The sequence below is a fragment of the Capsicum annuum genome, unplaced genomic scaffold, assembly GCF_002878395.1.
Source record: "Capsicum annuum cultivar UCD-10X-F1 unplaced genomic scaffold, UCD10Xv1.1 ctg1184, whole genome shotgun sequence".
Classification (NCBI taxonomy): domain Eukaryota; kingdom Viridiplantae; phylum Streptophyta; class Magnoliopsida; order Solanales; family Solanaceae; genus Capsicum; species Capsicum annuum.
Genome location: NW_025816951.1, coordinates 1302012 through 1374100, shown reverse-complemented (window position 1 = coordinate 1374100; position 72089 = coordinate 1302012). Strand labels below are relative to the sequence as shown.

Sequence of the window (72089 nt, the reverse complement as noted above, 5' to 3'; positions counted from 1 at the left end):
TCTAAGTCACAAAGCCTTCGCCAACGTTTATCTAATTTGATTATTACACTTTCAGAAGTGTCATGTGCAAAAGAGAATTGCCGAGAAAGGATATATGTAAGGAGAGGATAAAAAGTCATAGTGTTTTGCGTTGTGCGGTGAGAAGGAAGACTGACAACTTTTCAAATATTGAGCATATTTGTCAGGTTGCAGATTGTCACTTGAGTTTGATGTTCAAATGCTAGACAACCTTAAAATAAGATATATAAGGCACACAAAAATTACCACATAACATATAAGTTCAAAACATAATAAATATAAAACAAAAGGTATTCAAGGGTGAAGACTAAGATTTAATAAGTGATATGGGTGTAAAGATTTGAGCTCCCATCGCATGAAACATGATAGTGATAGAACATAATGCCAAATTTGTAATTGTAATTGTAAAGAAGGTAAGAGAGATAGGAAATGAACAAGGTTGACTTTTTTTGAACATCAAATTTATTGATTCCCATCATATTGTTGATTCATCCAACTCTATACAGAAAAATGATAAAGCCGGGGAAAAGAAAGTTTTATTATGGTGAGACTAAACTCATTAAATGAGTGCCTACATATCTACAAGGGAATCAGGACGATCATAGTTTAAATTACATAAACAAGGAAGAAAAAAAAAAAGAAAACTGCAAAATGTAAAACTTGAAGAAATTTCAAATGTTGAGAGTCTGGAGCGGAGAATCAACATGATATCCTCTAAACCAATGTAGAACCCTTGCAAGTCAAGCCTAGTAAATCAATCATCATCACGGTTCAACTTTGTCGTTAATCAGTGCTTGAATTTTATCTTTCAAAGTTTGACACTCTTCTGTGGTGTGTCTGTTCATCCCTGAATGCTAAGCACAAGTTTTAGAACGATTAAGCCATGTTGCACATGTGTTCATGACAATTACGGGAATAGGATTGATATAGCCAGCCATTCTTAATCTTTTATAAAGTTAAGTTATGGGCTCAGCCAAAGGGGTGTATTGTCTTGGTAGATTTTTTTAAAGCTTTCGTTGAGGTCTAGTGGATTAGGTAGATCGTTGGTTTGTTGGTGGATTTTGGTAAAAAGATGGAATGTAGTTTGATGTTGGAGCAACGAATGAATGTGGGTACCAAACAGTTTGAGGAGGAGGTCTTGTGAAGGATTGTGGATAATAGGATTGGACGTAATTAGAGGTTGGGATGATTTCTGGAGTTGGGTACCATATCAGTTGAGGTTGGGGTATGTTTACTTTCGGCTTTAGGGGTTTTTATGTCTCGACGATGATCTTCTTTCCCTTATTCTTGGATTGTGGCTTAACTAAATTTGCCTCAACTGTGAGCTTCTTTTTTAGCTTATTGTCGAACCGCCTAACAAAGTCAGTTGCCATATGATCCCAAGAAACCCATTTACTAGTATTCTTTTCGGCGTACCACATCAATGCTGGATTCTTAAGTGAACTAACAAAGAGTTCCATCTTCAGGATATCACTTTGTCCTATAACTGATAGCTTGTCAAGGTACTCCTTCAAATGGGAATGGGGGTTTCCCGACCCGTCATATAATGGAAAGTTCATACCCTCAATTCTCTCCTTGTCTTCTTCTCTTGATTTGGATGACTTATTCCTTTTTGGCTGTTGAGATGATCCTGCCTCATGGTTAGGAATCTGTCCTTTCATCTTATTTTCCTCACTCGTATTTGTCAACTCAATAAGTGCTTTTAGCAATGCAATTGAAAACTGACTTGGGGACATATATGTATCACAATCAGTCATAGGTGGAGTTGTTAATATAGGAGACTCCATGGCGTGGATGGGAGGGTTGAAGTCTGCTTCAGGTAACGGTTTTTGAAAACCTGGTGGCATCTCAACCGAGCCTCGAATATTATTCATTATTTCCCTAATTAGCTCTATTCTTCTTCTTAACCTTCTGATGCTCGAAATGACTTTGTTTTGATGCAACCCCAAGCTTTCATGCTCAACTTTGCTATTGACAAGATTGATAGGCATCGCTTGACTGCCTATTTCTGATGTTCAAGTATAGTCAACCTTAGAAGAAAGGACTAACGATTAGAAATGAAGAGTACGCATAAGAGTCTAGAATAAATAGTCTACTCATTTGAAAATAATGAGTTATGCTCATTCGGAGTGAATAGACGTTATGAGAGCTCTATGTAACTTAGAGGTTTTAAGAGCTAGAGTATGGCATGAGTACGATAGTATCAAAAGGATCATGTGGGACATAGTATGTAACCATTGAAAGCATTAAGAAGAGAATATCCTAAAATGATAAGTTGTACTACAAGATTATGAATTCGACTAAACCCTTTATCAAAACGAGAGATGAGCCTAGGAATGATTAGTATACTAACGGATGAGTCAGGAGGATGAATTGAGGGAAATTTTAAAATAGGCCCTAAGAGTGTATTGTAGAGACCTAACATGATAACAATTTTAAGAGTAGCGAGCTCTAAAGTGAGGAACACTAAATGTAAGGAGTGACTAAGGCAAGAACGGAAACAATAAGATAGGCACATGTAAATACATACATAGACATGCAACACATAGCAAGTAATTGTGAGTCCCTTTGAGGTCGTGAACCACTTTAGACTTTGAATGGGACTAACATTTAATGCGTCAGGGTTCCAAGGCATCCTACGTTGAATGGGACGCATATTCCTTAATAAAAGAAATATGTAACTAAGATTTAAAGGACAAAGTGGGTTTGTGACATGGTTCCCTCAAGTGGGAAACTTGAGAGTGTGAAAGCTCATGACTGTCGATGCACTGCTGATCTATCGATCCACAAGATATTTTCCGAAGGGTGTTTTAGAAAAGAATGTCCGTGCTACCATGCAACTGTCCATAAAAGAAAACAAAAAAGGTTTCAAGTGGAGGAAAGTATGAGAAAGATGCTAGTTATATAAAGAGGTAACATATAGCACCTAACAAAAGTAACATGCTAAGAAATATACACATAAGCGAACATGATAATACATAAACAATAAAAAGGGAAAAGGGGAAGGGATAGACACGGAGAAGTGAAAATAACACATAAAAGGAAAGGAGAAGAGACTTACATATAACAATAAATCGTGATATAAACAATAAGAGGGAAAACAATTACAAATTTTTTAAAAAAAGTTAAGGAATCCCACATAAAACACAAACTTGTATTGGTTAGAACCTAAGATCCTTAGCAGATTCACCATTCTATCACGCCCCATTTTCCTCACAAAAAATGGGATTCGACGTGATCACTCTTTTTGGAATTGTTCGAGGAAGAGTGTGAAGAGTTGCCACCTAACGAATTAAGGTGCATTAGGGCACCGGTCTAGCTGTCTACGAACCTATTTTGTTGTTTTATCTTAGTTCACTAGAAATTCAGGTAAGGATTCAAATTACCTCAAAAGGAAGGTGTTAGGCACCTTTCAAGGTCCACAAAGGTGATTCCCAGCCGAATTCGTATTTTACGTGGGGATTCTATATGATCAAATAAAAGTCTCATGTTTTAATAACTTAATTGTTAACTAAGTGACACATTATTTAATAAACAAACACACGTTATTTTGTTATTTCTAATTGTTGATTATCTAAGTGATAAAAATTAGTAAAAACATAGAATATGACACGCGAGGAGAAAGAAATGACATAATTTATAACAAAAGGGGACTGTTTATATAATAAACTAACTATTCCAAATAAATAAGCATATAAAGTAAATGTAAAGAAAAGAAAGAAATCGTCAAATCAAACAAAGAAATGATTTGGTCTCATTCGGATCAGAACCCCAACTTGTTTAATCAACATCTGACCCTCTGGCCGAACTCTTAGATAAGTCATACGTCTTACCTTTAATGCCGGTTGGAGATCATCACTTTCGAATAACTACCTGCCCCCCCCTTCCCCAAGATGGATGTCAAGTGTAAAGGAGTTCTAGGACAAAGATAAAACTAACGTTTTTAGTAATTTCTATCATCCCGTCTACCGTCCAAGAGGCATTGAACTTTTGCTACTTTGGTTTTGTGGTCTAGACGAAGTAAAGCTATGCTGCGTAAGACTCAAAGCACGTAACAAGCAGGATGTCACGTAGCACATAATTGTTCGAAGTTAGCCCCTTGGATAATTAAAGTTGGTTAATGTGATTAACACGTAAAGACAAATAATTACTTGTTTTTGGTGTCGTTAACCTATAGTCATGATATCTAAGTGTTCAATAATTATTTATAAAAAGAAAAAGTAATTGTCACAACATTTAAACAATGTGGTAAGAATCCATAAAAAGGCATGTCAAGCAAACGTGATAGAATAAAAACGGTAATTTATTGTGTAGGATAATTAAGCCTATAGACATAGTATCTAGATGTCATGTAATTGCTATCGACGAAAAATAATTGTCAAAACACTTAGGGCAATATTGTGAATTTGTTAAGATTAAAAGAGCATGTCAAAGTAAAGTAAATATGTTGGAGAGTTATATTCATTAAGTTTATTGCACGAAACATGTCATAAATCAGTAGAGAAATGTGGGTAGTTAATTTAGAGTGTTGGAAATTAATTTTATTTAGAGTGTAGAAAAAGTGAATTACTATGCCAAAAGGGATAAAAAATTGCTGAAAATTGTAATTATTATGATTTAATACTGAAAAGTGATTTTTTGTGTTATTGTTAAAAGAAAGCTGAAAAATAATATTTAATTGCTGAAAATTGTCACAAACAAGCTGAAAAATGATATTTAATTGGTGAAAATTGTTAAAATTATATTTAATTACTGAAAATTGTTAGAAATATGCAGAAATACCAATACAAGTGTTGGAAACTACATGTTGAAAATTGACATTCATTTTTTATTGCTGAAATATTCATTAACATATTTAAATGTTGGGAAATGAATTAACATGTGAGAAAACATACATTAACATATTGGAATTTAATGTGAACATGCTAAAAATACATTAACCTATTTAAACCTAATGTTTAACATGCTTAAAGTCAATTTAATTTAGTATGTCAGACATTGTTTTAAATCCTAAAAGCATGATTTCTAATTGAATTAATTAGTAAATCCTAGATTAAGTGTCTAAACAATTCATGTATTAATAAATCCTAAGTTTGTGTGCCTAAATGATTCACGTAGCATGTAAAACACGTAAAATCCTAGATCCTGTTTACCTATACTATTCATAGAGCACGTAAGTTTCCTCCCCCAAGTAGTCCCATAAATATTATTGCATCATTACATGAGCGTTTATACAATATTACAGACCAAAAAGGAAGAATTAAACTAAAGAAAAAGAATAATGTAGTCCCTCTCAACCTCGGGTGACTCTTCAATTCCCAAACCTGTCAACACAATGACATAGCATGAACACAAAGAAGCGAACGAAACAATTGTAGCATAATTTCAAACACACGAAAAAAAGGCCAAACAATGATATAGCAAACAAAACACCAAATAATTCCCCATGAACATTCTTTCTAGTCTCATCACATAATATATTAAATTGCATCGATAAGAAACTTACAAGTTGAAGATAACAAATAGTAATAGGGAAACCAAGCAGCACAAAGTTAAAGTATGAACCGCCGCAGGTGAAGTCAAGACCAATTCTCCAATAGTAAATGCAAATTGAAAGTATTGAAGTGATTTTATTTTTGAAAGAATATTTAAAGCTTTTTTTCGTACAAAGTGTGTGAAGAGTTATAGAAAATGTAGAGTATAGAATGTGTAAGCTTGTAAATGTATCTGTTCTACCAAAAACAAGAGAATGGGAGGTTTGTTTATATAGGCCAAGTAGTGTAAAGCTATAGCAAAATAAGAATAGCAACACGATATTCTTGTCAATCAATTAAGAGAAAAACTTCCCTTAAATAAATAACAGAATCAATCATATATAAATTTGTCAAAGAATAAAAGGAAAATAAATATTTAGAAAATCAATCAACAACATATTTTCCTTAATCGAATAGACTGAATCGATCAGAACCAAATTTTCCATAAATAGGTAACTAAAAAATAGATTTCTTGAAGTAAAAGAAGAAAACAGACAGACATTCATTTTAATGCTTACCATATATATAAAAGATGATGAAAGCAATTAATTAGGCAAGAGATTTCTTAATCACAGTAACTCCATTACACATAACTCAACTCAAATCAACGAAATTATATACGCAATCAGTTCCGCAATATTCAGTCAAGAGTAAAAACAAAATCAAACACTTTACCATAAACACCTAATGTTACTTTGTCACAGTTAAAAAGAGAATAAAAATTAGAACTTGTTAATTAAATTCGTCGATGTTAAAGAAAATATCAACTTCAGCAGGACGAGCAATTTTACAGGCTGAATATCAATCTGTAAACTATTCAAAAAAATTAAGGACAAAGTATGTATCATTAAAATCAGGAACTTTCACATATTATTAAAATCAACACAAATCACAAAGAGATTTAACAAAACTCAAAACCTCATCAATTTCTGATCATGAAGGCAATTTAACAATCAATTTAATGAAAGATGAAAAGTAAAACATAGATGTGAGTGTTGGACGGAGATGCAAACCTCGGACGAATTCTTCATGAACCCGTCATAGTTCGACAATGACAGGCGGTGTAGCACCGATGATTGGTTGTTGGAGCAGGGAGCCTAGGGTAATGTTGGATTTCACTGATGGTGGGCGGCCACTGGTTGTTGTTGCTGTTGGTCTGTGACGGCAGTGGTCGCCGGCTTCGTTGGTGACACCGGTTGAAGCGGTAACTAAAGAAGGGGATCGTTGGTGGCCTGGCTGGTTCACCAATGGCTGTTCATCACCGGAGCGAGTGAAGGAAGTTGGTGGCTGGGTCTTGAAGGATTTTGCTGGTGTGAATGGATGGAGCCAACTTTCGTCGGTGTGGGGAAAACATGGGGGCTGGTTCGCTGGTGATGGGCTAGCTTGTTTTAGTGGCTGCCGGTATCAGTTGGTGGAATGGCATGGAGAAAAAAAAGGCGGTGGCAAGCGGTGGTTTTGGGGGTGGAGAGAGAAAGTAGCGAGAGAGAGGAGAGAAAAAAGGCTGTGTGACTGTTATTTGTTAAAATGGCTAGGGTTAGGTGGTGTTTACGTTTTAAAAAGGAGGAAAATAGGTTTTTGATCCCAGCTGTTGGATCTTTTTGATCAACAATTGAGATCTTAAATTACAGAGTAGGCCAAAATTTGCATTAAAGATTGACATTGAGTAATTGGACATGATTTAGGCTAGAATTGCATTAATTCAGCGCTTGACCCTACTTGAAATCTTATTCTGCTTGGCCTTAACGGCTTGGTTTGATAGTTCATCACAAGCCTTATAGTTAGTCAGCTGTTGACACCCAATTTTGACCTCCCGACACTCCTTTTAGGCTGTTATTTTATTAGAATTATTTAAATTTTAAATATTAATATTTTTAACGTATTATTCTTGTATCATATAAATATCGATAAGCCACATTCGTGATTTGAAAAAATACGCAAATTATTTTATTAATTTTTAGTATCATTTTTTACAATTTATTATATTGAAATATGACATTTTTACATAATTTTAATAAACTATTCATAAATATGCACACTCACAATTTACAAATACATTTTCTAGTTTTCATTATTATATTTATTATTATTATTATTATCATTATTATTATTATTTATTATTATTATTATTATTTATTATTATTATTATTTAAATAACAGCCTAAGTTAAATCAGTTTATCTGATTTATTTATTTTCTAACCCAATTTCTACCGCAGCATAACAATTTTAGCCCAATTTTATCCCTTTTACAGCAACCAACAAGCACATATGTTATGAACCGGATCAGAGCAAAGGCGGTAATATTAGATTTAGATTTGGATTTAACTTTCCCTGGAGCCTATAAGTACCTAGTCTAGGATTTAAAATAGGCATCTTTGCTATTGAGAATAATATTACATTACTTTTCTGTTAAGTGTTGAGAGTTTAGATTTTGAAACTTCTACTTCGATTTTTGGCAAGGATTAAAGTTTTAGATTTTGTCTTTGTAAGAATCCTTCTTTTAGTTATGAAATATCCTTCTTTCTTCAACTCAAGAACTATGTGTGGCTAAAAAACTCACAACTAGGATTGTGGGATCATGGCAAAATAACAACTTTAGGACTGATTTTGGTTTGGATGTAAATAGTATTTGTTAATATTTTCATCTTAACAGCATTCTAATGGTTGGAAATGTTAGAATAAATCCTAGGTTTAACTTGTTTGAAAAAAGAGGCTAAGTACCAAAAGAAATATATTAACAATAGGAATTTGGAGATTCCAACCTCCGCTTAAACAGTAATGCTTTAATAAGATTAACCAACTTGAGGCTAAAATTGAATTTCATTTTTTCACCTTAAGGTGATAGTCGTCTAATGAGGTTGAAAAATGTTTAGATGTATACTAGAGATCAATTGTCTAACATTACTTATATTAGAAGAATCCATTTATGTCATCAACCCAAAGGTGTTGTACAATCATGGTGAACACAAATCTAGTTTATTTTCTCTACTGATTGATATTTCTCAAATTTGATGATTGTTAGTTCAAATAATTTGGACATTACTTTTACGGCATTCTCTACAAACCCCCATTTTTATAGAAATTATAGACTCACAGACATTTTACTCACAAACGACTTAGTATTCACCATATTCCCTATGGGATTCGATACCAATCTTTGTTGGGTTATATATTTGGCAACAATATACTTCATAAGAGAGGTATAATTTGATCATATCAGATTACCCAACACAAACAGTTATAGAAGTATCAATAAATAGGGCAGTCAAGTTAGTAGATGAGTCCACACTAGTAGGGCAGACAAATTAGTCTAGGTGAGTTCACACTAGTTCTTTTATGATCAAAAAGTAAGGAAAGTCATTTAAGAGTGATACTCACTAATATAATATACTATGCTCAATCATCATGTTCAACCTATAATCTGGGAGAAAATAGTGAGAATAAATAATTATGTATTTATCATCCAACCAATAGGTGCAGCACAACGTCTCACTGATCAAGCCATAGCCATACCATACGTCTCATAATGTATCAACCCTTAAATCACCCAAAATTCCATTATCAAACACGATTTAAAAGAAGAAATTTCAAATTTTTTTTATCAAAATTTGTTTACCCATATACAAGAACCTCAACTCTCAAAAACCAATGAAAACCCATTCCATTGGCCTTCAAATCAAGAATTTTTTATTTTATAATTATAAATTTTAAAAGTAAATTTTATGAATCAAAATGGTGAAAAACGTAATATATATTCTTGAAAAGTGAGTAAAATGAAGTTAGAACTATATACCTAATGGCTGTAATTCTTAAGAGAAAAATTCATAAAAAAATCACCGCAGTTAGAGTTTACAAGCTTCCAAAATGTTTAAAATATGAAATCTCTGAAATTATCCTTTTATAGAAAAACTAATACCTTTAGTGGTGACCAAAATTCGTGACAAAAGACCCTTCAACAACAACTTTTCACTAAAAAGGACATGACTCCCTAATACGAACCCCAAATATGATGATTCTTTCTATGTTGGTTTTAAAATTTCAATACAGTTGCATCCAAATACACACACAAGTGTACGCAGTCATACAAGTAATAAATTAGTTATTGTAAGCTAGATATCAATCCCACGGGATCTTGGTACTTAGCAAATAATTCAATCCAAGTAATACTCTAAAATTAGACAAGTTCAATCGTTACAAAAGACTTTTCGGTTATCAAATAAGTAGTAAAATCAAGGATATAAGTAAATTGGTTGTAAGTAATATAAAAAAGAATGCTAGGGTCAATCCTTATTCCACACTCATGTATAGTGATAATTTCGTATTGGTTAAGGTATATCATTGTTATTGATTCACCAGGGTAATATCATGATTATGGGCTTTTGAGTCTCTAATAGTCTATTCAAACTAGCCTCACATTACATCATTGAGTGGTGATGCTGAACCAAATAAGGCATATCGGTATATTCCTATCCCAAATGCGAACTGTATTTATCAAATATTGCTAAAGACAAGAACTCATTCCTTTTGTTCCTCATTCTAACCTAATGTCCTTCTTTTGAATTCACACAATATTATAGATATATTCTAATGGAAGCTAAGCATTAAAATAGTAATGACAAGAATATAAGAACAACCAAACATTATAAACAACATTAACCAACTTAAACTAAAGTTATACAATGATGTTTTGCAACTACAACCCTAGAAAGGGGGTTTTATCCACTTATAATATAATTTGCAATTACAAAATTACTATAGTTCATGTAAAAATTAAGTAATGGAAAGAGAAGAGTAAAAGCCTTATTTGGAAGCTCCTTTGTGTATTTTTCATCCCCTAAGTCATCCAAGAATCATTCGAATAAAATATAAACGTCCTATTTATACTATAGGACAATTTATTCTTGAATATACTAAGGTCCATGCCATTTCAATTTTGTGGAGCCTAAGTGCCATGACACAACCTTATTGCAGAGGATCACTAGCATGCCATGCTAGTAATGTGGACACACATTATTTTGTAGCCCACAATTCTACTCAAATTGCACTAAACTTTGCTCCAAGGACGTGCCATGTTAGACAACTATTATATAATGTTATACACTTCAATTGTCTTGACTTGCTTGGTGTTGCATAAAGTTAGGCAGCTGCCTACTTCACTTTAATTTCTTGGTGTAGGACAAAAATAGGCACTTCCCCCCTCCACATTAATTTCTTATTTGCTCCAATGCATCATGATCAATGTTATGCCTTGTATTCTTGATATCTACCATGGATTGGGATGTTCCACATCTCTTCCATGATAGGGATTCAACTCCATATACCAATTTTTAGCATGTCTACTATTCCATGATCCAACTTTACATTTTTTTTTATCATAATTTGGACCTTTGATACAATAGTAGATCACATCGATAAAATTTCAACCTATAAATATGACTAATCACATATGTTAGTCAATGGACATATTTTAATCAAAATAAATGAGAATATAGTCAAATTATTCTCGGACTAAGCTATAATATGGATACTAAATGTCCCTTGATCATATAAATACACTCAAGATCACCACCCTACACTTAAAGCCTTGTTTGTCCCGAACAACTCTCTTATATCCCATGTTACAAGGAAAGCTTCAGTTTCACTCATTGAACAAGATTACTTAAGCTAAGACTATAACGACTTACATAAATGACAAGCTCTTATGAAGTATTCATTATTCAACACTTTAAATGTCATGAACAACCATTTCTAAACCTCCTAGCCTCATAACTGGCTCTATAATATTGGCAAACCTACACAAGTTACTTAACCAAGAGACCAAGTATGTTACTTTTCTTTCATTAACCACGTTACCTTACAACAAGAGAGTTACCTATATTCACTTAGAAATATATAATCTATCAAAAGAATGTGTGTAATAATAAAATTATGCCTACCCTCACAAAGAATTTCACATTTTCATATGATGAATCATAAGATTTCCTTTAATGTGCTACTCCTCTAATATAAGAATATCAAAGATCAAGATCAAGTAGGACTTTATGGGTTGTAATACAAGCTAGGAGATAGGTAGGAACTATTCTAGCTAGTAATAGTATCTATCTTCCCTAAGCACTTTAATACATTATAATTTTTACTAAGCACCCTCTTCAATCAATCACTTTCTTCTTTCTCTACTCTTCTCACCCAAAGACCTCTTTTGTTTTTCTATTTATGTAACCAGTTTCACACATAATTGATAAGGAATACTGAAGTATCAAACACTTCTTGCTTTTTTTTTCTACTTTCAACCTAAAACACCTGAAGTTCCAATCACTTGCACCCTTAATCTTTTTTACAGACTCCCTAAATCAATCATCTTTATTTTTCAATTATCACTCCTTTTAACCTTTATTTATTTAAAGGATTAAGCCTCATATGTGGTTGCCAAAGAATAGGCCTGTAACGCCTCGAAGTCTATTCCCAGAATGTCACACGGTGCTTAAGGCTACAAGTAGCCCCAGGCTAACCCTTTGAGCCTGCTACTATATATAAAACTTACTTTGAGATGAATTAAGCAAAATAATGGTACTGTCATATCAAAATCATAATGGAATATGAAGAAATACTTGTCTGAACAGTCAAAATACTGAAAGTCTAAAACACAACTGCTAGTCTAGTCTGACAAAACCTCTACTACTCAAACTGGAGAGCCATTGGGATAGACCCCCAACTGACTCAAACTGATATGAAAGTAATAAAAACTAAAAATCTAAGAAAGTAGGTCCTCAAACCATGAGGACTCACTAACTATGGGATGTAGGTAAAGGCACTCGAGAATCACGGTCACTGCTAAGACTGAGCACCTGAACCTACATTATAAGATAATATATGTGGATCAACACTTTGGGAATGTACTGAGGATATGGGTGTGCATGCATTTACTTGAAACAATATCATTACTCTTCAGTAAAATCATTCATGCAAATAGGAATGACTCACATGGCTTGAATAAGTCTAAATTATAAAGCTCATAAATCATGTAGCACAAATCTCGTGAGTCATTATACTTAACTTTAAAATCTATACTCTCCTCTTATTATCAGAACTTAAAGGCTAAAGAAAGCTTTAAAAAAACTTTCAAGCTCATGCTTTTATCTTGTGGAGAGTAAAACTTCTTTAAAACTTAAAGACTTAGAACTTTTAGGAACTTTTAACACTTGGGATCTCTAGAACTCTTTTAGACTCAGGAGTTTCTTCTAACCGACATAAACCATGTGCGCTAACATGGAGTCCAATATCTTACCCACGTTGGGGAGAGATATTGTACCCTTGCCATCAGAATAAAATCTTAACTTTAGTGATCACTATCTCGGCCTCAGGCCCATAAATCTCAATCCTACGGTGGCACGTAGTTCCGAGGCATCAAACCTTGGAATCATACCAAAATCAGTGCTAAATAATACTCTCATACTTAGCTCATAACTTTTAGAAAATCCACCTCAAAATAAATCAAGGGTCTATAATGAAGACCAAAATATATCCCTCTTTGCTTTAAATCACAATCAAATGTGGATTCCTATCTTAGCTTAGACCTATGGGGTCAAATCTTTAACTAAAATCTGAAAATAGCTCAATTATAGGGTACTCATGACCCAAACAACCTTGAACAATAAATCTTAAAATGGGGGTCTATCAACCCAAACAGTAAATCTCAAGTCAATATCTCAAAATCCATGCTTAAGAATGCAATTACTCATAAGGTATCTTGAAATCAATAATTTTCATCAAGATACCTTATGAGTAATTTCCATGAAAATTGAAATCATGAATCCTAAGACAATTCATGGAAAATATCAAAATCTTACAATAAATGATAATGGGTGAAAAATCCTAACTCAATTTCATGTAAAATCTCATAAATTGTAGAAAACTTGTAAGTTAAAATAAGCCTTTGGACTCGAGGGTGAAAGGATTACCCTTGTTCAAACTCCATATACCTTAGATTGTGAAATTGGATGAGCAAGCTTACTTGAGACTCTTTTTGGAACTCTTGAGAGAGGGTTCTTGAAGCCTTTGACTTAGGAATCTTGAATCTTAACTCAATTTGTAAAATCTATGGTGAGTTCTGGAATTTCTTGGAGGAAGACTTGGATTTTCTCTAGAGTGTTACTCTTGAGAGAAAATCCTAGTTTTTGATGTCTATAAGAATGTAAAGCTATGTGCTTCGTTTTGGCTATATCTGAGTGTAAAAAGGGTGGAAAAAGGCGAAAAAGCCCTTTTAAAAATGACTTAAAATCACTGAACGGAATAGGCGACGGTGGGTTCGATGGTCCGTCGAGGGCCCGATGGTTCGTCGGCCCTGACCGTCGTACCTGGGCTAGAATTTGGACTTTTTGCCTTGCCTATGATGGCTGGGTCGACGGTCCATCGGTCTTACCATTATTTCTAACCAGAATTAGGTCTCACTGCCTCCTCTGTGATGGTTTGGGCGATGGTCCGTCACTAGCTCGATAGTCTGTCGGCCCTCTCCGTCGCACCTGGGTAGTTTTGACTGCTTTCTATAAAACGTCCATAGCTTTCTCTTTCGGTGTTAGATTTTGATAAAATGGGTATCGTTGGAAATATAATTCAATTTTCCATGTGATAAAAAGTCAAAATTAGGAAAATTAAATATGGCTTAAACACTAATCACTTTGGAAGTCATTCCTTAATCTTTTAAAGGCGAAATTAGTCTTAACTTGACAGACTCTAATGACTTAGACTTCGAGGGAACTTTGCGGGGTCTCACAAGGCTAAAGGCTTAAGGAGGCTAACCAGGATCATCTTTTAGGATAGATCAAATGGCATATAAAAATGTATCTAATCAAAGAAATGCCTGTATCTACTCTTAAACTCAACATTCTTTATTTGGCTTTTCAAACACACCGAGAAAGTTCTAGACATTACTAAAAAGAATAGACTATCACATGTACCTAACACTCATAACACATTTTCAAATCAAGACGGATCCATACAAACTCTCAATATAGAAACCAAAAGAATTCAACTTTAAGCCAAAATCATAAAAGAGTCAATCAAAGATCCTAGGTGTCTCAAAAAAAGTCACTCAATTTTCACAGCATGCTTATAAAATTCAAAACTAACTTGAATCAATCAGTCATGTGTATTACCTAACAAGGGAAACTAATATTCAAGACGTTCATCACCCATCCATTATTGGGAAAATTCCCTAACTATGTCTAAGGAAAAATTAATTTTCTCCTAATAATAAGAAAGGATACTGAGTTCAAATGGCTCCCCGTCAAGAAAGAACTAAAAATGAAAATCAAGGGTGGATGAAGTGTGCTTCTACTCAGAAGAAAAACAAAAAACTTAAAATAAACCCATCAAAAAACTTTTTATGTCTTGGATTTTGTAAGAAAATATTGCAAAAAAATCCTAAAAAAATCTAATATACTGGAGAGGGGCATGGATGAGAAATGGCACAGATGGCCCAGTTCGTAGGTGTGAGAGGTTGGCCTTGAAGGGTTTTAAGTGGGGTAGAGATAGACCGAAGATATACTGGAGAAGAGTGATTAGATGTGATATGGAGCAGTTACAACTTACTGAGGACATGACCCTTGATAGAAAGGTTTGGAGCAAGAGTATTAAGTTAGAGGGCTAAGGTGTGAGGTCGAGTCGTAGTCTGTAAGTATGAGGGTTAGGCATAGCTTGGTTGGTAGTTCTAGATTTGGGGAAGGGGTTCTTTGGTTGGGTAATTGAACTTCTTTTTTTGGGATGATGCTTCTCTGTTATTTTATCATTTTACTCGCCTTTTGGTCTACGGTCCTTCGTCTTGAGCCGGGGGTTTATCGAAAACAACCTCTCTACTCCCTCGGGGGTAGTGGTATGTACTGTGTACATTTTACCTTCCTTTGACCCTACTATGTGGGAATATACTGGGTTTGTTGTTTCTTTTTTTGTTGTTGTAATCTAATATCACATTTTACCTTAAACAAATCAAAATAGTACCACCCCATACTTGAAAAGATGCTATGTCCTTAAAACAAAAAATCAAACATAAAATAAGGGTTTGGAATACTCTCTGAGACCTCTAAGCCTAGCTAAAAACATGCATTCTCAAAACTTTCCATCATATGGCTTAAAAGACCCTATACTCAAGATTCATTATGCTCCTTAGCTTATATTTTAGTTATTTCAGACTTTCACTAATTTGTAAAACCAACAAAAAAAAAATCAAACAAAGTGGCACTATAAAAATAATAAAAAGGTAACTTTATTAAAAATTGAGTTGCCTCCCAAGAAACGCATAATTTATGTCACAATATGATAAAGTCACAACCACTTTAGGATTTCCTTCCTCGCTTTCTTAATCTTGATATAAATTACTTCTTTTCTTAATTCATAAAGGTTAAATATCAAGATTTTCCCTCATTCTCAACTTCAGTAAATCCTAAGATCATATTTATGCTTTTCTACTATAGGCTCAGGTTCACTTTGCAGCTTATGCAGTTTATCTATTTACACCTTATGGCATTCAATAGTAAGTTTTTTAGGTTGCACAGTTGTAAGCTCACACTCATCCACACCACACTTATATTCTTGTACCACTATGATCATGTAGAAATCCTAGTAGTATGAAACAGTATTCAGTGCTTTATACACTCTAAAAGTGACCTCATCATCATTCACCCACTTTTTCAAATTGCCTTATCTCACATCCATTAAATCTTCTCTAGTCACTAAGAATGGATATCCAATATGATTCACACTCTATAATCTGCTTCATAGTTAAGACCAATAACACTAGTAAGGATTACAAAATTAACAATGTTGATGATTACATACTCTATGATCCCTTCAGGAGCTATTCTCGATCTATCAATGGGATGTAGAACTACTTAGGAAGTTCTAGGTTTCACCAATCCAAGAGTATTGAACACTGATAGGAGCATCAAATTTATACTTTTCCGTATGACACGTAATGCCTACATCATATTAGTTTCACCAACTTGTAGAGAAATGTGAAACTCCTAGTGTCTTTGAGCTTCTTGAGCAGTTTGATCAACATCCTCGTAAATCGCTCCTAGTGTCTTTGATATTCTTGAGAAGTTTTCTCAACTATCTCAAAAAGCACTCCTCAGTGAGTGCCACAGTCTCTAGATATACATATCGCTTCTTATTAGTCACAACCTTATTCAAGTACTTAGCAAATTTGGGCATTCACTACAAAACATCAAGTAGAGGAAGATATATGTATAATTCTCTCAATGTGTCAAAAAATTTCTTAAAACATTTATCCTCTTTTCTTTTCTGGAGCCTTTGTGGGAATGGTGGTAGAAGTCTCTTATTTTTTACTTGTTTGACTGCATTTATTGCAACTGCCTTCGTTGGCACCTTCTCTATTATCAGACTTGATCTAGTCCACTTATTATACCACATGTTTTTTTAGTTGTGAGGAACATCATCTAATTATTTACTATATTTGAAGCTGATTGCCATCACTTATACTAAATTTGGTTTAGTATCTTTTGCTAAGACACCTTGTGGCTTTGTATTTTATGCTTCAACCATCTGTCCTATTTGTTTCTTAAATTTTTGAGTGGAAAGTTGTTCATTTTTGAAGTCTGCAGGTATTTTATCCTGATTAGCTTCCATCTATGCTTGGTTGGCCATGATTTTTCAGCAACTCCTCTATATTGCTAGATTAAGAACTAACATTACTTTTCTAAACTTGTTGCTAAAAATTCTCTCTAAACTTGGTTGCCACACCATGAAAAATTCGGATAACTCTGCTATTTAAGATTGTAAATATTAAGTTTTGAATCCACATAATAAATGGACTTTGGACTTGCTCCACACAAGTCTGCAAAATGACCACAATCTCCATAGATTTCACACCAAGTTTGAACCTGCTGAACTGCATTAACTAGGGCCTGAGTTTGAGATGTACTCAACTTATTAAATTGGGTCATCACCTGATTCTAATATATAGCCAATTTTTCAGCTAATATGGTGATGCTATCAACTTCTAGCATACCCGCATCCCTTTTTACTCTACCTTTAGATACATCATCATGTCACTTAGGATTAACATGTGCAATATGATTTAAAATAGTGTACAATATATGTATTCTCTAGAACATGACCACCTACAACTGAATTTAACAAAATCTTTGTATTATGGTTGTAAAAATATGGGCCAAAAATTATTCATCTACTAGTGATGTGGGCAATTTGTGAGGAGACTCTTCAATCTCTCCCAGGCCTGATATAAATTCTCCTTAGGCTTCTACTTGAAGCCCAATATTTCACTTATTAACTTTGTATTTTTGTTAGATGGGAAGAATTGGATAAGGAATTTCCTAGAATGGTTGTCCCAAGTAGTGATCGAATATGAAGGTCCTACCTTCAACCATTTCTTTCCTTCCTCCAAAAGTTAGAACGGTAAAAGAGTGAGCCTCATATAATCAGTAGGGAGATAAATTCACATGAATAAAAAATTAACTGATCTCCAAAAAGTTCTACAAATACTGATGTGGATCCTTACGTGACAAGCCTATAAGTATTCTGATAATGTGCAATAACTGCTCCTTTTGTTTGAAGTTTATTGGACATGAATGAACCATCTCGGCAATATGGAACCTCTCCCCCGGAGCAACCGAATTTGCATACACTTGATGTAACATTAGTTATGATTGGGATTATCAATACGTGAACTGGTCTCTAAGCCATTACTTTAGGAACAACCTTGTCTTGTTGATCTTGTTGAACAATGCTTCAAGTACATGTAGAATCAAACTTTATGTTTAATAGTATGAGAAGAGATTCAGATATGTATTAGGTCCACAAGTAACTCCTAGCTCATAGCCATGTTAAAATATTTCTTACCGATTGCTTTCTTGCAATGAATCTTTCTATATTTAACTTCAAATGAGAATAACTCTTAGATTATGAAGTGTTTTTGCACTCGAGAACCATAAAATGAAAGTTCTTTGATTCCTCTTTCCAAACCGTCTATCTTCACATTAATTTTATTCTAGAGCTAAGAGTTATGGACATTTTAGTGAAGCACTATCTAGTAATGAGAACCTACAAATAGAAACCATAATTGTGGTCAGAAATCAGAACTATACAATGGTCTCGTCTGTACAAAACGACACCAAAAACCTATGATTTGACAAATATACATCCCAATCATAAAATTATACCACTATCTTGGTTAGAAACCACAATTTTGGGCATGATCTTGTCTTTTAAAGTTTATTTATCTTGGACTTCCATTTTATAAACCAAGGTACAATTGTAGGTGGATCTCATGAGTCATACCAAGGCTCGTATGATGAAGTCCAGGAGCCTAAAATAATACACCCAACCAAGAGAGCCACCCATTGCCATAGGTGGGTCCCATAATTATAGGATGGTCCGTATGTCTGCTGATAGGTGTTTTTATATACTTATTTTCCACTTCTACCCATATTTAAGCTTAGTTTTGAGGATAAATTATAGTGTTTGTGTTAATATATAGTGAAATATGTGTAAATATTATCTAAGACTCATATTTATGTGACTTATAGTGCAATTGAATCAATACAAGAGTCAAAATGGCCTAGGAAAGGTTAGACGAGATAACTAGTTAAATCGGCCTATGCTTTGCTTATTCTTCTGTAGTTTTGATAAGATTTGGGTATTGTATGGTATAATGATTATGATGATCTATTGTAGGAGTCTATTGAATCTGATTTATATGATAAATAAATCTCCACATGAGCCATAATGGCACGACTAAGATTATCTTAAAAACAAACACTGACTCTAGACAATCAACTAATTTGTCGGGTATAAATACCCCCAGGAATTGATAACATAGATAATACAAGACATGACCACTCTTTAACAACATAACAATTGCATCTCTTCAAGCACTTGGAAATATTAACATGTGGTTGCATAGGGAATACATACTAATATCTCATAATTCATCCAATAAGGTCTTGCATCAAACACTTAACATGCATTAAAATGTACATAATTGGGGATTTCATGCTAATATGTCACAATGAATTTACTAAGGCTTTTCAACAAACACTTGGAATGCATGAACTTATACACAATTTGGGAATTCTTGTCAACATGCTATAATGACCCTAATTCCTTCACACAAGCATTTTGTCAAACATATGGGGAGCATGCTTTGGTTATACAACAAATACTACACCTATGTATCATGATTTCATCAACCAACATGCAACATGAAGGAGTTTTATCATGAACATCACATAATTCATCACATGCTAGAATTAATTCTTAAAACATGTAGCCTAAATCATGAATTAAAACTCAAAAACACACAATCATGAACCTCAATACACATAAATCATGAAATTTAATAAATACATAAACTTTATAATTGTGGAAAAGGATTCTTGAACTTCTTGGGTGGAAGGAACTCAAGAATCAACATCTAACATACCTGAAAATCTAGATTCTTGAAGTTCATGAAGACTCTTAGAGGGATTCTTGAGATTGCTTTTGAAACTTGGGGGCTAGGGTTTTCTATTTTTGAGAGAGAATGCTTTTGTTCTTGAGGAATAGTGAAAATAAATAAGCAATTTTGGCTATTAAGGGTTTAAATCCCAAATATAGGCTGATTAGGGGCTTTGGGAAATTATCAATTAGTACCTGAAATTAAATAAAGGAACCTGAAAATCTTGATTTCTCATGCTGGCATGATACAGTGAAATTGCGCCAGCTCACTGAAAACTGGACAATTGGGAAACTGGTTGGTGGCGCGACCCGGTGAAAATTGTGTTGCCACCTTGGTTTCAAACTGGAATAGCACCACGATGCGGTGGAATTGCATTGGTGCACTGGAAATTAACAATTCTAAAATTGAGCCTTGGCGTGATGCGCCAACATCACGCAGGCTCACTGGTTTTTGACAAATGCCACTTTGGCTGACTTTGCGATGAGCTAAAGTACCAGGTAGTAAACTGTCTAACTAAAATGGCTTTAACTCTTTGCTCGGGTGTTAGATTTGGGTGAATTTGGTATCGATGAAAAGGTTATTTGATTTCCCACATGATAAAAAGTCAAAATTTTAAAAATTTCACATATAATAAAATATATTCATCTTTGAATCAAGATATTTGATGTTCTAGGAACAAATCAAAGCTAGATAGAAATACGGGGCATTACAGTTTATTATTGATTGCTATGATGGATTACTGAATATAGGTATTATGAAGAAACAGAGAGTTAAGTTTATGCCTTTTTATTGGATATGAATGCGAAGCAATGGTGGAGAGTGTATGTTTAATGTCGGTCACCAATTTTTCCTTCATTGACATTGGAGCAGTTCCATGTTTTTTTACTGACCAATTTTTCCTCCATTGACTTGGCAGTAGCTCAATGCTTTATTATAAGAGAATTATTTCCACGACCATCCACAAATGTATGAAGGATGAGTTTTTGGCATTGTAGAAGGTTGACATGTCAATTTCAGTCTGTGAGGCCAGGTTCCATGCCTTATCTCGCAACGCTGAAAAACTCTTAATTTCTGAGGAGGAGAGGATTTTTACTACCATCAAGGGTTTTGATTAAGATATTTTAGTATTGTCTATGAATATGATTTAGCAGGGAAAGGGTTTAATAAATTTGTTGACTATGTGTAGAAGTTGGAGAGGTACCCAAGTGGGTTAGGCTAAGATGTTAGCCCAAAAATATCATAATATTGGAAATTTTAGAGGGTCTTAGTATAAAGGCTATAGTCAGTAGGTCTATTTATCTAGTCCTATTCAATCGGCGTTGCTAGCTTCTACTATGGTTCTAGTTGAGGGTTCTTCATAGACCCAGGTTGTTAGGGGGACAATGGGATTTTTACTCTTCCACTAGTTGTCCCTCTATCTAGCGGGGATATTACTATTGTGGTATGTTAAGGCACTTTAAGAGAAAATGTCCTATGAGACAAGAATATGCTTAGATATAATAGACTTGAGCTATGGTTCTAATAGGTAGAGAGAGAGGAGGTACTGGTAGGGTACATCCACAAGGTGGATTGGGAAATCAAGAAGGCATTTGAGGAGGTTGAGAATGTGGTGACATAGTGGAAGGAGAGCATTTTGTAAGGGAGTTAGCCTATATTTATGATCGGTCTCATTGTTATGAATTTTTGTGAAAGATTGATGTCGAGGCTTCTAATGTAGTGATCATAGGTACTATTTTTGTTTGTGACTTGATGGCTACTGTTTTATTTGATTTAGGGTCTACTTATTCCTATATATTTGTCCAATTTACGGTGGGTTTGAATCTAGTTTGTGATGTACATGACTATCCTATTTTTGTTTCTACTCTAGTGGGTGAGTTTTTGATAGTGACCTATGTTTATCATTCTTGTCTAGTAGTATCTGTGGGTTCTTAGGCTTGGATACACTTGGTTATTCTAGATATGTTAGACTTCATATAATTCTGGGCTTGACCTGGTTATCTCCATATTATGCTATTTTAAAATATAATGCTAAAATAATTTCTAGCTATGCATGTGATGTAGGAACTATAGTGGAGGGAGTGTATAGGACCAAACCAGTAAAGATTATATCATGTGTCTAGGCTAGGATGCTTGTAGGGAAGGGATGTTCAATATTTTTAGGTCATTTTTGTGATGTAGATGTGGGGTACACTTTTATTTATTTAATTTTAGTAGTCTCCAAATTTCAAGATATGTTTCCTTAAGACCTACCAGGTGCCTCCAGATGGTGATATTCATTTTTGGATTGACATAGAGCAGCACACTCGCCCTATTTTAATTTCACTTTATCGAATGGCTCCTTCGGATTTGAGGGAGCTCAAGACTTAACTTCAGGAGCTACTTGACAAAGTTTTATCCGTCCAAGTGCTTTACCTTAGGGTGCTCATGTCCTATATGTTGAGAAAAAGAATGGTAGTATGAGGATATGTATTGATTATAGATAGCTGAATAAGGTTACCATACAAAATAATTATATCTTGCCATGCATAAATGACTTATTTGACCAGTTATAGGGTGCATCAGTGTATTCAAAATTTATTTGAGGTCAGGTTATCATCAGTTGAAAACTAGACCCAAGGACATATCGAAGATAACTTTAAGAACTTGGTATGACCATAATGAATTTTTGGTGATGTCTTTCAGGTTGACTAATGCACCTAAAAACTTAATGAGTTTAATGAACATTATCTTTAATTTGTTCTTGAATTAATTTTTTATTATATTTATCAATGATATCCTTGTGTAATCTAAGAGTGAAGAAGAGCATGCAAGCCATCTTCGCATAGCTTTGGAGATTCTAAGGGAGAAGCAGTTATTTGTTAAGTTTTTGAAGTGTGAATTCTGGTTGTCTTCAGTTGCCTTCTTGGGGCATGTGGTTTCTGAAAAAAGGGTGATCGTGGATCGTTAGAATATTGAGGCAGTAAAGAATAGGAATCATCCTAGATCAATGACCGAGGTAAGAAGTTTTGTGGGGCTTTCTAGGTACTACCGCACATTTGTCAAGAACTTTGCAACTATTGCAATGCACTTGACAAGGTTGACTCAAATATAAGTGCCATTTATTTTGTCCAACAAATGTGAAGAGAAATTCCAAAAGCTCAAGACTCTCTTGACTTCACTACCCATTCTTTCATTGTTGGTTGAAAGTAAAGACTTTATTATGTTTTGTGATACCTCACTATTAGGTTTGGGTGTTATGTTGATAAAGGAAAATATTTTGAGACACTATCTTTATGGTGTAAAGTGTGAGATCTTCACAAATCATCATAGCCCACAACATGTGTTTATTTAAAAGGAGATAAATATAAGGCAAAGGAGGTGGATGTTATTGCTGACAGATTATGATGTGTATATTCAGTATCATTCGGGTAAGGCCAATGTGGTGTCAAATGCATTGGACTAAAAAGCTAAGAGTATAGGTAGTTTATAATTTTTTAGGGTATCCAGGTAACCATTAGCTATAGAGTTTCAAACTCTAGTATCTCTGAGCATGTTGTTTAGGGTACCAAACAGGGGTGGCATATTAGCTAATGTAGAGTTAAAGTCATCGTTAATGAAGAAGATTAAGGCTAAGAACTCGAGGATAAGAAATTGAATGCACTCTAATATAAAGTGGTATGTAGGGAGGTGACGAATACCACTCTTAATATATGAGGGCTGTTTTGGTTTAATGGAAGATTATATGTTCCTCAGGTTGGTGATCTGATTCATGATGTACTTTTTAGGCCCATTGCTTATTTTATTCTATTCATATGGGTACAACCAAGATGTACATGACTTGAGGAAACATTATTGGTAGCTCGAAATGAAAAGTCAAAATTGTTAGCAACTAAAGTTTAAGATGAGTAGATAGCAAAGGTTGGAACCAATGCCCCCTGGGTTGAGGGGAAGGGTGATATTAAGAAGGCATCGCTGCACTTTACAGCTAAGTTCTGGTGGATAATAGTAAAGCACTAATTAAGTTTGACATCTATAGATAACGTGATCACTTAGGATAGAGAAGCGTTGATTGACAGCTTGATAGCTGGTTATGATATCAATTTTGTTAGGTGGATCTTGACAGAGATCCATGAGAAAGCATTCAGAAAGTTCAACAACCTTCTTTTTCCATGTTTGGTGCATAGAATATATGATGAGGTAGAAGTGCCTCCTATTTTAGAGCTAGATCAAAGGATCTAGGTGACCATCCTGGCAAATATTAGTATAATAAGGATCCAACCAACCTAATTGCACTACATCGTACACAATCACCCACTTTTTGGGTATAGATATTTTTGAAGGACCTTTTATTTTTGCTGAGCCTGTTGAGAGATTGAGTGAGAGTATTTTTGTAGAGCTGGGTAGCTAGAGAATAGAGTCCATCACTACTACAGCTGGTGAGGGGGGTTAAGGACACATCAACACCAGCCTTGGCTTCCACTTCAACACTAGCCATAGCTTTCACTTTACCCCCTCGCTTTCCAGTTGCTGGATTTATTCGTATGCCTTAAGATTTCTTGCAATAGATGGTGGAGAGATAGTAGGAGTTAATTGATGACCTTATACAGATAGAGACCCAGCTGGTCGCACTATTTAGTCAACTCAAGCCATGGGTCCAGCAATATTAGAGGCTGTTGAGGCCAGAGTTAAGGGCAGGATAACGACTACTATAGAGGGGTTCACAAAAAAAATGCATGCTTAAATTTACAATTTTAAGTGTCAAATAGGAGCATAACTACTGAGGTCTTGGTACCTAACTTTTTAGGCCTTTGCGAGGAGGAGGCTACATTGCAATCAGAGGTGCAATCATTAGTTGAGATCCACATTTCAGTAGTCCCTCTAGTTATTTCTACCTTTATGTAGCCATTTACCAGGACAAAACCATGTTTTTTGAGTTGTTCGTAAATGATTATGAGACCTTTATTATTAGGTCCAAGAGAGGATATGTGGAGGAGTTACACGACCATGGGATGGAATTTTAGGTGGCCTGAAAAAGGCCGTCGTACAATTGATAGTTTAGCGTATGGTGGATAAGGATAGGCGTGCCCAGATGGTATCTACGACTCTTCTAGTAACGCCCCACCACCTCCTCATCCAAATCAGCCACGTGATGCCTCCAATGAGGGTGATTATATACTTATACCTTGTTGTGTTTATTTTCTAGCATGAACTAGGGACAGCGCATCAACTTTCAGTTGGGGGTGGGGGTGTATCACAATCGAGGATTTTTTTTGCCATGTTTTTTTCTCATTGGCTACATTATCTTAGTAGAATAGGCATGTTTAGGTTATGTTTCTGTCATTGTATGAGTTACGTTTATATGTTTAATTAGGAGACAAATAAGGAACCTAAGTTCAATTGACATGTTGTGTGTTTTTAAATGTTTAAGAAAAATGATACCTATTAAAAAAATTTGTGAACTGTGTGATTTAAATATACGTGTGACCATTGTGTAAGTTTTTTTATGGCATTAGTATTAAGGAAAATATAATCAAAGCTTAGGATTGCATACATCGGATAGGTAATAGTTGGTGATATGACCCTGTACTATGTTTGTGGCATTTACATAGTTCTCATTGTGAATTTAATTCAGAACTTGCCCAGTTAATCTTCCCTAGGTTGTAGGATAGTTGGTTAGGACATGATCATAAGCCATTCTTCAATTTGTCCACTCATATCCTAAAAGACTGTCCAAATGTGAATAAGTATCCTTTGATCCCTATTTTGAGCCTAAGTTGACCTAGTTTCTTGTTTTAAACCTTTCACCTTCCTATTTAATTACCGATAACCTATTTTTACCTTAGTCCCTCCTCAACACTGCGCACCTCAACTCAGACAAAATGCCTAAGTTAAGGGTGGCTATCATAGGGGTGTGTAGTTAAAAATTGGTATGCAAACGAGTGTTGAATAAAGGAAAAAGTAAGTAAGCTTGGATGTGGTAGAAAAGTGTGAAAAAGAAAGAAAATAAAGAGAGAAATATGAATAAAAAATGAAAAATAAAATAAGAAAAAAAAAGACAAGTGAATAAATGAAAAGCAAAAAGAAAACCACACCTAATTCGAACAATCAATAAAGGAGAAGAGAAATAAAAGAAGAATGGTTGAAAAATGGAGCCTAAAGTGTAAGTGTTGTGTCACGGAGGGTGAGTCACTATATCCTAAATATACCATACCTGCTCCCTAGCCTATGTTCCAAGCACCGCAAAGTCCTATAGTGATCCTAGGACAACTGTTCGAAAAACTAGGATATAGGAAATAAAGGCAAGCCTATGGCATTTTATGCTCATTTTTGGAAATTTTTCTGTGAGTGTAAGTGTCATGGTATAGTCCCTTGAATTGACATGCATGATGATACTATAAGAGTTAGGACTTTTTTGCTGTGAGGGTACATGGGTTGTGGTTGTGTTGTTGAATGCTTATCTATTTGGGCAATGTAAATTACATATATGCTCATTAGTTTGTTGCTAATGTAATTCCATCACTTGATTCCTTTATGTGATACTGTTGTGCTACATGAATCCATATAGTGGGTTTGAAAGTCGTAAATAGGAGGAGGTAAAGATTTTTGCGCCAAAATTGAATTGACTGTCGTATGTGACTTAGGTTTCTTTTAGTTAAGCATTGTGTTTTTATGTTATGTTTTAGTTGCTTGAGGACATATAAATGTTCTAAGTTGAGGGTATTGATGTTCTATGGTTTTGTGGCACTTCCAATACTTAAAATAAGGAAATTATGCAAGTACTTAGGTCTTTTTGTTAGATATGATGTGTTATTATGTTGGTTTTGCAGTACAACAGGGTTCTAAATAGAGAAGGAACAAAAAGATATGAAAGGAAGTAGAAGTCTACCTACGAGACCCACCTACAGGTAGTAGGTAGTACCTGTAGGCCCGTAGGTTAGGTTCGAAGATTTAAAGTTCTAAAAGTTGCTGACTCCCTCTGATTCCTACAAAGGTTACCTAGAGAACGTAGGTGGTACCTATGACCCTGTATTTAGCTCTCGTAGGTTGGTGATATAAAGCCAGGAGGATTATCTGGTTCCTATGAACCCTCCTAGGACTCGTATGTACTACCTACAACCCATAAATGAGGTCATAGGTAGGTACCATCCATATTTTCCTACTTTATTTTGGAAAGGATTTTTAGGTTTTCTGATGTAACTATAAGTATCCCATTGATGTTTTACTAGTAGTTTATGGACTTTTACATAGTTTTACATACTTTTGAGTTCTAAGAAACAATTTTGATCATTGGATTCATGTTTTTGGTTCTTAGGGTTTGATATAAAGTTTAGATTTTGGTTTTCATTCTTAATTCTTTGTGAGATCAAATATATACTTTTAATTATGAATTATATATGTGTTGTTGCAATCATGAGCAACTACACCTCTTAACTAGGGGTGTGAGAACCCTGATGGATTAACGAAGTAGAGAAATAGTAAAGTCATTTTTGATTGGTGTTTGTGCATGTATTGTTGTTTTCTTTGTATTAATTGCTTTCTTGACAACTACAAATCTTAAAAACCTGCCTATATTCAATACTAACTTGAGAGATAGGTTAAGACAAGGAAAAGAAGATCACAATAGTGATTTGAAGCTATCCACCTTCATCTAGTTAACATGAGATCGAGAAGAGATAGTTAATTTGGGATCCAAGATAAGGGTTAGTAATGCGACAATCTAAAACTGAGAGAATATAGGTTAAATTCACCAAAACAAGGTTCAGATATGGATAGTGATACATAACTTATTAGATTCTGCATGAAAGACACCAAGATAGTTTGACAAGAATGATAAGCCTGTAGAGTTAAGAAGTCTTTGGGAACACTATCCTAGTGATTGTATCATAAAGATAATAGGCGTATTTTCCAACAATTGTTACTATTACTACTATTCTTAGAAAACTATCATTTACTTTATGCACTTTTCGACTACATCAACAAATTCTTGATAGTTATTCATCCTATTCCCTATGGGTTCGACCCCAACCTTTGTTGGATTTTATATTTGACAAGTGTCTGTGTTAAACTTTTCAAGAGGTGTAATTTGGACGACATCAATACCTCACTTGTAATTCTAGCGGTTGTGTCCATATTTCAGGATACCATTGCCTCTCTCTTTCTAACATTGTCTTTTATTTGGACTTACACACTTTCTTCTGTTTTTGGGGTTGCATCCCCTTCTTGACATTATTAGTATGTTTTGGTACGTTGAGTTTTTAATTCTAGGGGTGTCTGTTCTAGTATTTATTTTTGTATTTTTTGCCTATTGATAGACTGGTTAATCCGTGAACTATTAATGGGATAGTTTTATTTATTTATTCTAAGTGTTGGATTATGTGTTTGGGGTTATTGGTTATCCCACTAGGTAAGTAGTGTGGGTGCAACACATGTGGAGTTTGGGTTTTGACATGTTCCTTTGTAACTCCCTAAACTTTGGTGGCCGTCCCAAAAATCTTTTATAACCTTTCTAAATCTCTACTCCCTTTAGTGATTCAGCCATAGCTAGAAGTGTGTAAAAATATTGCACTGTCATAGTTTCTCAGAAAGTTGCCTAAGATAATCTTATAGAGTTACAGGAGCGATTTTGATGTTATTCTTGTCATGTATTGGATCCACTCTTGATATGACTACATCAATTGTAGAATTAGAGTAGTCTAATTTTAGTTTTCGAATAAGCCACTAATAGAGTAGAAGAGTAGTACCTCAGTTCCTATAGGATGGTTTGTCTCTTACTTAAGGCTAGAAAAAATAATTTCATAGGGTGCATCTATTATCTCATTTGGGTTAAGGATACAAAGTATGAAACCCCAAAGTCAGTTCCAATAGTTAATGATTAACCCGAAGTACTTACCAAAGATCTGCTAGGTGTTTCTCCTGAGCAGGAAATTGACTTCGAAGTAGATCTCTTTCCAAATACCTAGCCTATCTCAATTCCACCCTATAGAATGGTTGTAGTCAATCTTAAGAAGTAGAAGAAATAGTTGAAAGAACTCTGACCCGACCTGACTCGACCTAGCCTGACCTAGGGCCTTGTTGTAATGGGCATCCCAAGTCCAACCAGAACCAGGGACGACTTCCGTTACCCAACCCAACTATCTCAATGACTACTTTGAGTCAGATGAATTCCAAACATATAACAAGATAGGGTGTAATTGCACAATTCCAGACTCTAGGATAGGTTTATGACCATGATCGACCCAAATGAGTCCAACCGTCCAAACCCAACCAATAACCAATTACCGAACCATAACCACAAACCAACAACCTAAACAAAAACCAAGCCAAGTTCCATAACATAGCATAAAAGGATGGAACAATGAGAAATTGAGTCCAAAAATATCAGCCTCAATACCAATGCCAATACTAACGCTGACACTAATACTGATCCCGCCCCTACTAACCCATAGTAGTTCCACAAAAGCCTCTATCCAAAAAAAACCAATATTCGGCTGGGACATGCCCTAAGCATAGCCAAAACCTATATCCATAAAATATCAAAAATAAGTAAAAACATCCATTAACATAAAATGGATCCTTCAAGCATATGGAAGCTCACCACTTCAATCCAGTAGCTGATCCCAAAATTCAATCACTAAGTAGGAAGAGCAGAATGGTCGGTTCCTACATTGTGTGGGGATACAGCTGCTCGAGGACAGGTTAGCGGATGAACACTAGAAAGTACTCAAGATAAGGACAAAATAATGCCATCCAGTAGAACCAAGTAAACCAACCATATGCACACAAACTATACATATATACATACATATAAATATATATATATATATATGTTGGGAAAGGAAACTGGGTTTAACATGTATTTGAAATCATTAACCTGGGTATGTGTAGCTTAACCATGTAGAATGACCCATGGGCTATACGGGTCCAGTGTAACCCTCTAAAAGAGCCCTGATGCATGTAGTCGCGTGAACCGAAGAAAGCATAAGAGTAGGAGATTCCTGAGTACCCTTTTCTCTCCATGATACAAATGTATAGTGTACTTAGAGGATTCCCATGTACCTCATAGTATCATATATGGTCGCTATGACCAACCCCTCTTGTCGACAAATATGAGTTTTCATTGTCCGTCCATTGGACTCGTACCTTCATGGTTAGCTATCACACACAACCATTATTGCTCAATTAAAACCACTTTCTACCAACCAAACCATTGTTCCATTATTATTAACCAAGTCTATAGGCAGTGGTATCATCATACCGACTATAATTTGCAAACAATGTCCTTAGCCAACTTTTTTATGAAAACGGATTCCCATGTACCCATAGATTACATTATCAAGTTAACTTGGGGGAATCCGTGTACCCCACAAGTGTTCCATTATTAAGTTTCTTAGGGAAGTCCTATGTACCCCATAAGTTGTTCATTAACATGTTAACTAGGGGGATTCCCTTGTACCCACAAGGGAGTTTAATTAACCATAACCATGGCCACCAAACCCTACCATTTTAACCATTCCAAACCATTTATACCATTTAGGGTTTCCATTACCAAACCATACAATGCAATAGTTCCATTAAAAAGTTCAATAATATAGTAAAAGCATTCTCATAGGAATTTTATCAAACATGTTGGGGGAATAGTGTTTCCAAAACAAATTCCAATTAACAATTAACCATTCCTATGAAACCAATTGTCCAACCACCATTTAAAGCATGTAAAAACATAATTAAAACGTGGGAAAACCATAACCAAGAATTTATAACCAAAACCCCAACATATATTTGAAAAGCCCAAAACCATACAATAATCACACCATTAAAACATTGTACAAATCATACCATTTGTTGCAACAAACAATGATGGAGGAGTATCTTACCTTAAATAAAGAAGATGATGGAGAGAAATCATCAACACAAGCAGCAAATAGACCTCCTAAGTAAAATCCTAGCCTTCCTTTACCCTAGCATTCATTATCCAAGAGCCATAGAGAGAATTGTAGAGTGTTTAAGAGAGTTTTCTAACTATTTAATGATAGAATAATATGGTAAATAACCTCCCAAGTAGTTTAGAAGCCATGGGGCCTAAATATGTTAAGTGGGGAAATGTCTAGATTGCCTCCTCTTAAGCTGCATAAAAATCCCATCAAAGGGTATGTCTATACCATACTGGTAATCCCCTTCAATACGAGTAGTACCCACTACTCATACCCTAGGCCTCCTCCTTGAACCCAACACTATCCAATATAACATTTACCCAAACAAAGTCGTACCTAAGTATACGACTAGTACCCTTGACCCGTACCCCTGGTAGAATAGAGTCTCAAGAGGTTTGAACATTGTCCACTATACGAGTCCCTAGCATGACTCGTACCCTAGTTTATGGCTCATGGTGAGCCACCCGTACTCAGATCTAAGTTACTTTACTAAGTCTCAAATCAATGAAAGAAAAACCCAAACCAAATGACCCATATCCAACCATACGACTCGTACCAACCAAAGTCGTACCCATTTCAGAAAATAATCCAACCCAACAACCAATACTGGCTAGCATACGACACAGGCATATCACTCGTACCCCATTATACAATGGGTACCCACCAGTCGAATGCTATCTAGAACCCAAAAATCCAAAAAATTTTCTAAGGGTCCTAAACCCAGGGTGATTCAGTATCCCCCATTAGGATAATTCATTCCTGAATGATGAACAAGGTAGGTACAAGCACGATTTACACCCCTTAGATGCCTCCACTGTTACCTTTAACAAAGATGCAGGTGAATCAAGTAGAGTCATTTGCATTATCAAATATAAATCCAACCTTTAACCAAGTTAGAAAATAACGATGAGATCAAGAACATATTTCTTCCGCATGAATATTTCAAAAAGAAAACAAATGCAGGGTATTTGGACTTTATGTCCGCTTCCTCTTCCCACATAGCCTATTCCACCTTGTGGTTCAACCATAGAACCTTAACTGAGGCCACATCCTTGGTCCATAATCGGTGAACCTACCAATCCAATATCTAAATTGGGACCTCTTCAAAAGACAAAGAATCCGAGATACCCAATCCCTTCAAAGGAACCGCTGAAGAAGGATCACCGAGACACTTTCTCTACATAGAGACATAAAATACCGAATGAATAGAGATCAAACTAGAAGGCGACACCAATTCATATACCACATTACCAATCCTCTGTAAAAACATGTAAGGACTAATATATCTGGGACTGAGCTTCCCATTTTTTCTGAACCGCATCACTCCCTTCATGGGAGATACCTTTAGGAACACCTTATCCTCAACCTTGAACTCCAAGTCTCTACTCCTTACATATGCATAGGACTTTTGGCGACATTAGGTATCCTTAAGACCATCCCAAATCACCTTTACCTTTTCTATAACCTGATAAACTAAATCCATACCATAATATCTACCTCACCAACCTTAAACTATCTAATAGGAGTTCTACACCTCCTACCATATAATGCCTTAACCATTCCAATTCTAGAATGGTAACAATTATTATAAAAAACCTCTACCAGAGGTAGATGCTCAACCCAATTGCCATTATAGTCAATCACACATGTATAAAGCATGTCCTCCAATGTTTGACTAGTCATCTTTGCTTGCCCATCTGTCTAGGATAAAAAGCAGTACCCAGACTAACCTTTGTACCCAACTCCTTTTGAAAAAACTGCTAAAAATAAGATGAAAATTGCGTACCACAATCAGAGATAGTAGAAACAGGTAACCCATGTAGGTTTACAATCTCATAAATATACAAATTCATGTAATCCTAAGTAGAAAAGTTAATCTGCACCAGCAAGAAGTGAACGGACTTTCTCATCCTATCCATAATGACCCAAATCGAATCAAATTAGTTTCGAGACCAAGGATGACCAGTAAAGAAATATATATTGATCACTTTTCATTTTCATTCAGGCAAATCAATCTCGTAATACAACCCACCAAACCTCATAAGCTCAACTTTGACTTGTTGGCACACCATCCACTTAGCTACAAAGTTAGCCACATCCATACCACTCCACCAATACATGTCCCTGAGATCATGATATATTTTAGTCAAACTTTGATGAACAACATAAGGCGATTCATGTGCCTCAACCAATACCCTTTCATGTAACCCATCCACATCGGGAACACAAAACTGCCCTTGTTACCTCAAGGTACCATCACCTCTGATCTCAAACACCATCACCCTTTTCCCACCTATATCACCTTTGATTTTTATCAAGATAGGATCTAGCATTTTCTTTTCCTTGATCTCTACACTAAGAGACAACCGAACCTTTTCTTGTACCATCCCCGAAGTCTAGAAGATGAACCTTAAGATTAGCCAAGAGGTGAATATCCTTCACTAGTTCCCACTTCTCCTTTTCCACATAAGCCAAACTATTAATGGATAACCTGCTAAGAGCATCAGCAATTACATTAGCTTTACCTGAGTGGTAGGGAAGACTCATATCATAGTCCTTGAGAAGCTCCAACCATCTTCTTTTCTTGAGATCTAGCTCCTTTTAAGTGAACACATACTCTAGACTCTTATGATCAGAAAAAAATGTCCACGTGTACTCCATATAAATAATGCCACCATATTTTCAAAGCAATAACCACTGCTAAAAACTCCAAATCATGAGTTGTATAATTCCTCTCATGTACCTTCAACTGCTTGGAAGCATAGGCAATCACCTTTCCATGCTGCATCAAAACACAACCAAGTCCCACCCGAGATGCATCACAATAAACCATAAACCCCTCATTGCCTTCAAGCAATGTCAAAATCAAAGCCGAAGTTAGCTGATCTTTAATCTTCTCAAAACTCTCTTCACTAGCATCTAACCAAGAAAAATTTACCTTCTTCTGAGTTAACTTAGTTAATGGGGCAGTTATCGTCAAGAAACCGTCCACGAAATGCCTATAAAACCTAGCCAAACCCAAGAATCTCCAAATGTTAGTTAGAGTCATGGGTCTTGGCTACCTTTTAACCACAACCACCTTTTGTGGATCCACCATGATCCCCTCACTAGACATAATAAGACCAAGAAAAGTTAAAGCATTCAACTAAAACTCACACTTGGAGAACTTGGCTTACAACTGCTGCTCTTTCAAAATTTGCAACACCACACGAAGGTGATTAGCATGATCCACCTAACTCTAAGAATACACCAAGATGTCATCAATGAACAAAATAAAAAAAAGATCCAAAAACTGCCTGAAAGCCCTATTTATCAAATTCATAAATACCGCTGATACATTAGTCAAATCGAGTGACATTACCAAGAACTCAAAGTGCCTATATGGAGTTTGAAAATCCATCTTAGGGATAACCTCCTCCCTAATCTTAAGCTGATGATACCCAGACCGAAGATCTATCTTATAAAAGAATTTGACACCTTGCAGCTGACAAATAAGTCATCTATCCTTGGAAGAGGATACTTGTTCTTAATTGTCACATTATTTAGCTGCATATAGTCAATGCACATTTGAAGGGAACCATCCTTCTTGCACATGAATAAAGCCAGTGCACCCTACCTGATACACTAGGATGGATGAAACCCTTATCCAAAAGTTCCTTAAGTTGCTCCTTGAGTTCCCTCAACTCAGCCAGAGCTATTCTATAAGGAGGAATAGATATTGGACGAGTGTCCAGAACCAAATCAATACAAAGCTCAGTCTCTCTATCTGGAGGAACACCAGGAAGATCATCCAAAAAGACCTCAGGAAACTTATTTACCACTGGCACCGAATGAAAAGAAGGACCTTCGGAGTTAGATTCTTTAACCTGGACCAGATGATAGAGACACCCTTTAGAGATTAATCTTTGAGCTCTAAGGTAAGAAATGAACCTCCTCTAGGATCTAGGGAATCACTATTCCACTCAATAACAAGCTTACCCAGAACCTAAATACAAACTAATAGGTTCAATAATCTAAGGACACATACAAGAGTGTAACCAATCCATCCCCAGAATAACATCAAAATCCACCATATCAAGATCAAATAAATCCACCAAAGTCTTCCTACTGCCAGTCAATACAACACCCCCCTATAGACCCTTTTAGTAACCATAGAGTCACCTATCGAGATAGAAATAGAAGGTTCTGAAATAACTTCGAGATCAAAACCAAAATACACATCCATAAATTAGGTTACATAAGAAAGAGTGGACTTCAGATTGAGCAAACAATACATGTCATGAGAAAAGAGTTGTAACGTACCAGTCAAGACATTGGGCGATGCCTCAGATTTCTGTTGAGTAGCAAGAGCATACAACCTATTCTGACTAGTGCCAGTACCAAAAGAAAAAATAGATACAGAAGTAGCACTCTTTGGTGTAGGAGTAGAAGATGAAGCAATCAGAGCCTTACTCGCTCTCGAAGCACCCTTACCAACCAAATAATTCATAATCATATAGCCTAGCTAACCATATCTATCCCTCCCCTCATTATAAAAACCCCTATGCAACCTACCACATAACCGACAAGGAGAAAATGATGAAGCCAACTGAGACCCATTTTCCTGAGATTGGACACCCTATGCCTAGAAATTTTTACTACCCTATTGATGCCTATAACCTTACTATTTTGGGTAAGAAGCACTAGTTGTAGAAAAGGAACCAGAACTCCCCCACTCTTCTTTGTCCATTTACCGCCATCTCGACCACCTTGATAATGAGCACCACCTTGTTCAGATGACCTAAACTTCTTTCCCAGCCTTTCCCCAAACTGAGCTTACTTTCTATTTTCTTTCTCCACCTGCTGCATATAAACAATCAACCTATAAATATCCATATACTTGATCAACAATATAGTCTTTCTTTTAAGGATCAACTCCCGAGATAGTACAAAAGCCAACTTTCTCACTTTTCCCATATATTAAACACCATATCTTGAGCATACTTTGAAAATTGATGAAATTTCAAGGGATATTCTTTGACAGATATTTTCCCTTGCCTTAAATTAACAAACTCCTTTTCTTTTGTTTTTCTCAACTCCTGAGGAAAGAAGTGGTCCAAAAAGGCATTAGAGAAAGTCTCCCATAAAGTTGGCTCCTTAAGACCACCTCTCACCCTATCCCATTCTTTGTACCATTAGTATGCCATATTCTTAAGCTGGTAAGCAGCAAAATTCACCCATTGCATATTCGTGGCCTACATCACTCTGAAGATTTTCTCCATTTCATCCAAGAAACCCTGAGGATCTTTTTTCACCTTCACAACAGTAAAAGTAGGAGGATTCATCTTTATAAACTGGCCAAACCTTGTGGCTTTAGCAAATAAGATACCGGATACATCCTGCTTAGCCTGTGCAGCAACCATCTGAGCAATAACATGAATTGATTGCCTAAATTCTGCATTAGTCACCTCACCCTAAGGATGACTAGTAGCAGTAGAAATCGATGGAACTCAAGAAATATTAGGGACTATACCCCTAGACCGAGTATAGATCCCCTAAGTAGTACGTGTCCCATCAATGTTGTCCCTAACTAGCAAAAAAGAGTTACTTTGCATCTCAGATAGTTAAGGCATGATCTAATAAACAAATAAACCAGGATTAGAAAGGACCTTGACCTCGCAGCTCAAAAATAGAATACAAAGAAAGTGAAACATTCCTAAATGCCTTGTATCCTCTCCCTTATATGTATGGTGCGCTACACACTCCTTAAAAATCTCTACTCGACATGGCTTTATGGACCCCCAATTGACCATGGATCTAAAGCTCTGATACCAACTTGACACGGCCCAACCCGAGGCTTTATCGTAATGGGCATCCCAAGTCCAACCAGGACTGGGGACCACTCCTATTACCCAATCCAACCATTACAATACCTACCCTTAGTTGGATGAATTCCCAACATATAACAAGACAACATGTAATTACATAATTGCAGACTATGGGATAAGTCTATGAACTTGACCATTCCAAATGAGTCCAACCGACCAAACCCAACCAATAACCAATAACCAAACTATAACTATAATCCAACAACCAAAATAGTAACCAAGCCATATTCCATAACATAACATAAAAGGATGGAGTAGTGAGAAATTTAGTCCAACGACATCAAGCCCAATACCAATGCCAATACTAAGGTTGACACCAATACCAATCTCGCCCATTCCAACCTATAGTATTTCTATAAAATCCTCTATCCCAAAGAAAACCAATATTAAGTTGGGACATGCCCCTGACCATAACCAAAACCTGTATCCATAAAATATCTAAAATATGTAAAAACATCCACGAATATGAAATGGAGCCTTCCAGAATATGGAAGCTTATCACTTCAATCCAGTAGCTAGCCCCAAAATTTGATTACCAAGAAGGAGTAGAATGGTCGGTTCTTGTATCACATGGGGATACAGCTGCCCAAGGACAGGTTAGCAGATGAACGCTAGCAAGTACTCAGGATAATAAGAAAATAATGCCATCCATTAAAACCAAGTAAACTAACCATATGCACACAAACCATATATATATATATATATATACAACTATGCCGGGAATGAGAATGGGGTTTAGCATGCATTTGAAATCATTTACATGGGTATATGTAGCTTAACCATCCTAGAACCACCGACAGGCTATATGGGTCAAGTATAACCCCTAAACAGGCCACCATATGTGTAGTCGCATAAACTGGAGATACCATAAGAGCAGCTGATTCTCGAATACCCTTTTCTCTCCATGATACATATGTACAATGTACTTAGCGGATTCCCATGTACCTTATAGTATCATATCTAGTCTCTATGACCAACCCCTTATGTCGGCAAACATGAGTTTCCAGTGTCCGTTCATTGGACTCACACCTTCACGGTTAGCTAATACACCCCGCCATTATTGCCCAATTAAAACTATTTCCTACCAACCAAACCATTATTCCATTATTAATAACGAAGGATATAAGTAGTGGTATCATCATACCGACTATAGTTTGCAAATAATGTCCTTAGCCAACCTTTTTATGGAAAGGGATTCCTAGGTACTCATAGATTACATTATTAAGTTACCTTGGGGAAATCCCATGTACCCCACAAGTGTTCCATTATTAAGTTTCTTAGGGGATTCCCATGTACCCTACAAGTTGTTCATTAATATATTTACTTGGCGAATTCTCTTGTACCTTATAAGAAAGTTTAATTAACCGTAACCATGACAACCAAACCCTACCATTTTAACAATTCCAAACCATTTAATCCATTTATACCATTTAGTGTTCCATTACAAAAACATACAATGCAATAGTTTGATTAAAAAGTTCAGTAATTTAGTAAAAGCATTCTCATAGGCATTTTATCAAACATGTTGGGGGCATAGTGTTTCCAAAACCAATTCCAATTAACAATTAATCATTCCCATGAAACCAATTGTCCAACCACCATTTAAAGTATGTAAAAAATAATTAAAATATGGGAGAAGCATAACTAAGAATTTTTAACCAAAACCCCAACATATATTTGAAAGCCCCAAAACCATATAATAATCATGCCATGAAAAAATTGTATAAATTATGCCTTTAGTTGGAACTAACAATGAGGGAGAAGTATCTTTCCTTAAATGAAGAAGATGATGGAGAGAAATCACCAACACAAGCCCCAAATAGACCTCCTTAGTGAAACCCCAGCGTTTCTTTATCCAAGAGCCTTAGAGAGAATTGTTGAGTGTTTAAAAGAGTTTTATAAGTATTTAATAAGAGAATAATAGGGTAAATAACCTACCAAGTGGTTTAAAAGTCATGGGGTCTTAATAGGTTAAGTGGAAAAATATCCAGATTGCCTCTACTTAAGCTGCATAAAAATCCTATCATAGGTATGACTATCCCATACCGGTCGTACCCTTCATTATGAGTGGTACCCACTACTCGTACCCTAGGCCTTGTCCTTGTACCCAACACTATCCAATATATGATGTACACAAACCAAGTCGTACCCAAACATACGACTAGTACCTTTGACCCATACCCTTGGCAGAATAGAAGCATAAGAAGTTTGAACACCGTCCATTATATGAGTCCATGGTACGACTTATACCCTATCTTACATCTCATGGTGAGACACTCGTACTCAAATCCAAATTAATTTACGAAGTCTCAAATTAAGTATAGGAAAAACCCAAACAAAATGAACCGTATCCAACCATATGACTCATACCAACCCAAGTCGTATCCATACCAGAAACCAGTCCAACCCAACAACCAACACTAGTCAGTATATAGCTATGGCATACCATTTGTACCACATTATACGAGTAGTACCCACCAGTCATATGCTGTTCAGAACCTATAAATCTAAAAAATATTTTAAAGGTCCTAAACTAAGGGTGATTCAGTCTCTCCCACTAGGATCATTCATTCCCAAATGACAAACAAGGTAGGTAAAAGCATGATTTACACCCCTTGGATGCCTCTACTCTTACCTTTAACAAAGATGCAAAGAAATCATGCATAGTCATTTTCATTATCAAATATCAATCCAACCTTTAACCAAGTTAAAAAATAAAGATGTGATCAAAAACACATACTTTCTGCACGAATATCCAAAGTAAAAAACAAATTTGGATATTTAGATTTCATGTCTGCTTCCGCTTCCTATGTAGCCTTTTCAACCCAATGGTTCTTCCATAAAACCCTAACTGAGGCCAAATCCTTAGTCTGTAATCGCCGAACCTGCCGATCCAATATCTCAACCAGGATTTCTTCATAAGATAAAGAATCTAAGATACCCAATCTCTTTGAAGGAACCATCGAAGAAGGATCACCGAGAATCTTCCTCAACATAGAGATATGAAATACCGGATGAATGAAGCTCAAACTAGAAAGAAACTCTAATTCATATGCCACATTACCAACCCTATGCAAAACCTCATAAGGACCAATATACCAGGGATTGAGCTTTCTCTTTTTACCATACTGCATTACTCCTTTCATAGGATATACCTTTAGGAATACCTTATCCCCAACCTCAAACTCTAAGTCTCTCAGCCTTACATCCACATAGGACTTTTGGCGACTTTGGGCAGCCTTAAACCTATCTCAAATCACCTTTACCTTTTCCATAGCTTGACAAACTAAATTTGGATCAAACATATCCACCTCACTAACCTCTAACTACCTAATAAGAGATCTATTTCTCCTATCTATAATGCCTTAAAATTGGACATTCCAATACTAGAATGGTAACTATTATTATAAGGAAACTCTACCCGAGGTAGATGCTCAACGTAATTGCCACCATAGTCAATCACACAAGCACGAAGTATGTCCTTCAATGTCAGAATAGCCCTCTCTGCTTGCCTATCCATATACGGAAGAAAATCAAGCTATAATATGGATACTAAGTGTATCTTTGACATATGAATATGCTCAGGATAAGATACAGACCTAATGGTACCATGCATATATCCATACTATCATATTTAATTTAGCTAATACTATTAAAACTCAATAATGTAAAACTTTAAACTCTAAACAAGTATCACAAGCTCATCTTAGACCTCCCAAATACAACCCATTGATGCTTCTAAACTAAATTTCACATTCTAGATCTAATAAAATTGATAGAATCACCATCCAATTCTTGAATCAAAGAACATTGACCTAAGTCAACTATACTATTTTAAAGGCTATTCAAAATTACAAACTCATATAAATCACTTCCAAATGCTTTAGAGAACGTGATTACAAACTCAACTAAAGAAGCAACAAACAAAGGAAAAATAGACAAAATATAAAAGCTCTAATAATTACAATAAAGGTTTTTACACTTAGTTGATACAAATTATATCCACATATACTTTACTATTGATCATGGATTAAAGAAATATAGGCATTAGAAATAGTCGTGTAGTCTTAGAGTTTTCAAAAAGATGCTCAATAAGTTATAACAACCTTCAACTGATAACCCAATCAAATATTAGTGTCTGTTCAAGATATTACTCAAAATAATTGCTAGCTAATCCACGGTCTTAGATCAATTTTATATTTTATTACGAAAAAGGTTGTACCTTATTTTTTTAATTGTTCATTAGTTATTTTTCTTATTTATTTTTTAGTCAGACTACAAGGATAACATTGGACTTTGTTGCTTGAATAAATAATTACTATTATTTTAATTCAATAAATAGTTAATTCACAAGTCTCTACAGGTATAAAATCCTATATTATTTGTATTATCATATGCATTCTCTTTTGCATTTGAATGCAACATTGATTAGAAAAGTTGTAATGACCCTCCATGTTATTTTTCAAGTTTTCATGCATTTTCCATGTTTTGACCTTTCTTCTAGTTGCTACATGATTCTTATGACTTGCTAGAATTGGCGGTTTGGTTCTCAGGTAGTTCATTTGAGCTAGGCCCACTTATCTAATTGTGGTTCACAGTTTCATCAAGTTACGTGTTATTACAACTATTTTTGGAGAATATTTCTCCATTGTGGCACCATTGACTAGGTTGATTCTAATAAATGTGAATTTCTAATGGTACGAAAAGCTATCTAAAGCTTAAGACCATATTAAATCCAATTTTTATTTTTGACTCTTTTCGTCTAAGACTAGGAGTTCTCAGTTTATTGGGGTACTCTTAGGTTTATTTAGGGTTGTATGTTGATATAGTTGTCTAAGGATGTGAAATTGAGTATGGTACAAGATAAAGAGGGTTATTATATATTTTGTAACTTTGAGCTTCACTATCATCAAGTGAAGTTCGGGCACTTGAAATATGGCAGTTTGACGAAAAATCTACACACGTAGTTATAGATTTTGTGACTTGTTGATTTCATTCATTTAAGGGATTTTATTATATTTAAGGAATAGTTTGTGTTATTGTTTCATGATACAATGAATTTCACCATATGATTTACTTTTATGTTATATTTATGTTTTGTTTTTTCTTGTTATATTTTGGAAATTTGGGCCTGAAACCATGGACATGCTTTATTTGGACTCCAGATCAATGTTTTCTTGATATGAAGGGTAGTTTTACTTTTTGTTTTCTTGTTATATTTTTGAAATGTTAGTCTGAGGCAATGAATATGGTTTAGCTGGACTCCCAACCGGTATTTCCTTGCTATAAAGGGTAGTTTTACTATGATCTATGTATATCGATTATATATATATACACACACATGCATAAACATGGTCCATGTTATGACTCCAAGGAAAAATATTAATTTTCATGATTAAGATATAAGGGAGATTCTATCATCATTACACCTAGTTGGAGGATTTTTAATGATGAAAATGTTCTACCTTCACTAAAACTTTGAGATTTTAAAGGATGTTGTAATGATCCACCAAGACATTTTCTAATTTTTTTGCATGTTTTCATGTTTTGAACTTTTCTCTAGTTGTTACAGGTTATTTATCACTTACAGGGATAAATGGCTTGGTTTCCGTACAATTCTTTTGAGTTTTAAGCTAATTTTCTTTCTTTAGAGCTTTAAAAATTAAGAAGTTTAGCTTTGATGAAAACTCTTAGTAAATAGTTTCAGTTGATAATTATTATTATTTTGCTATCTTTGAAATATAGATTTTTGGCTAGCTGGACCATTGATTTGGATCTCGAGGCTTTTGAACTCATTTTGGGTTATTGGATGGATTTTAGAGAAAATAATCAAAAAGAGTTATTCTTGTGAGCTTTGCTAGTGCCTATGCATATTTCTACCTCCATAGCTGATTTTTTTATGGTAGATCAAGTGGGTCGATCATGTGTTACAACTGCCTTGGGGTATAACACTTAGGTTGGTCTTATTATCTTAGACATAGTGCTTTTCAACATAGTTTTCGAGATTAAGTCATTGTATCCTTATCATGCTGTTGTAGGTGGCTTTACTAAGACTACTACTTTATTTACTCCTATTATCCTTCATATTATGAGGTAAGGGATTGATACTTAGTTACTGAGATAGGTTATACCATGTACTTAGGAAAGGAGGTTCATAGCCAAAGGGGAGTGTATAGCTTTTTTTGCTGATGCCCATGATACTATCATTGATATTTCTATACCTTAGTCAGTTCCTGTTCTTGTTGAGTTGATGATACCTTTTCTATTAACTTATCTGGTTTTTTACCTGATCATGATTTTGGCTTTGGTGTTAATATCGAGTCAGGAATCTAATCTTATTTTGTTCCACTATATCTGATGGCTTTAATTAGGTTGCAAAAGCTTAATGAGTAACTTAAGAATATTTTTTGAAGGGAATTTATTTAGCTTAAGTATGCATCTAAGGGTGATTTTGTGAAGAAAATTTTTTTCTATGTATGTGTTTATTGAGTAATGACGACTGAATATGGTAACTGATAATGGATAAGTTTTTGATGCCATATATTTATGATCCACCTTGCTAGCTTTAGGTTGCATCCATTTTGTCTAAGTTTGATTTGAGCTCAAGCTACCATGAATTAAGGATTTGGGTAGTGGACATAACTAAGGCTGCCTTTAGGACTCATTATAGCTATTTTGAATTCTTGACTATGTCTTTTGGTATGAACAATGCCTTCGCATTACATACAGATTTAATGATCTGTATGTTCAAGCCCCATTTGAACTGGTTTATGATAGTATTCTTTGATGACACCTTAGCTCCATTACTGTGTGATCTACAACTATATTCTAAGATTCTTTGTGTGGGGTTGGATTGATGTTTGTTACATTATTAGGTCATACGGTGCCCAAGGATAAGATTATGGTAGACCCAGTAGATTTTAAGGCACTTCATTCTTAAGATAAGCCTATTTCTCCTATCTTGGTCTACTATTTCATTAGGTTAGCAGGTTATTACAACTAGTTTATAGAGGGACTATTTCCTATTGCAGCGCCGTTGACTAGGTTGATTAAAAAAATGTGCATTTCTAGCGGTCCAGCAAGCTTTTTAAAGCTCAAGTATTTACTGGCTCCAATTCTAATTTTTTTCACTATTTATTTATATCTCAGGGATGCCAGTTTATTATGGTTCTTTGATGTGCCATGGTGTCATGAAACTTTCAATGCTTAAAATAAGGAAATTATGCAAGAACTTACGTATTTTTGTTTGATATGATGTGTTATTTTGATGATTGTGTAGGAACACATGTTTTGGAGGTAAAGCTAAGAAAAATGATAAAAATATGCTAAGTCAAATAAAGTAGGGAATCACCAGTGTGGTCCACGACCTGTCATCTGGACCAACGACTCGTGAGTGGGATTCATGAGTAGGTTCTATAGCTGAAGGCAAAACTTTGATTTCCACTGATTTAAGCTATGACCCATGAATCCCACCCATGAATCATCAGTGGCAGTCATGAATAAAGTAACGATGATTGATCTGGAGTCTTATTTCCATGAGAGAGTCCTACAACTCATGGGTCTGATCTATGACTTCAATCCATGAGTTTAAGGATTCTTTCTACCTGATTCTCCTACATAGTTTAGGATATAATTCATTATGTATGTAAAAAATACTCCGATTATTTTTATCATTAGTTTACACACTTTTACATTATTTTGAGGTTCTTATACACATTAATGATCTTGGAATTATTTATATTGGTTTTAGGGTTTTTATTCAATTTGAGATTTTAGAGTTCTCATCTTATTCTTGTAAGTGCACAATTATGCTTTCAAATATGAATGCTTATTGTGTTCTTACAATTATGAGTAGATTATCCCCATAATTATGATTGTGGGAACCATGATGAATTAACAAAATAGGGTTAAGAGTGAAGTCATTCTAGATTGGTGTGTTTGCATGTATTGGTATTTTCTTTGATTTGATTGCTTTCTTAACAGTTGCAAATATTAAGAACTCATATGTATTCTATACTTACTCGATAGGGAGGTTGAGATTGAGAAAAAAGATAGAATAATAGAAATTTGGATCTATAAATCTTTATCTAATTAACATAAGCCTTAACCAAATAGTTTATCCTTGGTCATAAAATAAGGGTTACTAATGTGATGCTCTAAGTCCAAGGAGAGATGAGTAATATTCATTTAACCAAGGTCAAGAGAGTGTTAGGTGATAAATATCATTTTAGGTTTTTCATGCAAGGCTCAAGATAGTTTTATAGCACAAATAGCCTATGGAGTTATAAAGTCATAGGGATCACAATCCTAGTGCTCATCTCATATTGATGTCAATCCAATCAACCAACAGCTAATACAATTACAATCTACTTTTACTAAACCCCCTTTATTTAATTAATTGCCACTTACAGAGACAAACTCTTAATAGAATTTTGGCCTATTCCTTGTGGGATCTACCCCAACCTTGTTGGGTTCTATATTTAATTATCGACCACTTTATACTTTTGAGAGGTGTAATTTAGGCGACATCAAATTTTGGTACCATTGCCGAAGAATATGATTATGAATTGATAGATTGAGTTTTTTTGAAGTTTTTGGTTTTATTCACTAATTTTTTCTTTTCTACTCTTTCTAGGGAACACACCGGTGTTTGCCAAGTACTTGGAGTCAAGGAAATCCCTAGACTCCATTTGATCTTGAACTTGAGAGAACTCTGAGATATAATTAAAAGATGGAGAGAGAAGTTTGTAATCAAGAAGCCTTTCTTGAAGGGGTTTATGGTAACTTAGTAGCTTTAAATTGGCCACTTCAGCATGATGTTTTGGAAACTATAGAGTAGGTTACTGCTTGCTTAATGGTTGAGGAGAATAGTAGAAAAATATTTGCTTGTCAAGCAACCCGGGAAGAAAGAGTTAGACAAGAAGAGAAAGATCATCTAGAAAAACTTATTACAAGGGATAGAATGAGAAAAAACAAGGGATAGCAACCCATCAAGCAATCTCAGCCAGTGTATGATGATCTAGGAAAAAATTTGGGATATGTCGAGCCAATTGAAATAGGTGCAATAATTCCTTCATAAATACCTCATGGTTCTTAGTGTGATATTATGAGTGCGATGATCCAGTTGCTAAATTAGAAGGAGGTGTTTGTTGGCCTGCCTACTAATGATGAAAACATGTATTTTATGAATTTTATGGGTATCTACACTTCATATAATCTATTTGAGGTGAGTGTGGAAGTGATACGATCGAAGTTATTCCTTTTCTCTCTGATGTGGAAGGCTACTTTGTGTTTAGGTGAATTGCCTTATGGATCTATCACCACTTAGAATGAGTTGAGGACTCAGTTCTTGTACAGATTTTCCCACCCCCTAGAATGCTATAATTGAAAGATGAGATCTATAATTTCATGCAATTTTATTTAGAGGCACTATATGAGATGTGGTTGAGGTACAAGAAGAAGTTGCATAACGTTCCAAATCATGGATTCATGAGTAGAATCTTGCTTGAAATATTCTATAGATCCCTGAATGCTAATACTAAGGAAATATAAGTTACTATCATAAGTGGAGCCTACATGAGTCTACGCTGGGTGCATACTTCTAAGCTCTTAGACCAGATCATTAAAACCAATCGAGGATGGCATAGTTAGGAGATAGATAGGTCAGCTGATACTTACTCTATTCATGCCTCCAATAAGTAAAGAACATTAGATGATACAGTGGCTCAAGAGGTAGCACAATTAAGGCTGAAATTGGCTTACTTACCAAGCAATTTGAGGCAATTGGAGAAGAAAAGGTAAATGTAGTGGATGCCTAAGTTAAAGTTTTTACAGATTAAAAATCAAATTCCGAGGAAGAAGCCAATTATCTTAACTGAGAGATAGTGGTTTCTGAGCTAATGTCCAAGGTTCTAATCAAGATAATTAGAACCTGAGGCAATAAAATCATGGTTGACACAATCACAGAGATGTATAGGGACAAGAATAGAGAACATGATGGTGACTGGAGGAGTAAAGATGACTATAAGAAAATGGTGTTCTTTATGTTACACCAGAGATTTAAGATGCTGAATTTTGAAGTTTAAGAATGGAAGAACTGCTAGTAAAACTTGTAAAGGGGTCGGGAAGCTATGATAGTTCACTTAGGGAAATTAAGAAAGACATTTCAAGATTGAGACAGAAGGAAGAGTCACATGCAACCATTATTAAGAAGCTTGAGAAATAATTTTGGTAGATGTATGCCACATTGAATCAGTGTCAACTAGGAACTCTTACGTGCAATACTATTCAAATCCTAGAATAAAAATCATTGTCTAGCTATCACTTCTCAGAAGTCCACTATTGAACCACCTATTCCTATGGTTGATAACATGAGGAATGACCCAATGAGCATTAATGATAGTATGAGAATGAAACAAAAAAACTAGTGATGAATAAAGAGGCCTCTTAAAAGCCTATAGTTTCAGATAAAAAGGCTGACCCTGACAAAAAAAGAGGAAGTAGGTCATAGCAGTATTGAAGCCCATTCCCTGACCTCCTTCACCTTTTCCCCAAGAATTGAATAAGAAATCTAAAGAGGTAAATATTAAAAGTTAATTTCTATGCTAAAAAAATTATCTGTATAGATTGCTCTTATGAAAACTCTAGCACGAATGCCTAGTTATTTGAAGTTTATGAAATATTTCATGCTCAATAAGAGGACAGTGAGTTTTAAAACTATGGATAATTTGCACCACTATTGCGATATTATCTCTTGATCTTTAGTTAAAAAGAAAGAACATCCCAGAGCAATCACCATTTCTTTTATTGTTGGGTCTTAAAATTTTGCATGGGCCTTATGTGATAAGAGAGCTAACCTTAACTTGATGCCACTAATCATTTACAAATAGTTAGTGTTGGGGTCACCCAACCGACCTCTATGAGACTTTTGATGGTGAATTGCACTGTGAAGAATCCTGTCGGTATATTATATGATGTATCGGTAAATGTAGCATCTTTCATATTTCCAGATGATTTTGTGATTCTTGATTATGAGGCTGACTTTGAGGTACCAATCATATTGGGAAGGCCTTTCCTATACATGAGTAGGGTATTAGTTGGCATGGAGATGGGACAAATGAAATTCAAACGTAATAGTGAGCAAGTTACCTTTAATGTATCTCAATTAATAAAGCAACTAAAGGATATGCGTGTTATTTCTAAGATAGACATTGTAGACAAAGATTCATTGGTTGAACCTATTGAGCAACGATTTGGTGCTGATACTCTTACAACCATGATAATGAATTTTGATAGTGATGGTATTGATGGGTATGATGGACCTTGATCTAAAGATTAGAGCAACCCCACCAGCGAAATCATTTATTAAAGAGCCTTTAGTTTTAGAATTAAAGAAACTTCTCTCCCATTTGTGTTATGCATTCTTGGGGGCCAACAATACCTATCCAATTGTTATTAAATAGATTTATTAGAATGGCAGGTTGCAACTTTAGTATCAGTTTTGTAGAGATTTAAGAGGGATATGGGTTGGACCATTACCAACTTAGTAGGGATTCCACCAAGAATTTATACTCATAAAATTTATCTTGAGTAGATATGTATAACTTGCATCAAGAATCAACATATATTGAATCCATTTATACAAGATGTTATGAAGAAAGAAATCCTCAAGTGGTTATATGCAGCTGTGGTTTATTTGATTTCCAACAGTAAATATGTGAGCCTGGTTTCAGTGTGTTCCAAAGAACAATGGAATCATTGTGGTTCCTAATTAAAAAATTAGTTAGTTACTATGAGACCAATCACTGGATGGTGAGTATGCATGGACTGCAGGAAGCTAACTGCATGGACCAAGAGGGACCCTTTTCATATGTCATTCATGAATCAAATGTTAGACTGCCTTGTGGGGAGAGGATAGTATTGTTTTATTTTGATGGTTATTCAGGTTATAATATGATTTATATTTCTCCTAAGGACCAAGATAAAACAACTTTCACTTTTCTATATCGGACTTTTGCATTAAAAAGAATGCCCTTCGATCTATGTAATGCTCCCACAACTTTTCAGCATTGTGTGATGTCCATTTTTTCTTTCATAGTGGAAGACAATTTTGAGGTTTTCATGGATTATTTATAAGTTATGGATAAATTATTTTATGATTGCTTGGCTAATTTGTCCAACGCCTTACAAAGATGTTAAGAGTGCAATTTGGTCCTTAATGGGAAAAAGTGTCACTTTATGGTCAAGGAAGGGATAGTTCTTGGGCACAAATTTCTCAAAAGGTTGACTAGGATAAGATTGAGGTGATTGAAAAATTGCCTCTACCAATTTCTACGAAGGGCATTCAGAGTTTCTTGGGTCATGCAGGTTTCTATAGGTGGTTCATCCAGGATTTCCCTAATTCCAAATCCATTATTCAAATTATTAGAGAAGGAGGTGAAATTATTATTTGATGATTCTTGATTTAAGGCTTTTTAGTGCTTGAAAGAAAGGTTGAATGCAACTCCCAATATTGTGCCCCCTGATAAGACCTTAGCATTTGAAGTGATGTATGATGCTAGTGGTGTGGCACAAGGAGCAAACCTAGTTCAAAGCCAGTAAATGATACTACATCCTATTTACTGTTCTAGTAAAGCACTAAATCCTACGTATAAAAATTATACGGTGACTGAACAAGAGTTTCTTTCAATAGTGTCCGCTTTTGAAAAATTTTGATCATACTTAATTTTCACTAAAGTTATTATGTAGACTGATTATGCATCTATTAGGTACCTTATGGTGAAGAAAGATACAAAGTCAAGGTTGATTAGATGGGTATTATAACAACCCAAATTTTTGATAATTGTGTAAAACATATGTTTCTGAGTTATTTGATCCTTTTAACCCTCCCCGTGGTTGGTTTTTGGTATTTCTAGGGTGTGGGAATGATTGACGTGGTTTTTGATGTATTTTAATGTGATTTATGTGAAATTATGATTTTTGGTTGTTTGAAAAGAGTTATAGTTAACTTTGGTCAATATTTACTGATATGTGTGTCGGATGGCAAAATAAACTGTGATAATACATCCGGAACATCAATTTTAGAGTGTTAAAATTATTGGGGTGGTTTATGCCTTTATATCTCATTTTGACCCTCAATTTAGAAAGTTATGAAATTAGGTTTTGGGGATCAACTATGTGAAAATAACATTTTCTTGACAACCTGATATGGCAATTGAGTTCGGAGCGTTTAATTTGATAGGATAACATAGTTTGTTTGTGTTCATAGGATTCCAAATGAATCTCGAGGTGTTTGTTGAGACTTAGAATTCTCTAACTGTCTAGCTGATGCACTTGCATTTGTGGTCGGCTGGTCACTTATGCGACTCAGATGACAGACACAAGTATTGCTTTTGTGATATATTGGCCACGATCATGAATCCCACATATGTTAGGACTAGGTCACGATAGTGATACCCGCCATTACGCCAGGTATCACAAACATGACACGGTGGCGTACACGATGTCTGGACATATATATGCCCATGTTTTGCCATTTTTTACCATTTTGGGATTTGGTGCTTAGGGATTCATGATCTTGAGCAATTTTTTTCATTTATAAGTTTGGGTAAGCTCAATAACACCTCTTTCAACTATTTTTCTCCAATTTTATCATCTAATTCTTATTTTAACAGGGATTAAAGTAAAAATTGGGGATTTTGGCCGGAAGGCTTAAAACTTATATTTCTTTGATTCAAACCCCATTTTCACTTGGGTAAGTTTCTAATCTTGTAATATCAATTTTTTTCCTAAATTTCATCTTTAAAACAACTTTAATTCCCAATTTTTAAAATTGATTTCAGGGATTTTTATCGGTAAAGTTTGAAATATGGTTTTTCTTCAATTTGGACCTCATTTTTGTTTGGGTTTTCACCTGTCGACTCCTAAAAATATTGGTAACATGTATCAAAGATAAACTTATAGTTTTTCCCTTCTTTTTTGAAAACCCATTTCAGGTGCTCATTTTGACCCTGACATAAAAATATGAAAATATGGGTATTGTTGGGTTTCTTTTATTTTGTAGATTGTATATTTCCATATTTTAGTTGATTTTGAGTTTATTCGTGAGGAGTAAGGCATCAAGTTTAAGGCTTGCAGACTAATTTTCGGCATTCATGATATTTTATGGGTTAATTTTCTTCAAACTGGACTAAGTAGTTAATATAAAAATAAAAATCATGTTAAGGGTGTGAGAACTAATCATGAATATGGTTGTAATTATTGTGCTGTTCCCATGTGGACGCCTATAGATTGATGAATTTAGTATTTTTAGGATATTATTTGTTATGTGTAATCCTGTGGGGTCATATATGACATTGTTGGCCTTGTATATGTGAAATTAATTATATCTTGTTATTGAAAAAGCCTAATATGGTATAAATGGTGTAATTTAATTGTGTTATACTTTATTGCCATATGGTTTATGCTGAATTTCATGAATGGTTGAAAATATTGAGTGGATTATTGGCTCACTTTGTTGGTATGCTGGTTGGATATGGAAATATTCTTTCTGGTTTGATATAAGAATTACATCCTCATATCATATACATTCATGAAACTATTGGTACTACCGTGAAAATACTACAAATATTGGAAACACTAGTTTTTTTTGATAGAAAATGTGACATCTTGAAAACCCTCTACCGAAGGAGGTACCAAAGAGGATATATGGATATAGTATTAGATATGGATTGTAAATGGGTAGGTGAACCCCTTATGAGTCCTACATCAGAAGCTTTAGCTCTGTAGGTGTATATGGAAGTTGTGCAAACAATCTCGTGCATCATATCATCATCATCATCATCATCATTATCTTAACATTTGTATTACATATTAACTTATGTTGCATTGTCTCTTTTGATGTATACCTGTCTATGTATATTCTTTACTTTGTACTTGTATGTGTGATATCTGTATGCTAGTATTTCTTTCTTGTATTGCTATGATGTATGTGAATATTATAGAATTATTAGTGGAAAAGGTGTGGTCTACCGTTTAGGACATTTTTTGGTTGCTGGTGATGTGCCCTTAATATGTATTTTGTATGCTTTATTTTCTACTTTGCTCAGTCAACCTATGCCTACTGAGTACAAGTGGTTCGGACTCACCCCCACTGCGCTCTTTCAGTTTAGTTCCTGGTTCAAGTACACCTCACAGTGGTTGATTTTGGGTGATATTTGGAGCTTTTTTGAGGTAGTAATTTATTTCATGCATTTAGAGTCTACTACTATCATCCTTTATTTAGACTTTATCTTTATTTGTATTCTAAGATAGAGTTGTTCCTACTTTGGATATCTTTGTATTTTAATTTGAGTTTTAGTAGTTATGTCCTTACACTGCGACTCCAGGTTTTGGGATTTATGGCATTATTGGTTTTGTTTTTTGCTTTTACTATATTGTACGATTCGACTTTATTCTAGAAGCCTTACTTGGGTTATTAATGTTATTTTCCTATTTTGTATTAATTTGTATGATAGGCTTACTTGTCAAGGTTTACCACAACAAGTGTCATCATGACCCTTAGATTGTTGGGTTGTGACAAATTTGTATCAAAGTAGCTAGGTTCTTTGGTCTAAATAGTGTAAGAACGTGATGTCTAATAGAGTCTCATGGATTGGTACACAGACCTCCGTATCAATCTTTGAGAGGCTATAGGACGTCTTTAGGAAATTTACCTTATTTTGATCCTTATCGTGCAGATTTCCTTCAACCTTGTGTTATACATCATATTTCACTCTTGTAGATATAGATGGTGATGATTAGATCTCATGAGGTTAGAGATATAGAACTTTTATCCAAGGAGTAAGCCTAATCTAAAGGGTGAGTTGTGAGTCATGCACGGGCTTGAGGTAGTAGATGGGCACGTAGATATACCTCATCTAGGAGCAGTGATAGGGACTCTCCTCTAAACCTCATATTGATCATGTTAGAGGTGTGGTCTGTTTTGGTCCCACTGAGTTCTTCTACCTGGTTCTTGAAGGAGTTGTTGATTCATTTATTGACCTATTTGGGGGGTGCTACTTTGAGTGTTCCTTGTATCTTCTGTCTTTGAGAATTATACCTATGTCTCTACTAGAGTCTACTTATGGTGTTCCTCCAATTCCATGTGTGGATCCTCCTATAGTACCTATTTTTGCTTTTGGTACTCTATAGACTCTGAGTGTTATTCCCTCTTCAGCTCCTGAATATGAATATGTTATTCCGAGATCAGGAGTTTACCCTTTATCTATGTTACCTCCTCATGTGGGATCTCAGCCGGCCAGATTTGTCATGCCTCCTCTTATTGTGAGAATGGTTATTCTTTCTAAGAATAAGAAGAGGTTTGAGAGGTTCACTTATTTAGGTCCCTCTATGTTCAGTGGTGCTGTGGGCGAGGATGCTTATGAGTTCTTGATTGACTTTCATGAAAAGTTGCATAACCTGGGTTTACTTGAGTTGGATAGTGTTATGTATACTACTTTTCAATTGAGGGATATCACTAGAGATTGGTGGAGGTTACTTGTTAGTTACAGACCTCTTAATTCTTCTGAGATGACTTGGGACCAGTTTGTTAAGGCTTTTTTAGAGAGGTTCATGCCTTACAGTCTGAGGGATTGGATGAGAGATAAGTTTTATTACCTAGAGCAAGGCTCCATGGCTATTTTAGAGTATGAGGCATGCTTTTATGACTTGTTTAGATATTCCTATGCCAGTATTGCCACTAAATTTGAGAAGATATGGAAGTTCCCAAAGGGGGTAGATGTCTTTTTTCAGTTAGCTATATCTCAGATGGTAGTGTTTGTAGCATTTTTTTAGAGTATAGAGGATCATACTAAGACAATTGAGGGTGTTCTTCGAGCATCTCAAGGAGGCTCTAAGAAAGTGTGTCGTATGGTGGAGTTTAGAGGACACACTTCTCTAGGCAGAGATTCTAGAGGTTTTCATAGGTATCATGGTAGACTGGTGCAGGCAACCTTGTAGAGTTTAGGTAGTGTATCTTTTGGTTCAGTAGTTTAGAGTGGTCGTTTTGGTCCAGCCATACCTCTTTCTTTTAAATCAAGTAATAGAGCTTGTTATATGTGTGATGAGACTAGCCATATGGCCAAGAACTGTCCACACTGAGCATTCAACGCTACTTCTATTTAAGTTTTGAAAGGTAGAGGTTCTCTAGAGGTGCTTGAGATAAAGGTAGTGGTTCCTACAGTGGTGGTCGTAGAGCTACTTAGGCAGTAGGTGGTCATGGAAAGTGCTATTCCATACCTTTTAGATAAAATAAAGAGGCTTCCAATGATGTTATCATATGTATCATCCTCATTTGTTTTAGATTTGCATCTATGTTATTTAATCCGGGATCGACTTTTTTCTATGTGGTTGCATATTTTTCTTTGGGTTTTGATAATGCTAGTTAGCGTCTTGCCATATCTATTTGGGTATCTACCCTTGTATAAGATTCTTTAGTGGTAGATCGGGTGTACCAATCTTGTGTTGTGACTTTTGCTGGGTGTGAACTTTGGTAGATTTTCTTGTCTTAGATATGGTTGCTTTCAATGTCATTTTGGGTATGGATTGGTTGGATCCTTAACATGCTGTCCTAAATTTTTATGATAAGATCGTGACTTTAGCTTTGTTGGGTATACCACAGATATCTTGGAAAGGTGTGTTTAATTTAGGTCCTAAGAGGGTTATATCCTATGTTTAGGCTCATCGCTTGGTTGAGAAGGGATGTTTATATTGTTTGGCTCATATTCATGACACTAGTGTGATTTCATCTCCTTCTTTGGATTCTATTTATATTGTTCGTGAGTTCATGGATGTGTTGCCTATGAATTTGCCTGGTATGTCTTCGGATCGTTATATTGATTTTGCTATTGATTTTGAGCCAGGCACAAAGCCCATTTTTATTCTCTCTTATAGGATACCCTAGCCAAGTTGAAGGAATTAAAGAACCAGTTGTAGGAGTTAATGTATAAGGAATTTTTCCAACCTAGTGTATCACCTTGGGATAGGTCTATCTTGTTTGTGAAGAAAAAAGATGGGTCAATAAGGATGTGTATTAATTATCGACAGTTAAATAAGGTGACGATGAAGAATAAGTATCCTTTTCCTTATATTGCTGGTTTATTTAATTAACTTCAGGCTAATTTGGTGTTTTTGAAGATTGATTTGAGATCTGGGTATAACTAGTTGATGATTAGAGCTTTGGATATTCTGAACACAGCTATTTGGACTTAATAAAATCATTATGAGTTCTTAGTCATGTCCTTTGGTTTGACCAATGTCTCTTCTGCATTCATAGAGTTGATAAATAGGGTAATTCCATCATATCTCTACTTCTTTGGTAATTTTTTTGTAAATGATATCTTGGTTTATTTAAATAGTAAGTCCAATAAAGAGGAGCATTTGCAGATTATGCTTTAGAGATTGAGGATAACAAGTTGTATGCTAAGTTCTCCAAGTGTGAATTTTAGTTGGAGTCAGTTTCTTTCTTGGGTCATGTGGTGACTAAGAAAGGTATTATGCTTGATCTAACTAAGATTAAAGCAGTTTGTGATTGGAATAGGCCTACTGAACACACCGAGATTCAAAGTTTTATTGGCTTGGTAGGTTTCTATAGGTGTTGTGTAAAGTGTTTATCATCTACTGGAACCCCATTGACCAAGTAGACTTAGAAGAAGATTTTATTTTAGTGGTCCGATGCTTGTGAGGTGAGCTTCAAAAAGCTCAAGGATTTGTTGACTTCAGCTCCTATCTTGACCTTGCTTAAGGAGGACATGGGTGTTACTACATTTTGTGATACTTTAGGTGTTGGGTTAGGTACTATGTTAATGCAGGAGGGTAAGACGATTATGTATGCTTCTCTTTAATTGAATCCCAATGGAAGAATTATCCTACCCATGATTTGGTGTTATGCACAGTTGTGTTTGTACTGAAGTTGTGGAGGCACTACTTATATGAAGTTCGTTATGAGATTTTCTCAAATCATCAAAGCCTTAAGTATTTCTTCACCAAGTGAGATCTTAATATGAGGCAGTACTACTTCTTGAGTTGCTTAAGGATTATGACTTGACTATTCTCTACCATCCAGGCAAGGATAATATAGTTTCGGATGCCTTGAGCTAGAAATTGACTAGCATGAGCAGCTTGGTGGATCTTTTGACCCATGAGAGGCATTTAGAATTAGAGGTTAAGTCTTTAGCTAACTATATGGTTCGGCTTAATATTTTGACACCTAGGTGTGTTTTGGCATTTATAGAGGCTAGGTCTTTTTTAATGGAGTAAATTTGTGCTCATCCATTTGTTGATGATGTGTTGAGATTGATTTGGCATAAGGTGTTGAATGGTGAGACTAAGAAAGATTCACTTGATTCAGATGGGGTTTTGAGAATTAAAGGATGAGTTTGTATGTCGAGAGTGGGTGATTGGATTAGATTGATTTGGAGGAGGCTCATTGTTCCAGGTATTCTATTCATCCAGAAGTGACTAGGATGTACCATGATTTAAGACAACATTACAGGTGGCATGGTATAAGGAAGGATGTAGAGGATTTTGTTGCTTGTTACCATTGTTACCAGTAAGTGAAGGCCAAGTATTTGAGGCCTGGTAGTTTTGTTTGAAGGTTATCCATTCCTAAGTGGAAATGGGAATGGATTACTATGGACTTCATGACTAGATTGCCTCGTACTTCTCATAGTTTGGATAGTGTTTGGGTCATCAAGTCTTGATTAACTAAATCTACTAATTTCATTTTGATTCAGTTATTTTTTAATGCTGAGAGGTTGGTTTCCATCTATATTTATGAGATTGTGCATCTTCATGGTGTGCAGTGTCTATTATCTTAGATCGAGGTTCAATGTTCACATCTCACTTTTGGAAGACTTCTTAGGAGGAGTTGGGTACCCGGGTTGATCTTAGAACAATGTTCCACCCCTAGACTAATGGCCAGCCAGAGCAGACAATTCATGTTTTAAAGGATATGCTCCACGCTTGCATGATGGACTTTGGTGGTCAGTGAAAGAAGCATCTTACTTTGCAAGAGTTTATGTATAATAATATCTATTATTCTAGTATTGATATGGCCCTTTTTGAGGCCTTTTGGGGTAGGTGTTTTTGCTCTTTAGTTGGTTGGTTTGAAGTTTCTGAGGTTAGACCTTGAGGTATGGACTTGCTTTATGAGTCCTTAGATAGAGTTTGGATCATTTAGGATAGACTTTGTGCATCATAGAGTAGGAAAAAGTGCTATGTAGATCGTAAACTACGTACCTTGAGATTTAATGTTAGTGATTGAGTTTTCCTTCGTGTGTTGCCTATAAAGGGCGTGATGAGGTTTTGGTAAAGGATCAAGCTCATCCCCAGGTATATTGGTCCACTTGAGATTCTTCAGACTATTGGTGATGTGGATTATGAGTTGGCTTTTCCCCCATACTTATCGACTGTTGATCCTGATTTTTATGTTTTCATTCTTTTCCATTACATTTGAGATGAGTCTTATGTCATTCGCTAGGATTCAGTTCAGTTAGATAAGAGATTGAATTTTGTTGAGGATCCTATTTCCATCTTGGCTAGGGATGTTAGGCAGTTGCGTTCTAGGGCCATTCTTGTGGTTAAGGTACTATGGAGACATCAACCATAAATGAGGCTACTTGAGAGGTCGAGTCTGATATGCATAGTTTCTATTCCCAGCTTTTCACAGTTTTGGGTATTTTCGTTTCCTTTAGTTTGAGGACAAACTAGATTTGTAGTGGTGGATTAAGTAACATCTAAATTTTGATAATTGTGTGAACATGTATTTCTGTGTGATTTGCACTTTAATCCCTTTCATGGTTGTGTTATGGTATTTGTGTAGTGTGGTGATGATTGGCATGGATACTGATGCATTTAAGTGTTATTTATGTGAAATTTGTAGTTTTTGGTGGCTTAAAAAGCCTTATAGTTGACTTTGGTCAACATTTATTAAGTTGTGCATTGGATGGAAAAACAGACTGCACTGGCAGATTCAGAACGTCGATTTTAAGGTGGTAACATAGTTGGGGTGGATTTATGGCTGTTACATCTCATTTTAAAATTCGGTTCAGAAAGTTGTGAAAATGGGTTTTGGGGTTGAACTATATGAAAACAATGTTCTCTCAAAATCTGATGTCTTCATTGAGTCTAAAGCATTGAATTTGATAGGGGACATAGTCATTTATGTTCACGGGATTCTTGATGAATTTTTAGGGGTCCGTTGAGACTTGGAATTCTCCAACTCTCCAGTTGATGCACTCACGTTAATGATCGGCTGGTCCCTTGTGCGACATCTTGGCCGTGATTGCGAGTCCTGCATACACAAGCACTAGGTCGCTATAGCGATACCCGCCATCAAGCCAGATACATGCGATGTCTGGGACTTTATATACCCACGTTTTGCCATTTTTCATAATTTTTTAGACTTGGAGCTTAGGGTTTTATGATTTTGAGCAATTTATTCCATGTCAAAGTTTGGGAAGCTCCGTAATACCTATTTCAACTACTTTTCTCTAATTTTATCATCTAATTCTTGTTTTAATTCAAATTAAAGTGGAAATTGGGGATTTTGGCCAGAAGGCCTAAAAATTATATTTCTTCGATTCAAACCCTATTTTCTACCCGTTTGGACTTGTGTAAGTTTCTAATCTGATAATTATCAGTTTTCTCTCAATTTCATCTTCAAAACAATTTTAATTCTCAAAATTTTAAAATGGATTTTAGGGATTTGTACTAGTAAAGCTTGAAACATGGTTTTTCTTCAATATGGACCTTGTTTTTAAATCATTTTTTCTTGGGTTTTCTGCCTTTGACTCCTAAAAATATAGAGAATATTTCTCCAATATAAAGTTATGATTTACTTTTCTTTTTCAAAAATTCGTTTCGGGGGTCTGTTTTGACCCCAACTTGGAAATAGGAAATATGGGTGTTGTTGGCTTTTTTTTAATGTGTAGATTCTATGTTTCTTTGTTTTAGTTGATTTCTAGTCTATTTATGAGGAGTAAGACTTTGGGTTGAAGGCTTGGGGATCAGTTTTCGGCATTTGAGGTAGGTTATGTCCTAACTTTCTTCAGATTGAGTTAGGTAGTTACTATAGACACAAAATGCATGTTAAAAGTGTGGGAACTAATCCTGAAATGGCTATAATTATTGTGTTGTGCCCATGTGGGAGCCCTTATGTTGATATATTTGGTGGTTTTGGGATATTATTTGTTATGTGTAACCGTGTGGGGACTTATAAGATGTTGTTGGCCTTGTCTATGTGAAATTAATTATATCTTGTTAATGAAAAATCCTAATGTGGTATCAACAGTGTAATTTAATTGTATTCTACTCTATTGGCATATGGTTTATGTTGGATTTCATGATCATTGGAAATATTAAGTGTATTATTTGCTCACTTGGTTGGTATTTTGGTGGGATATGGAAATACCCTTTCTAGTTGGTTGTGAGCATTACATCATCTTATCATATACATTTATAAATCATTGGTACCACCATGGAAATGCTGGTTATACTAGAAACACTGGCTTTTTTCTGACAGAAAATGTGACATCTTATAAACCCTTTATCAAAGGAGGTATCAGAGCGGAGAAAAGGATATGGTATTTGATATGGACTGTATTGTAATACCCCGTACATTTATTAGCTCAATTAAGCCCTTAGTTGTATGCATAAGACGCTTATAGCCTGAAAATTTCACTACGTGTTGGGGACTTAGTCTTATTTTTAGCCTCTTAACTTCGAGGATTTTTATATTGGTCTTCCCGACTCTGATATATTGGTTTTTGAGTTAATTAAGTTCAGGGGTGTAAGGAGAATGTCTCGGGGAGGTTTTGGATTTTTCAGACGAGGATTGGGTTGTGTTTGGATTTCAATTCTAGCAGCTCACCACGATAGTAGTGCATTGTGGTGGCTATAGCAATGGAAGCCTCACCGCATCGTGGTGGCCCTTTAATCTATGTTCCAGTTGCCAATTTAATTCTATGAGGGGCAATTGAGTCTTCTCCTTTCAATCCAATTCATAAAAACACAAATTAAAGCATCGGTTAGGGCATAATATGCCCATTTCCCCCAACTCTCTCAAAGAAACCCTAATCATCCCCCAAGCTCATCAAATTCAATTACTTCCTCTTCAAGAAAACTAAGTGCCCAAATCCAAGAACCTTCAAGGAAGGTAAAAGATTTTTGTTTCTCTTTCATGATTTAAGGTTCAAGATGTGTGTGATATTCATCCATGGGCCCTTTTCACCGATGGAGTCCAAGAATCCCCTTTTGATATCAAATTATGAGTTTTTACATGTTTATGATGAATTATCTCCACGAAGTAGTTATTGATTTGGATTACAAGTTATGTTTTTTAGATGGAATGTGCCTTTATATGATTTGAGTAATGGAAATCCTCATGTTAAATCCCTAATTCATGGTTTTAGTATTGTAACTATTTTTTCAATCAGGTGCTTTATCCATTCCCATGCTTAAATTCATGACTCCCCTATGTTTGATTAAATGTCTAAATGTTGGGTTTTGAGCAATGATCTTATATTATGGTTTTTAAAGCTTTATACATCTTTATTCTTATTTTTATTTAGTTCTGGTGGGTTATGAACACCTGATACATAGTTATTTACATAAATTCAGTATCTTCAGAGTGCTTTTAGATAAACTATGAGCATTATCATTCATTCAAGTTATTTATGATCAGTTGTTTGTTTAGTTAACCATAGTATAGTCCAGTAATCAATGTCAGTTCAGTTGTGAGTAGGATTTAGCACCGAGTGAATTCAAGGATGGGGGCTCACCTGCCAGTAGAAGGTGTGACCTTTAGTAGCAGTCCCAGAGTTCTAGAACTATATTTCTAGAATAGGTTAGAGATATCAACTTATCAGTTGAGGGTTGATAAAGTGTTTACCTTCCAGTTGAGGGTAACACATATCTCATTAGAGCACCTGCCAGATGAGGGTGAATCATTAGTCCTTCAGGGCATTATTTTAGTGGATCCACACAACCAACGTTAGTACCTGTGGCGCTGTACTGACACCCTTTTAACTAGGGTTACAGGGTGGACCAAGATTAGCTCAGATTGGGATATGTAAGTTAGATGATACCTCCCACAGTCTCAGTTCAGTATTTAGTATAGAATTTAGTTTAGTTTTTCTTGACTATATCATACAGTTAATCAGTTATTCAGCTACCAGATTTTAGTATTTTCAATTTACATACTATTTTAGTATCATGTTATATGGTTAATCATGCATTATTTGATGATACAGATCTCACGTATTTATGCATCAGTTATCTCATGCTATTCGGCCAGTCATTATTTTATTCATATGAACCTATGTATTTCAGCCTAAGCTCATCTTATTTACTAGTATATTTAAAGTAATGATCGCATACTTTTTTGCGCTATGATGTCTTATATCATTGGTTCGGACACTTTGTTTCCTGACTGCACTTAGACAATTCAGTTTATCATCAGAAGTAGTTGGGGTAAGTCCTCATATATCGAGGACCTATTATGTTATTTTAGTGTTTTTGTATTTCTTTTTAGTTAGTTCAATTTTGAGTTAGTTGGGGCCTGTCCCATCAACTCTTCAGTTTGTTAGAGGATTTAGATATTTCTAGTCATTCAAACAGCTAGTCAGTTTATCAGTTGTTTTGATCATTCTTTTCAGCATGTCATCATATGTTCAGACTTATGAATTAAATCATATTTCCAGTATTTGAACCTTATGGCTTTATTCAGTTATTTTTACACATGTTCATTATCAGTGTATTACTTAGTGCTTACAGCAGGTACCAGTCCATGGGTTAGCTTGTGTTTACTTATGATCGTAAGCACCATTTTCGCGATAACGAGGTAGCCTCGGGTCGTGACAAAAATTGGTATCATAGCCTAAGGTTTTATAGTGTCCTAGGGAGTTTGAAAGTCGTGTTGCAGAGTCTTGTGCATGTGTGTAAAGACACCACACTTATGGATAACGTTTTAGAAAAAGTTACCTTCTTTCAGTATTCATGCCGTGTGAATGAGGATGAGCTCTATTTAAACTGTCTTTTTTAATCCATCTTTATTCCATTATAGAAAAATACCTCCCAGAAAAAATACTAGAAGAAGGAATAGGAACCAGCCCATACCTCCACCTGTTCAGGAAAATCCCCTAAATGAGCATATCTCCTACACCAAATTCAGAGTTGCCTTTACTACCTTAGCTCATTCAATAGCTACTCAGAATAATCAGCAGGCTATTGCACAACTAATCTAGTGGCAAATACAGCTGCATCTAGGATTCGGGATTTTACCCGAATGAATCCCCCTTTATTTTTGGGATCCAAGTCTAAGGAGGATACGCGGGAGTTTCTTGATATGGTTCAAAAGGTGACTAATATCATGGGTGTCACTTTGAGTGAGAGTACAGAGTTGGTTGCTTACCAGTTGCAGAATATAGCTCATACATGGTATAAGCAGTGGAAGGAAGATAGGGGTGCTGAGGCAGGGCCTATAGATTGGGAGGAGTTTGCCACGACCATTTTAGACAGGTTCTTTTATTTAGAGTTGAGGGAAGCTAAGGTGCTGGATTTTATTAATTTGAAGCAGGGTAATATGAGTATGAAGGAATACTCGCTCAAGTTCACTTAGTTGGCGAGGTATGCTTCTTCGATGGTGACTGATAATAGGTCTAGAATGAGTAAGTTCATGTCTAATATCTAATAGTGTGGTCAAGGAGTATAGAATTGCTATGTTTATTAAGGAGATGGATATATCTAGGCTTATGGTCCATGCTCAACAGATTGAGGAACAAAAGCTTAAGAAGAAAGAAAGAGAGAGAGAATGAGAGGGCCAAAATAGGTAGCTTTAATCTTTTTCATCCTAGGTCATAGGGTGGTAACCATTCTCAGCTTAGTCAGAAGTTTTCATCCCCAACTCCATCTTCAGCTAGTGCGCCAGTACCAAATTTCTAGAATTAGAATCAGGATAGAGCGCCAGGAACAAAGTCCTAGGGTAGTGTGAACAACAGTCATACTAATCCTCTTTGCAAGAAATATGGTAAGAATCATCAGGGTATTTGTAGAGCCAGTAGTGAGATATGTTTAGGTGTGGCAATCCTGGCCACTGAGTCAGGGATTGCCTAAACAATGGTCCGCAGGGTAGTTTAATCGTCCTCCAGTTCTATATGATTGCCTGACTTAGCAGGGTGTTGCATCCAGTGTAACCAGTGGGCAGCGCCAAAACATATTATATGCACTCCAGTCCTATCATGATCAGGAAAGCTCTCCTGATGTGGTTACGTGTACGTTACAGGTCTTTCATTTTCATGTTTATGCTTTGTTAGATCCCAGAGCTTTACTTTATTTTATAACCACCTATGTAGCTGTCGATTTTGGTTTCTGTCCAAAAACTCTAGTAGAGCCTTTCTCAATGTCTACCCTAGTGGGTAAATCTATCACAGCCAGTTGGGTGTACAAAAATTGCCCAATCACTGTATCTAAAAAAATCACTTCAGTAGACCTTGTGGAGTTATAGATGACTGATTTTGATGTCATTCTTGGCATAGATTTGCTCCACTCATGCTATGCTTCAGTTGACTGTAGAAATAGAGTCATCCAGTTTTAGTTTCCCAATGAACCAGTTATTGAATGGAGGGGTTATACTTCAGGCTTAAGGGTCAGATTGTGTCATATCTTAGAATAAGAAAAATGATATCCAAGGGGTGCATGCACCATCTTGTTCGAGTCAAAGAGTCTAATTCTGAGACTCTAAGTCTTGAGTCAGTTCATTAGTAAGAGAATTTCCAGATGTGTTCCCTGAAGATCTTCCCCAAGTTCCTCCAGAAAGGTAAATTAACTTCAGAATAGATCTCCTTCCAAATAGCTATTCTATCTCTATTATGCCCTATAGAATGGCTCCAACTAAGCTTAGGAAGTTGAAAGAATAGTTGAAATATCTCTTAGATAAGGGATTTATCAGGCCCAGGGTTTCCCCATGGGGCGCTTTGGTTCTCTTATAATTTGCATCGACTACTGTTAGTTGAACAAAGTCATAGTAAAAAATAAGTACCCACTCCCCAAGATTGATGACTTGTTCGACCAACTTTAGGGTGCCAGTTATTTCTCTAAGATTGACCTCAGATCTGGCTATCATCAGCTCAGAGTCAGAGAATGTGACATTCTAAAAATAATTTTCAGAACTCATTATGTTCACTTCAGATTTCTAGTTATGTCTTTTGGACCAACGAATCCCCTAACAGCTTTCATGCACTTGATGAACAGAGTGTTCAAGCAGTCCTTGGACATGTTCATCATATTCTTCATTGATGATATTCGTGTCTACTCCCGTAGTGAAAATGATCATGCAGAATATCTGAGAATTGAATTGCAGACTCTTAGAGCCCATCAGTTATTCACCAAATTTAGTAAGTTCGAGTTTCGGCTAAGATCAGTAGCTTTTCTTGGCCATATTTTTTCCACTGATGGTATTAGAGTTGAACCTTAAAAGGTTAAAGTAGTGAGAAACTGGCCCAGACCCATCTCTTCATCAGATATTAGAAGCTTTTTGGGTTTGGCTGGCAATTACAGACGATTTGTTGAAAGGTTTTCTTCTATTGTGTCCCACATGTCTCAATTGACTTAGAAAAAAGTCAAATTTCAGTGTCAGATTCTTTTGAAAAGAGTTTTCAGGAGTTGAAGACTCGACTCATCCCAACCCCAGTCTTAACTTTGCTAGATATTTCAGAGGGATTTGTTATTTACTGTGATACTTCTAGAGTTGTCCTTGGTTGTTTGTTGATGTAGAGAGGTAAGATCATAGCCTATGCCTTTAGACATCTTAAACCCCATGAAAAGAATTACCCTACCCTTGATCTTGAGTTAGCAGTTGTTGTTTTTGTCTTGAAAATTTGGAGGCACTATCTTTATAGGGTTCATGTTGATGTGTTCACGGATCACAAAAGTTTATAGTATGTGTTATCGCAGAAAAATTTAAATTTTTGTTAGGGAAGGTGGTTCAAGTTATTGAAAGATTATGATATGAGTGTGTTGTATCATCCAGGAAAGGACAATATAGTGGTAAATACCCTTAGTAGATTGTCTATGGGTAGTGTTGCTCATGTTTAGGATGATAAGAAGAAGTTAGTTAGATAGGTGCATCATCTTTCTAGGTTAGGTGTTTGGTTATTTGATTCAGCTGAGGGTAGTATATGGGTTCAGAATAGTTCAGAGTCTCCTTTGGTTGCCGAAGTGAAAGAAAAGCAAGATAGGGATTACAGTTTGGTTAAGTTGAAGGAATCTGTTGGAGATCAGAAAGTGGAGGTTTTCTCCTAAGGGGGAGATAGTATATTGCGATGTCAGGTTAGGCTGTGCGTGCCATGTGTTTATGGTTTGAGACAATGGATTTTGGCAGAAGCACATGGTGCGCATTACTTTTTACATCTAGGAGCCATTAAAATATACCATGACTTATGTGAAATCTATTGGTGGAGCGGTATGAAGATAGATATTATAGAGTTTGTAGCTAAGTGTTCCAACTGTCAGCAGGTTAAAATTGAAAAACAGAGGCCTAGTGGTACAATATAGGAGTTCAGAATTCCTACTTAGAAGTGGGAAGAGGTAAATATAGATTTTTTGATGAGTTTTCATTGTTCACGTTGTTAGCATGATTTGATATGTGTTATTATAGATAGAATGACCAAATCAACACCTTTTTTGCCAGTTCATACTTCTTATTAAGTCGAGGACTACGCCAAGATCTATATTAGAGATTTGGTTAGGTTGCATGGTGTCCTACTGTCTATTATTTTAGATAGAGGTACTCAGTGTACCTCTTACTTTTGGAAAGCTTTTCAGAAGGGTCTTGGTACCCAAGTTTATCTTAGTACAACTTTTCATCCTCAGACAGATGGTCAGACAGAGAGAACTATTCAGACCCTAGAGGATATGTTGAGGGCATGTGTTCTTGACTGTAAGGGTAGTTGGGATGATCACTTACCATTGATCGAGTTTGGCTACAATAATAGTTATCATTCCAATATTCAGATAGCTCCATTTGAGGCTTTTTATGGGAGAAGATATAGATCTCTTATTGGTTGGCTTGAGGTAGTTGAGGCTACTTCTATAGGACTAGATTTGGTGTTTGATGTGATGAAGAAGGTTCAGTTGATTAGGTAGAGGCTTAAGATAGCCCAAAGTCGTTAAAAATCCTATGCAGATGTGAGAAGAAGGGATCTTGAGTTTGAAGTTTGGGATTTGGTGTATTTGAAAATCTTGCCCTTGAAGAGAGTGAAGAGATTTGGCAAGAAGGGGAAGCTCAGTCCCCAATATATTGGCCCTTACCAAATCTTGAGTCATTTTCGAAAGGTAACTTATGAGCTTGAGTTGCTTGCAAATTTTGTATCAATGCATCCAATTCTCTATGTTTCCTCATTAAAGAAGTGTACCATTTGATGTAGTTCTGTTAGAAAGAATAGACGTTTAAGATAGCCTTTCTTATGAGGAAATCCTAGTTGAGATCCTAGATCGACAGATTTGTCGACTAAGGAACAAAGAAGTTCCCTTGGTCAAAGTTCTTTGGAAGAATCAGCCTGTTGAGGGAGCAACTTGGGAAGCAGAAGCAGATATGCATACCAAGTACCCTCATATTTTCTCAGCAAGCTCAGACTCAGATTAAGGTAACAGTTTTCCTTAGATTGTCTCTTTTCCATTCTCAGTTCCATCTATATAATTATTCTCATGTCATTTCATGCATTCATGAATCAGTTCAGTTATGTATCACATTTCAGACTCATTCATGTAATCATGTTAAATATTATGCATGTTCAACATATGATCTCAGTTTCCCTAGTAGTCTCAGCTTAATCAGTCTCATTCAAGGACGAATGTTCCCAAGGGGAGATATTGTAATACCTCATACTTTTCTTAGCTCATTTCATCTCTTAGTTGCATGCATAAGAGGCTTATAGCCTAAAAATTTTACTAAGTGTTGGGGACTTATTCTTATTTTTAGCCTCTTAACTTCTAGGATTTTTAAATTAGTCTTTCCGACCCTGAGATGTTGGTTTTTGAGTTAATTCATGTTCTAGGGTGTAAGGAGCACGTCTCGAGGAAGTTTTGAATTTTTTGGAAGAGAATTGGGTTATGTTTGGATTTTTATTCCAGCAGATCACTGCAATAGTGATGCATCACGGTGGCTATAGTGGTGGAGGCCTCACCACATCGTGGTGGCCCTTTAATCCATGTTCCAGTTGCCAATTTAATTCTATGAGGGGTAATTGAGTCTTTTCCCCTCAATTCAATTCATAAAAACACAAATTAAAACGTCGGTTAGGGCATTATATGCCCATTTTCCCTAATTCTCCTGGCAAAGAAACCCTAATCATCCCCAAGTTTATCAAATTCAATTACCTTCTCTTCAAGAAAACCAAGAAATCAAGTTCCCAAATCCAAGAACCTTCAAGGAAGCTAAAGATTTGTGTTTCTCTTTCAAGATTTAAGGTTTAAGGTATGTCTGATGTTTATCCATGGGTCCTTTTCACCCATGGAGTCCAGGAATCCCCTTTTGATATCAAATTATGAGTTTTTACATGTTTATGATGAATTGTCTCCATGAAGTTGTTATTTATTTCCATTACAAGTTATGTTACAAGTGTTTTTTGATGCAATGAGCCCTTATATGATTTTGAGTAATGGAAATCCTCAAGTTAAATCCCTAATTCATGGTGTTAGTATTGTAAATATGTTTTCAATCACGTTCTTTACCCATTCCCATGCTTAAATTCATGACTCCCATGTGTTTGATGAAATGTCTAAATGTTGGGTTTTGAGCAATGATCCTTTATTATGGCTTTTAAAGCTTTATACGTCCTTATTATTATTTTTATTCAGTGCTAGTGGGTTATGAACACTCGATACTTAGTTGTTTACATAAATTCAATATCTTTAGAATGATTTCAGTTAAACTATGAGCATTATAATTCAGTCAAGTTATTTATGATCAGTTGTTTGTTCAGTTAAGCATAGTTCAGTCCAGTAATCAGTGTCAGTTTAGTTGGGAGTAGGATTTAGCAATGATCAAACCCAGGGATGAGGGCTCACTTTCCAGTAGAGGGTGTGACCATTTGTAGTAGTTCCTGAGTTCCAGAACTATATATCAGCATGGGTTAGAGATATCAACCTGTCAGTTAAGGGTTGATAAAGTGTTTACCTACATGTTAAGGTTCACACATATCTTATTAGAGCACCTTCTACATAAGGGTGACTCATTAGTCCTTCAGGACACTGGTTTAGTGGATCCAGACAGCCAACGTTAGTACCTGTGGCATGATACTAACACTCTTCCAACTAGGGGTACAAGTTGGACACTGATTAGCTCAGATTAGGGCATATCGGTTAGATGATACCTCCCACAGGCTCTGTTCAGTATTCAGTCTAGAATTAAACTCAGTTTTTCTTGAACAAAGCATACAGTTCATCAGTTATTCAGTTACCAAATTTTAATATTTTCAATTTACAGACTATTTCAGTATCATGTTATTTGCTTAGTCATGCATTCTCAGATGTTACAGTTTTTACGCATTTATGCATCAGTAATCTCATGCTATTCAGTCAGTCATTATTTTATGCACATAAACCAATGTATTTCAGCCTAACCTCATCTCATATACCACTACATTCAAAGTACTGATCGCATACTTTTCTTCGTGCTAGGATGTTTTATATCATAGGTTAGGATGCTCAGTTTCCTGAACACGCATAGATATTTCAGCTTATCAGCAACAACAGTTATGGTGAGTCCTTATATGTCGAGGACTTGTTATGTCATTTCAGTGTTTTCGCTTTTCTTTTCAGTTAGTTTAGTTTGGAGTTAGTTGGGGCCTGTCCCATCAACTCTTTAGTTAGTTAGAGGCTTTCAGATATTTTTAGTCATTCACACGGTTAGTCAATTTATCAGTTGTGTTTATCATTCTTCTCAATATGCCATCAAATGTTCAGATTTATGAATTAAATCATATTTTCTATATTTGAACCTTATGACTTTATTCAATTGTTTCTGCACATGTTCATTATTAGTATATTATTCAGTGCTCACAGTAGGTACTAGTTCATAGGTTAGCTTATAGTCACTCGTGAACGCAAGCACCGTTATCATGACTAGGGGTAACCTTGGGTCATGATATATATGCAGGTTGAAGAACCCCCTATGGGTCCTATCTTGGGAAGCTTTAGCTTCATCATCATCATTTTTCTTGCATTTGTATTACATTGTACCCTTGATTTTTTGTATTATCTCTCTTTATATATACTTGTCTATTTGTATTTTTTCCTTCATACTTGTAGGTGTGATATATGTATATCTGTATTCCTTTCTTGTATTGCTATGATTTATGTGAACATTATAGAACTATTAGTGAAGACGGTGTGGGCTACTGTTTAGTACAATTTCTAATTTCAAGTGATGTGCCCTTAGTATGTATTTTGTTTTCTTTATTTTGTACTTTGCTTTTTCTTCCTATGATACCTACTAAGTACAAGTGGACTGTAATCACTCCTATTGTGCCCTTTTGGTGTAGATCCTGGTTCTAGTGCACCTTACGGTAGTTGATTTTGGTCTATTTGGAGCTTTTTTAAGGTAGCGGTTGATTTCATGCGTCTGGATTTACTACTATATTCCTTTACTTAGACTGCCTATATTTGTATTCTGAGTCACGACTGTTCCCATTTTGGATATCTTTGTATTTTAATCTTGAGTTGTACTAGTTATGTTCTTACACTTTCAATAGTTATCCACTTTTACAATATTGTGTGGTTCAGCTTCATTCTAGAAGCCTTACTTGGGATATAGATATTATTCTCCCTTTTCGTATTAGTTTTTGTGATAGGCTTACTTGTCAAAGTTCGACATGACAAGTGCCATCATGACCCTTGAATTTATGGGCTGTGACAGGTACTTCTATTGTTCGAATTTGATTATGAGGTTCAGCATAGGAAAGGAACCAAAAACCAAGTTACTTCCCATTTATCACACCTAGAAGAGGAAGCTATGCTAAAAGTAGAGGATGATCTCAAAATTGATGATACTTTTCCAAATGAGAAGGTCTTGGACCATCACAAGACTCAGTCCCTTAGTTTATAGGTTTTGCCAACTATTTGGCAAGTGATCTCATCGTAGAAGACATTTTGTTTCAGCAGCGTAAGCAATTTTTGCATGAGGTGAAAAATCTCTTTTGGGATGAACCATACTTATTTCGGGTGTGTGCAGATGGTGTAATTTAGATATGTATTCCTAAGGTTGAAATGATGAGTATTTTAGATGCAAGTCATTTGTCTCCAGTTGAGGGTTATCATGGAGGTACTCGCACTACGCATAAAATCTTACAATGTTGTTATTATTGGCCTACTATCTATAAGGATGCACATGATTATTGTAAGGCTTGTGACTAAAGTCAAAGGCTAGGTAATATTTTCTTAAAGCATAAGATCCCTATGACACCCATCCCTTAGCTATAGTTGGTTGATGCTTCATATGAGTTCACATGGGATAAAGTATATCTTGGTAGCTTTTGACTACATTTGAGAGTGGGTGGACGCAATTGTGGTTTCAAACAATGAAGTTAAAAGTGTCACAACATTCTTGAAGGAGAATATTTTCTTGAGATTTGGTACACCCCAAGCAATTATTAATAATAGTGGGTCTCACCTTTGCAATCATCTTTTCAATTCCTTACTTGATAAACATGGTGTGAATCATAAGGTGGCAATACCTTACCATCCTCAAACATGTGGGAAAGTTGAGGTCTCTAACTGAGAGATAAGGTCTATTTTGGCATAGACTTTGAATGCAAAAGATTGATTGGTCTAGAAAACCAGACACTGCATTATGGACCTACCAGAAAACATATAAGACTCCTATTGGTGAATCTCTATATCATCTTATGTATGGCAAAGTATGCCACTTGCCGATTAAACTTGAGCACAAGGCAATATGGGCACTGAAAAATCTAAATTTTAACTGGAGTGATGTTGCACACTTATGACCGAAAAAGATGAATGAGATGGATGAGTTTCACCTCTGTTCCTATGAGAGTTGATCCTTGTACAAGGAAAAGATGAAATTGTACCATGATAGAAAAATTGATTAGAGAGAATTCCAACCTATATAATTGAAGACTTCACTGGTTTCCTGGTAAGTTGAAGTCTACGTGGTCTGGACCATTCACCATGGTGGGAGTATTTCCATATGGTGAAATCGAGATACAATGAAATGGTTTATGCTATGCACTATATGGGAAACACGTAAGAGATTAAGTTGTGTGTTAAATTGAGAATGATGAAGTCTAAGTAGTCAAGGGAGTTGGGTTATGCCGCAACCTTAAATCAAGAAATTCATGGGAGGCAACCCATCGGTTTGTTGGTAAATTCTAAGTACCCAACACAGCCACGTCATGCCGCAACATTAAATCAAGCACTGCTTGGGAGGAAACCCAAAGTTTTAGTATTTACTTTGTTTTGTTTTTCTTAGGGAAGGGGCCAGGCAATAATCATTAACATAAGGAAAACATGGAAAATCATAACAGTCCAAGTAAGTTTACTCATGAGTAAGGTCTATTGGACTTGGCATAAGTCCACGAACCATAGATATAACTTGTGAAAATACGAGAGGAATTCATATCCTCTGAACTTGACCCATGAATTTTATTCATGGGTCGTGAACCACACATACAATTCATGGGTCGAGTCATGGAAATCACAAAAAAGGTTCAGGTTGTGAAGCATTAAGTACAACTTCAAACAATGAGTTGTAGACCTTTGTATGACCCATATCTTGAACTCGTGGACCGACTCTATAGGCCCAGGTAAGTAATTTACCACAAATCATACTTAAATTAAGAGCCCCACGCGACCCAACCTGCAAATATTAAAACTCGAACCTTTTCCTTAAACAAAATCATAAACCTGATTCATTAAAAAAACAAACCATAGCCCATTTAAACTCAAATGCTACCACCATATATTTCCCTCCTTTTTTATTCAAAACAAAACCCTACTATATTTTTCATGATAAAACCAACCAAAACCATAATCATACGCGTAAGTGGCTCCTCATTGAGAAATTTTTTTATTTATTATTTGAAATCATTATCTTTGTTAAGGTATGTTCAGTATAATTAAGAAATTTCTTTGTTCATTATTTGAAATCTTCATCTTTACTAAGATATGTGCATTTACTCTTTAAATTCTTGTAAGGTTGTTTCTCCATTGCCTAAGTAAGGTTATTTCACAAAT

General features: G+C 35.5%; 1 non-coding gene across 1 annotated transcript; it reads left to right on the top strand.

Annotated features, from left to right (window-relative positions):
* Positions 1 to 17750: 17750 nt before the first annotated feature.
* Positions 17751 to 17857, top strand: LOC124890104. Its single transcript, XR_007048956.1, has one exon. It is a non-coding gene; the product is annotated as a small nucleolar RNA R71 (small nucleolar RNA).
* Positions 17858 to 72089: the final 54232 nt, after the last annotated feature.